Below are 72,089 nucleotides of genomic sequence, written 5' to 3' on the forward strand. Positions count from 1 at the left end.
AGTCTACGGATTCGCGAATTCTGGGGAAGGGCTGATCCAGCAGGCTTTGGAGCCAGGAAATCAAGCTGCAGTAGAAAATGGTCTGACCATGACAAAGGCAATGCTTCTAAGCCCCTTAGTCTCAGATCATTACTCAATTGCTCAGAGAGGAATACCATGTCGGGTGCATGCCCCCCCTCATGAGTTGTACCCTGCACTACTTGAGTCAGGTCCATGGCTGTCATGGTGGCCATGAATTCCTGTGCTAGCCCAGAGGTTTCACCAAGCGACGGCAGGTTAAGGTCCCCCAAGACCATAAGCCTGGAGAACCCCACCACCAGCCCGGCTACCTCCTCCAGCAGCACAGGCAGGGCTGTTGACACGCAGCTGGGAGGCAGGTATGTGAGTAACAAGCCCACCTGAACCCTAAGTCCAACTTCACCAGGAGGGACTCGCAACCTGTGATCTCTGGAGCAATGAGTCTACGCAGGCAAAGTCTCTCCCTGGCTATAATAGCCACTCCTCCCCCCCCTTCCCTGGGGTTGAGGCTGATGCCATATCCGAAACCCAGCTGGGCAAATTTCAGAGAGAGGAACTCCTCCCTCCGGGCCCAGCCAGGTTTCGGTCACACAAGAAAGGTCGGCCTCCTCATCCAGGATCATATCCCGGATGAGGAGAGCTTTATTTACCTCCGACATGGCATTGAGTAGCAACAGCTTGAGCCCAGGGACAGAATTACACTCATCACCAGTGCCTTGAGTTAAACTCATGGAGCCGGAAGAAGGGATCGCTACTAAGCAGCGATCCCTCCTTCTCCTGGAACGGCTAGCTCCATGGCTTCCGCCATACCTGCCTCTCCCCAGCAAGACCAGGATATTTTGACCTTCTGCCACCCCAGCTTAGGTAAAGTTAAAGTGGTTGTTAGAGAATGCAACCTTCCTTTTGCATCAACCATGAGGCATTGTAAAAATTCCAGAGATCACCATGACAACCAGATTGTAAAGAGGCTCAGAGAGCAGGAAGTCATAAACCCTGCCAAGAGTTTAGAAAATAAGTGAAACCCCCCCCCCGAACGTATTGTGTGTTTTAAAAGCCAAGGTTTTTAGCAGCCAGCCAATGCAACTGCAATTTTAAAGTCAGTTTTTGCTTCTCTACTGCAATTTAAAAACCAGCCTTTGCTTCTGTCCTTCACTAAATGCAAGCTATGCCTAAAACTGATGCTACTTTGAACCTCAAATAACCTAATAACTGGGATTCACGTAGTAATCCCCAAAGCCAGCAAGTCCATTCTCAACTGAACCCTGTACCTATCCTCTTCATCCCTAATCCAAGCTATTTACATTCCCCTGTCATCAACCATGCCAAACAAAAAATCAAAAACCTCCACTTATAAACATCCCCAAATGGAAGATACCTCTACCAAAGATATTTTTGCTACAAATGCAACAAACCTACCTTTGACATAAAATAATGTAACAAATGCCAAATATGCTCTAATTATGCCCACAACTCCTACCTGGAAATAAACAAAAACATAAACAACTTCCTTCAAAAAGCTCCCACTTTTACTCATTTTTGCTCAACCTGCCTACCCAAGTTTAATGAACTAATCACCATGTCCAATAAATTTCACAACCACAAAACAACCCTTTCCTCACAAAAAGAATACATTGAGTCCATGGAAGCAAGAATTGTAGCACAAATACAAGTATGCTTCACATCCTTGGACAACAAAATCACAACACAGGCAAACAGAAATTCAATTGATCATCAACAACCTCTACCTCATCCAATAAACCATCAACAAACCCCACCTCAACCAATAACCCATCATCCACTACGTCCACCATATGAGCAACCACATGAACCACCTCCTCATCAATCCACCAACCACCCAAATAACATATCCCTACTAATCAAAGACACCCTTGAGAGGGGACAAAAATGTAACAATGCCATCCTATTTGGCCTGGAAATCACTAATGAACTTGATATCAATAAGATCCGCAATATCATTGCACCAGCATTCCCTATGGATGAAATCATCGAAGTGTCCAGAGATGGTCCCAAATTCAAATACAGAGACGGCTCAGCAGCCCCTCAATTCTGCAGAGTCATTTGCAAAAATGAAATTAGCAAACATAAATTCATCAATACTATAAATTCCATTAATCAAAATGACTCCAACCCCAAAAAACTTTGTGCAAGACTGGACTTATCTATATTGCAAAGAATCCAATCTCAAGATCTGGACTGGGGTCAGGCTAGTTGCTTCAATAATAAGAGCTTCACAAGCTGGTAATTCTCAAAATAGCATCATCTCAGCTCTGGCACAGAAATGCATTCCAACTCTCGCAGGCTAAATTACGAAGTTATAAACTATCTAAATAATAAGCTGTCTACTTCAAAAACATCTTATCTCTGAGTCAAGGTTCACACTGCTTAAAAACAGTTTATCATGCAATATAAAATTTACTTATCTGGAGAGACGATATACGCCACCATTTTCTCTAGCAATTTGAAGAAAAGCAATCTGTCTCTTCTGTTCAATTCCGGATGCGATGTACTTAATTAATTAATTTACACACTCTGAATAGCATATTAAAACTTCTCTCCCCCCCCCCCCCAATTTCTTCTTTTCTTTTATGTAACCTTCTGAACTTTGGATTTAACCAAGGACTATCTTCTTAGCTCAAATTGTCAGAAGAAACATGAGTTTGCATGCTTTCATCTGATGGCTGATCTGTTTCACTTCCCTCACTAGCCTTCCCCAAATCTCTTAAATCAGTGTAATTGACAGCTTCCATATCATCTCCATCTTCTGAATGTGAAAATTTTAAAGGCTGACAGGAAACACACACAACATAGAACTTCGTGCAAAACTCAAAAGCATTAAGACCAAGGACAAACCAATATATACATCGAGTTGGCTGCATGAAAACCAAAACCCACACCGTATCATCCAACCCTCCAAACTCCATCCTTCAAAACCATCCCAGCATACAATTCACCATCAACCAAGAATAATCCACCATAAACCTCAACCCCCCCCCCAGCAACTATTGTTCAAAACTATCCTAACTACCTACCCATGTCCAACCAAAACCAATTCCCTTTACTTCCTCATCATCAATAACTTCTAACAGTAAATGTAAACTAATAAACTCAAGAAGCATTGCTAACAAAATACTCAAACTCCTTCTCTTACCAAAACCCGCCAAATTTGACATCATTTTTAGAAGTGAAACATGGTTAACTGCATCCCTCCCTGACTCAATTATCACTACAAATGATTACCACATTTTCCGATCTGATTGTGAAACCATAGAGGAGGTAGAGTTGCAATCTTCTACAAGAAATCACTCAACCTAAAGCAAATCCAAGTTAATCAAGAAATTTACCTCCCTGAAACTATCATCTGTGAACTAACTTCAGACACCACACTCCACTTCCTTCTATGCTATAGAGCTCCTGACTACAACATCTCATCTGCGAACAAGTTAACCTCACTACTAACATGGGCAACCTCCTACCAACATCCCCTCATATTTCTTGGCAATCTAAACCTACCACATATTAACTGCTCCCTAAATGAATGCACAAATGAACCCATTCACTCAACCCTCTACAATGCTATCAACTAGTCTAGGACTAGTGCAACTAATTACTGACAACACCAGACTCAACAACTACCTAGACCTCATCTTCTGTAACAGTTTACACTCAATTTATGGACTCCAAGTAACAGAACCCTTTTCTAATAGTGACCACAGCACAATCAACTTTTGCCTCATAAACAACCCCAAAAGCAGAATAACCAATTTCAACTTTAAAAAGGCCAGCTATGACTTCTCATCTCTTGATTGGAATACAATATTCTCCAGCTGTATCACTGTAGATGACTATTACAATGTATTTCTGCTCAAAATCCAAAGAGTCATAAAAATGCACAGGCAGGCAATTTAATGGCTGCCTGAAATTGCACCGGGGCTAGGAAGAACCTGGCACAACACAGTCCCAGCTAGCCGCGATCTCACAAAGTATCGCGAGATCACAGCCCTGGCTTCGCACTTTTTGCGTATAGCCTTCACTGGCTGGGGGCGAGCCCTATAAATGGGGCAGTGCCCAAGCATTCTTCCTCAGTTCAAGAAGAAGTGGACATGCTCGGTGTCCGCTTCCTAAGGACTCCATGAGGCGCGGGCCTTGAATCTCAGGACGTTATCATCTGGCGTCAAGGCAGCTTTATAATGCTTTCTCACATGGCATGGGCCTTGTTGCAGGCTACGCTGGAGGTTGGGAGTGAGAGGGGGAACTGAATGTTCGAGAGATCTGGGGCGACGCGCATATGATTTGCCCCCCCTGTTTTTCGCAGCTTTGTTCAGGCTGCACTTGAAGGTTTGGAGTGAGCGTGGAAGGGTTGAAGGCCTGGAGAGGTCAATTCGCCCCCCCCCCTTTGTTATCGGCCTTATTCCCGTGTGCCTTGGGCCTTGTTTGGGCCGCACAGGAAGTTTTTGAGAGTGGTAAAGGTGGGATTGAAGGTGCGGGGGCCGTTTGAACAACATTTTGCTAGTCCCCCCATCCTTTCCTTTTGGTGCCCACTGCATTGGTGTGCCTGGGTGCCCATTGTCACGCTGTGGATTGACAGCCTCCAAAGACATTAAGAAACATCCTGTAGTTAGACAGTTAACTCTGTTTATTAATGTAGCTCCTCCCTCTCTATGATGTAATAGTGCTTTGCTCACTTCCTCCTCCTAGCAGGAAGAGAAGCTGGCAGACATATTCTGGTCTTTGTCTTTAGAGATGTAAGACACACTTTTCAGCCGCTCAGGCTAAAACTTATTTTTCTACTTTTCTAATAAAAAAAGTTTGATTCATTTTAAAATGAATGCTTGTGCTTTAATATCCATCGACCTCCGGAAAGCCTTACTTCAGTTTTAACAGGCTGAGCACTCTGCCGGTAAGAATCCTCTTTCCGACACCCATGTGGAGTGCAGCTATTTGCCATAGTTGGGTTGCCCCTTGCCTACAAAGTTCTCGGGGCAAAATTGGGCAGCCACCCCTCCTGATTGCACCGACAGTTTTAATCAACTTACATTCACTGGGTTGATTAATTTATGATTATTGCTTTAATCATGAGTTATTCCAGATTTATTGATTAATAAATCATTCTATTATTTGGTTGTACGTATGAATTAGGAAATATTTATTAGATAAATACATTAATGAATTGTTAAGCCAATCAAACAGATGCCAACACAGGGAGTCAGGAATGTGTATACTAATTCATTATTACATCTAAAATATAGCCCAGGCACTTACAATAGGGAGCTGAGGGTTTCCCACCTTCCTCATATTTAAGGGTTCTATCACCAGTTTATGCATCTGTTTTTTAGACCAATTGTCTAAACATGAGTTACTCCTGGTTTCTCACACTTATTGATGAATTAAGGGATCTATAAGTCATTCTATTTATCAGTATACCCTATGAATTGGAAATTATTGATTATAGATAAATTCATTAATAAAGAGTTAATCCATTCAATTGGAATCAAGCACATGACAACATAGAAAAAGTCTAGAATATAAAAATTTAATTCATTATTACGGCCAAGGCATAGCCCAGGTATTTATGAGAGGGAACTGAGGGTTTCCCACTTTTCTCATATTAGGGGTTTCTTATCACATGGACATGCATCTGTTATAGACTAAGGGGAGGTTTATTATACTCAGCTTCTTCATCCGGGAGCATCCGCCTAGGCATTATTCTCCTATTTATTTGGTCCCCCTGGGTTATTGGGAATATAATTCAGGAGGCTCTGAGGCTTTGCAAGGGCCCTGACCTTTAACCCCTCTAAATTGCAAGTTAATAATTATTGGCATTTTTAATACATAGATTTACATGCTATAAATGAATAATATCATAGATTGCCAATATGGAACACAGAAATAGGAGAAACTAATCCACATGGTTTGAATGCAAGCATCATTTTACTGGATGTAATTGGCCTTCTTGGTTATCTACTGTTTATCATGTAATGCTATATCACCCACCTTTTCCAAGGCAGCTTAATAATTATTACTTAACAATCAGGAACAATCAGGAATTATTTACTGACCTATAACTGATGAGGATAATTAAGGAAGGGAAGATCCCTTATGAGCTATACCTCATACATGATGAATTATTATTGAGTTGTATCAGTTAGGTGATGATTTAATCTTTTAAATAAATCAGGTTCGATGTTTGGTATAATTGAGGTCTTAGACTGATTTTTGGTTCTGTTATTCACTTCCTGGCATGGAGTCTCTTCCTTAGGCATTTACGCCTGGATTTGATATTATTCCCATGTGTTTGCCCCCCCACTCTCTTCAGCATGGGGCCGGGCAGGGGATCTTGGGTCATTCCACAGGCCTGTACACATAATATAAGATGAGATCTTGTGGTCTATAGCCTTCGCCCAGGTTCGCCTGGTGCGACAGTTGCGGCCCTATTTGGACCGGGAGTCATTGCTCACAGTCACTCATGCCCTCATCACCTCGAGGCTCGACTACTGTAACGCTCTCTACATGGGGCTACCTTTGAAAAGTGTTCGGAAACTTCAGATCGTGCAGAATGCAGCTGCAAGAGCAATTATGGGCTTCTCTAAGTATGCCCATATCACTCCAACACTCCGCAGTCTGCATTGGTTGCCGATCAGTTTCCGGTCACAATTCAAAGTGTTGGTTATGACCTATAAAGCCCTTCATGGCACCGGACCAGAATATCTTTGGGACCGCCTCCTGTCGCACGAATCCCAGCGACCGGTTCGGTCCCACAGAGTTGACCTTCTCTGGGTCCCGTCGACTAAACAATGCCGTCTGGCGGGACCCAGGGGAAGAGCCTTCTCTGTGGGGGCCCCGACCCTCTGGAACCAGCTCCCCCCTGAGATTAGAACTGCCCCCACCCTCCTTGTCTTTCGTAAACTACTCAAGACCCACCTCTGCCGTCAGGCATGGGGGAACTAAAGCATTTCCCCCTTGCCCATGTTGTTTTGCCATTTGATTGATTGACTGTGTGCCTGCTTTTATATATTTTGGGACTGTTTTATAAATTTATTGATTTTAAATTGTAATTAGATTGGTGGGTATTGGATTTGTTATTATGTACTGTTTTTTGTTATTGTTGTGAGCCGCCCCGAGTTTGCGGAGAGGGGCGGCATATAAATCCAATAAATCTAATCTAATCTAATCTTTCAGGGCAGACTGCACAGGTTCAGACCATGATAGGAGCATAGCCAGCTGCAGAAGGTGGACAATCATGAAATAGACCCTTCCTTTAATGGAATATCAAACCAATTTGCAATAATGATGATATGAGCTTAACTGGGCATATATAGAGGAGATTAGGTAAATTTTGTTCTTGAGGGCCGCTGCACCATTAGGTTGGTACCCAATTGGTGGATTTGTAGTAAGTGATTAACATGCTGTTAACACCCTGTTTCGGCAGGGACCCACAATTATGAAAGTATGTTTTATTGGGAACCAAAATGTTAGCTGTATCGTATCACTGATCCCAATTGCTCTCACAGGCGTTTTGTGCAGGCTTTGGTGGTCTTTCCCATCACCCTTTCACCACATTGACAGTAGCTAATAAGGGTCTATGAATTGGACTTTATTATAAGGAAAATGTAATGAATTTTTTAAGAACAAATTGTTTTAATGGAGGGGGAATTAATTAAAGATTTAGATTTTCATTGAGTAGAATTGAATGTTTAACTAAAACATTTGAGACTTATGAAATTTTCTTGATGGGAAAAAATTTGAAATAATGAAATATTATTGTCAAAAGAGAAATTGAAAATGGGTAGGGTGGTAGCGTTGATTAGCCTTAATGATTAATGTAATGATTAAGATTTTAATTGAGTAGCATATGAAGTAATGATTGACTAAGTTACTTTTTGAGATGTATAAAATTATTTCGATGAGAAAAATTTTAAAATAATGAAATTATATTATTAAAAATGAAATTGAATTGAAAATGTTTAGGTCTGGTAGGATGATTAATATTAATGATTAATGATTAATTTGATGAATATTGTTGTTGGTTCAAATATATAGATTAAGAGGGACTATGGAATTATATAAGTAAATGAACTATAAGAAGATAAACTATGATGAATACAAAAAAAAGCATGGAAATAGAAAATATTTGTAATGATATATGCTGATATTTTTTTAAAAGTTAAAGAAAAGGGAATAATGGTACCTAGAAATATTGATTATACTTTTAATTTGGAATATGATTATTAAATTTAATTTAATGATTTTCCCTCTCTTTTTTCTTTTTCTTCCTTTTTTTTCAGAATGGGGTATGTTGATTTTATTGGACTGAAAGTGTTATAATCAGAATAGGGCAGATGATTCCACTAGGTTTACAGTGACTTATTTTTTTGGTTTTTTAGAATAGGGTATGATGTTTCCATTAGATTGAAAGTGTCATAATTGGAGCAGGGCAGATGATTTTACTGGGTTTACAGTTTGTTTTTTTTCTATAGAATAGGGTATGATGGTTTTATTGGATTGAAAATGTTATAATTAGTGTAGGGAAGATGATTACACTGGCTATACAATGACTTTTTTTTCTTTTTAGAATAGGGCATGATGATGGATTGAAAGTGTTAAAATTAGAATAGGGCAGATTTCCTTCGTCATCGGATAATTCACTAGTTGACTCTATCGGGAGCAAAATAGGCCTGTGACATGTGGATGTTTCCCCCACCTCCACCTCCACATTCCTTGGGGCAGGAGGTAATTGGAAATTTTTGCTTCTTTTCTTTTTCCTTAATGTTCTTTTTCTTCTTTTCTTTTATTCTAAAGAGCATTTATTATGGAAGAGGGTTTAAAGTATACATGAAAATTGATATGGAGGAGATTTTGAGAAAATTGAAACATTATGATCTAATTAATTTGATGTGATTAAGAATAGTAACAGCCTAAAATGTATATTGGCTAACAGGTTTTTTTCTTTCTTATCATATAAGGAATTGAAATAATTATTTTTTGTTCAGGTGTCAAATGGTAAGGAGATAGCATTGGTTAATCTATGTATACCAAAATTGCAAAAATGACATACTGAAATGTAACTTAAAATTAATGGCATCTTTTTTTCTGTACACATGATTGGAGAAGAAAAATTTTAAAAAAAATTAACACCCCCCCCAAAAAAAAACAAAACATTTTTTTAAATATAAAGGGGTCGCCATTTCTTCAAAATCCTTTATTAGTCAAAACGAAAATAGAAAATCCTGCTTCTATCAACACATCAAATAGTTACAACAATTTTATGATGTTTCTTCACTTTACTACAAGTGAGCAGGAAATGGTACATGTATGCTCTTAAACCACCAAAATGTTGTTTTTCTCTATTAGTTAATGGCATCAAATACCTAGAAGTTGTCTGTAACATTATGATCATGTGAAAAGTCTTGAATTTTGAAATATATAATTTCCATTTTCTAGTCCAAAGACATTCTTCATGCAGAAACCCTTTGCCACTGAAAAAAGGCTATTTAATATGTGATGTGAACTCTAGGATGAAAAAACCCAAGAAGAGCCTCCTCGTGGCATGCGTTTTCTCAGCATTTTACACAGTTGAAAGATTTAAATTGTGAGAGAACTTCCTTATTCTGATGATGCTCAAAACCATATATCAAAGTCAGAAGAACATTTGGGATAATTCTCAAGTCTGTATCCAAATCACTCCCTTTGCTGATGAGTTTGGTTTATTACAGCTGTGTCTTCTGTCAGGGTTGACAGTAAAATTCTAAGAGACAAATAAAAAATAACAACCAGCTGCCTATAAACTAAAACAAACAGAACTGAGAACTTTGAGTCAGGTTGCTATTGGTCAGCTGTTCAAACTCAACCCAAAACATTAAATGTGGATCTTGTTCTTTTTTTTTCTGAGTATTTTTTTTATTTTTCCCTCCACATCATAAAATACAAAAAACAATATACCTTCTCTTTTGTTACAATTAAATAGTTTTGGATTAGTAAATCTTATATAATCAAATTATATATTCTTAAATCCCATCTACTTAATTTCAGTTAGCATCACATACCTCTTATTCCCTTCTTTCTAATTTTGTCATCCAGATAAATCTTTATTAATTTAAAAAACAAACAAATGCCAGCAACAAACATTTAAATTCATTATTATTATGCCATTATTATATTTCATCAAAACTCTTGAAGCAATAAAAACAAATACTTTGATTTTCAAATCTGCAAACCCCATTTAACACACTAGTCCAAATTGAATAAACCTTAGAAGTCTAAATTAAACCTACTTAAGTCACCTTAATATATTCCATTTACTTATTTACTTCATTTAGTTATACATTTTATCAAAATTAATAAATCTACTAGTACTGCTAAATGAATAAAAAAATAACTACTAAAATAAAAAAAAAACTATTATAAAGTATTATAAAATATTATAAATACAATCAACCATTTTCAAAAAGCCCTTTTCCTTGTCTATATTTAATATCTTTTCTCCCATCTTTTTATACCACTTCTTTTTATTTTTCATTTTCATTTTACTCTTCTTCTTCACCCACCTCTTCTTTAAATACAAAGTCCCCTTTAAAAATCGCCTCTTTGCAAATTCACACTCTTTAATTTCCATTCCTTTTGAAATTGGCAAAATCTGATAACCTTGCTTATATCTTCCCTTAACAGTGATTAACTTAATATCATTTAAGACATGGGCATTGATATCTTCATCCACCAAACCTTTTTCAGAAGTTTGTATAATTTTACCCCCAGATTTCTCTTGTAATATATCCCCCAATTAATTCATCCTTAATCCCAAAATTAGTTTTATTTTCCATATTCAGTAATAGTCTCTTTATACGTTTCAAGTCCATCTTGTTCTGGTACATCTTCTATTCCCACTTCATGTTCTTCTGCTTTTTCTATTCCAATTCCAAATTCATTGTCCATTATAACAGTTGTCAATGTCCTCCTTACCATCTCCAATTTGTAATCCTATTCCAATTCCAACTCCAATGTCAATTATTAATCTCATTTCATGGTGGAAACCTTTAACGTCCTCAGAAATCTCCATGCAAAGCTCATCCAACAAGTCTCTTATTTCTCTTAATTCCTCCATATCCTTCTCCTTTACATAAGAAATGGCTAATTTTGTCCAGCTGCTTAAACAAACAGCCTACAAAAAAGCCAACAAGGGCCTTTTTGTGTGTGCAGAAGCAAAAACAGGTTTAATCAATCCAGATAGCATTTTTCATTTCACGAGTCTAAGTAAACAAAAAATTCCAACTCAAAAACTTTCTTACGAATACAGTCTCTACCAATAGATGGCAACCATACTGTCCTTAGATCTCTTGTTGTTGTTGTTTTTTTAAGTTTTCAACTTTTCAACTTTTCAATCCAAATAATATATATATATTTACAGCAGCATGAAGCTTACAACTTCAGCCTGATGATGGTGAATGTGATTTCACCGAAATGTCGCATTGACACTCAAAATATTACACGGGGCAAAACCAAAACTCAGAACAGTGTGTGTGTTTATGTCGGATCACCCTGGTATATTTGAAGGAACGTCACAGCTCCTTTTTGCCTCTAGGCCCAACCCAGGGCCATTTCAAGGCAGTTAATTTATTTATAGCCGACAACTATATTCTGTATGTGTCAAATGTTTTTTTAGCTGGAATTTTAAAATTAAGGGAGACTAGGATGGTCCCATTTCGGCCTTGTTCTGGCCTCATCAGCTAGCCACACCCTTCCTTACTGGGATTTGATCCGGTGGACTCTGCCTTGTAAGGCAGAGAATTAGCAGTTGAGCTATCAGATCAGATCCCTTCCAGGTGTGTACCAGGGAGGGGCTATATGTTTTTTTATGTCGGATCACCCTGGTATATTTGAAGGAATGTCACAGCTGATGAAGCCAGAACAAGGCCGAAATGGGACCATCCAGGGTGATCTGACATAAAAAAAACATATAGCCCCTCCCTGGTACACAGCTGGAAGGGATCTGATTTGATAGCTCAACTGCTAATTCTCTGCCTTACAAGGCAGAGTCCACCGAATCAAATCCCAGTAAGGAAGGGTGTAGCTAGCTGATGAGGCCAGAACAAGGCCGAAATGGGACCATCCTAGTCTACCTTAATTTTAAAATTCCAGTTAAAAAAACATTTGACACATACAGAATATAGTTGTCGGCTATAAATAAATTAACTGCCTTGAAATGGCCCTGGGTTGGGCCTAGAGGCAAAAAGGAGCTGTGACGTTCCTTAAAATATACCAGGGTGATCTGACATAAAAAAACATATAGCCCCTCCCTGGTACACAGCTGGAAGGGATCTGATCTGATAGCTCAACTGCTAATTCTCTGCCTTACAAGGCAGAGTCCACCAGATCAAATCCCAGTAAGGAAGGGTGTGGCTAGCTGATGAGGCCAGAACAAGGCCGAAATGGGACCATCCTAGTCTCCCTTAATTTTAAAATTCCAGCTAAAAAGACATTTGACACATACAGAATATAGTTGTCGGCTATAAATAAATTAACTGCCTTGAAATGGCCCTGGGTTGGGCCTAGAGGCAAAAAGGAGCTGTGACGTTCCTTCAAATATACCAGGGTGATCTGACATAAAAAAACATATAGCCCCTCCCTGGTACACACCTGGAAGGGATCTGATCTGATAGCTCAACTGCTAATTCTCTGCCTTACAAGGCAGAGTCCACCAGATCAAATCCCAGTAAGGAAGGGTGTGGCTAGCTGATGAGGCCAGAACAAGGCCGAAATGGGACCATCCTAGTCTCCCTTAATTTTAAAATTCCAGCTAAAAAGACATTTGACACATACAGAATATAGTTGTCGGCTATAAATAAATTAACTGCCTTGAAATGGCCCTGGGTTGGGCCTAGAGGCAAAAAGGAGCTGTGACGTTCCTTCAAATATACCAGGGTGATCTGACATAAAAAAACATATAGCCCCTCCCTGGTACACACCTGGAAGGGATCTGATCTGATAGCTCAACTGCTAATTCTCTGCATTACAAGGCAGAGTCCACCGGATCAAATCCAAGTAAGGAAGGGTGTGGCTAGCTGATGAGGCCAGAACAAGGCCAAAATGGGACCATCCTAGTCTCCCTTAATTTTAAAATTCCAGCTAAAAAGACATTTGAGACACACACACACACACACACACACACACACACATATATATATATATATATATATATGTGAATGATGAGGCAGCAGCCATCTCGATCACCGGAACATAAAAACTTTAATAAAACAACTTAGCTTTCGTTAGCGTGCTGCTAACTTCGTCAGAGTTTTAAAATGCCATGGGAGACAATCACATTTATAAAGCATTACTCAGTCTGCTCATAGCCCGCGTCACTGGGCCACACCCTTCCCTCCCCTCTGCAGCAAGCCTAATTGTAGGCTTAATCATGCTGGTTAAAGGGGGAACTACCGCTTTTACTCGTGTCTGTTGCCTGTTTCCCTCCCCAAGGGAGGAGGTGGAGTTACGAGGCAATGCTTTAGAGGTATTTGATATTACTTCCTTCCACCCATTACCGTTGTTACTTTCTATGGTGGTACATGTCTGCTCTTGCAATTTTTTTGCCCATGCCCTCGTCCTAGGTCTGCACTGTTCTAATCCCCCCTTGTCCCCTGCGTTAAACCTGCATTGTGCCCCTCCCCCTCTACCTCCGTGTTGCTCCAGTATGTTCCCTTGTTTCCCACTAGGGGTTGCTCCACCCTCATTTAGCTGGTTTCTATGCCTGGCCTGGAGAATTCTGTTAGGGGCTTTATCCAATCCTAATGACCTATCTCCTTTAAGTCGTTGTTGGTGCCTTAAAGCCTGGTATGCTGATGGCATATCAATATGTCTATTTAAAGAATTTTCGTTGGAGAACCAGGCTTCTTTTAGGAGGCGACCTCCCTTGGTTTCATCTCGCGCCAGAATCTCAGTTCCCTGGAAATCGAAGCCATGATCCTGCTCCTCCATGTGTGTCCAAATCTGGGAGCGTTGTTCCTGACGTCGGACCGCCAATTTGTGTTCGTGTATACGAGTTCTCAATCTTTTAGCCGTTTCACCCACATAGTGGTGCGCACAATTATTGCAGTTTATACGGTAAATTACTGAGGAGGACTCCTCCTTCACTAAGGTTTCCTTCGGGCGCATTACTGATTTTCTCAAAGTTTGATCCGGCCTGTGCGCTACTTTGACCCCATGGGGTGCCAGTATGCGTGCGGCTGTTTCGGATACCCCTTGTATGTACGGGAGTACCCTCCACGCTGATGTTTCGTTTGCGCTTTCAGTAGGTTGTCGGGGTCTGGGTGTGGTGCACCGTTGAATAAAAGCTCTCGAGTAGCCATGACGTATAAAAGTTTGGTAAAGATACGCTCGTTCTTTTTGTTTGGCTGCCCGTGTGCTACAGTGAGTATTGATTCTGTTAAATAATGTCCGTATACAGCTGACTTTATGTGCGTTGGGGTGATTGCTTTCGTTGTGTAACATGCGGTCCGTGCTGGTGGTCTTCCGGTATACCTCCGTGTCGATGCTTCCATCTGGGTTCCGGTTGATCTGTACATCCAGAAAGGCCAGTTTACCATTGGCCTCCTCCTCCATCGTGAACTGAATATCCGGATATATGGAGTTGAGAATTCCCATGAACCTAATTTTATCACGTTGTTTAATGATGGTAAACGTGTCATCGACGTAGCGTGTCCAGAACTTGGGTTTGTATATTTCCATGGCTTCTCTTTCCAATTGCTGGAGAACTGCTTCTGCAATCACGCCCCAAATTGGGGATCCCATCGGTGTGCCCTTTACTTGTTCGTATATCTGGCCGTTGAATGTAAAGTATGTTTTTAGGCAGAATTTCAATAACTGGATGAGGTCATCCGTGCTGGGGGCCTTACAATGTCTTGGTTCTGTTGTTGCCAATAAATTGTTAATAGTTTGAATTGCTAGATCCTGGGGGATAGAAGTAAATAGTGAAATAACGTCAAATGATACCATTACCTCATCTTCCTCCACCACCACCCCTTTAAGCTGTTCTAAAAAGTCTGTAGCCGAACATACGGTGGTGGGGGTCCCTTCAATCAGACATTGTATTTGGCCATGTAGCCATTTGGCCAAACCAAATGTAGGGGTACCACGGAGAGAAACAATGGGGCGTAAGGGTACCTCCGCCTTATGAATTTTGGGTAAGCCATAGAATCGTGCCATGGCTGAATCTTTCGGACGGATCCTTCTTATCACTTCCTCATCCAATTTGCCTTGTCTCTTAAGTTTGTCCATCATTTTATTAATTTGGTTTTTGAATGATACCATGGGGTCTTTATCAAGAGGTTGGTAAGCACTCCTGTCATTAAGAAGGTTGTGGGCTTTGTTGTTGTAGATTACAACATATCAAATCTTGTTCTTGTCAACCCTGATATCTCTCAAGTCAGTGTTCTAGGACCAATACTCTTCATACTCTACATAAACAATCTTTGTGATCATATTATAAGCAACTGTGTTCTCTTTGCTGATTATGTTAAACTATTTAATACCACCAAAAATGCTTCTACCCTTCAAAAAGACCTTGACCATGTAGCAGAATGGTCAAATAACTGACAACTTCAAATCTCAACCAACAAATGCTCTGTTTTACACCTTGGCAAAAAGAATTAGAATGCAAAATATAAACTTGGAGGAAACAAACTTGTAAATGACCCTCACTCTGTCAAAGACCTTGGAGTACTCATATCCAATGACCTAGATGGTAGAACCCACTATAATAACATTGCCAAAAAAGCACTAAGAGTTGTTAATCTAATCTTATGTAGCTTCTTCTCTGGCAATATTACATTGCTAACCAGAGCTTACAAAATATTTATTGGACCAATTCTGGAATACAGCTCACCTGTCTGGAACCTGCACTGCATATCAGACATTAATACAATTGAGAGAGTCCAGAAATATTTCACAAGAAAAGTCCACCAGACTTGAAATACTGGGATTAGACAGTTTACAACTATGTTGCCTCTGATCTGATCTAAATGTAGTTCATAAAAATCATATACCAAAATGTCCTTTCTGTTAATGACTACTTCACCTTCAACTGCTGCAATACACAAGCATGCAATATATTCAAACTAAATATAAACCACTTTAAACATGACTGCAGAAAATACGACTACAGAAATAGAGTGATGAATACTTGAATGCACTACCTGTTTTCTTCCCCAAATCCCAAAAACTTAAACCTTAGATTGTCTACAATCGATCTCTCCCCATTTTTAAGAGGTCTGTAAGGGTCATGAATAAGCGGACCCACTGTGCCTACTGTCTCTTTTCTAATGTCCTATTGTCCTCTTTTATCATTACTTTATACTAATGCTATGTCTATACAAGCTACTACCGTCCTATACATGTTTGACAAGCAAGCAAGCAAACAAACAAACAAACAAACAAACAAACAAACAGAATCATGATATATTGCTTAAAGCATACCCTTAAGTATTCATTGCAAGCTTCCCTTCCAGGACCATTCAGCACACAGCAATTTCCAGACAATTATGCTAAACAGAACAGTGCTTTGTCTGTGGGCAAATTATAACATTGGAGATTGTATATAATGTTAATAATACTTACAAAAAAATAACTTGTAGAAAAGGAAAGGAAAAACCACAGAAAAGGAAAAAGAAAAACCACAGCATAGTTAACTTCAGCCTCAACCTATGCCACTCCAAGAATCACCCTAATAATACAATACCCAAATACAACTTTAAAAAAGCCAACTATGAACTCATAGATGCCAATCTTTTAACTCTTGACTGGCAAACTCTGCCGATGACTTATACAATCTCAACAAAAAAATGCTCTGCCCTACACATTGGCAAAAATAATTAGAACACTAAATACAAGCTGAACAAACAAGACCTTACAAATAACCCTCACTCCATAAAAGACCTTGGAATACTCATATCAAATGATCTAAGTGCCAAAGCCCACTGCAACAGCACCAAAAAGGCTTCAAGAGTTGTTAACCTAATCTTATGTAGCTTCTGCTCCGGTAATCTCACACTACTAAATAGAGCATACAAAACTTTCACCAGACCAATCCTTGAATATAGCTCATCTGTCTGGAATCCACACCACATTTTGGACATAAACACTCTAGAAAATGACCAGAGATACTTTACTAGAAGAGCTCTCCACTCCTTCACTTGCAACAGAATACCCTACACAACTAGATTTACAATCCTAGGTTTAGAAAGCTTAGAATTATGTCACCTTAAACATGACCTAAGTATAGCCCATAAATTCATCTGCTACAATGTCCTTCTTGTCAAAGACCGCTTCAGCTTCAAACACTACAACACATGCGCACACAACAGTTACAAACTTAAACTCACTACCAGACTCTAGTATCATCACCTAACCCTCAACCTTCACCCTTAGACTATCCACTGTTGACTTCTCCCAATTCCTAAGAGGTCAGTAAGGAGTGTGCATAAGTGCACTAGCGTGCCTTCCCTCCCCTGTTCTAATGTTTCTCTCTTACTAGCATCATGTATATAAACATAGTTATATCTTTGTATACCACCAATACATACTTGACAAAACAAACAAACAAAGTCTTCATTTAGGACCTGTTTTGTGCTATATTAAATCATCTTCCAGAACAGTTGCCACCAGGTTTGGTAAAATATTCAAATTTAATTTATATATTTGTAACAATATTTTGAATATATATTGTTCATATTAATAATCAGCATTGAATTGATGTACCGGTGGAAGGAGATCTTATATCATTTTTTTCTTATTATATTGTCTATATTATTATATAAGTAAATTTTATGCTTGTCTTCTATTGATGCTCCCATTTTTGTTGCTTACCAGTTGCCTTGTAGAGATTCTGCATCCAATTGATCGTGCAATCCTTAAATTTGGTCTTTGAATCGTATTTCAGTACTGCTGCTATTTTGATACTTTGAGCTAGAAAGCACAATGTAATATTTTTTATTTATTTATTTATTCATTTATTTAATAATATATAGATTTCTATTGATTAAAAACATTTTAAGAAAGCAATGAAATTATTTAAAATATATTTTTATAGTGACTGTAGTACAGATAACAGTGGCAACCATCAAAATTTGTATTAAATTTCAACCATGGATAACACAGATACAAAAATGATAGTAACCTGGAAAGATATGGCAGCTTTCTATTTAGTTAAAACATGAAAGATAAACATTGTGCTGAAGGGTTGTTGGTGCTCTGTGATCTTGATTGTTTTCTTGCAGACATTTCATTAAACTAACTAACATCAGTAGGAGTACTCTCCTTTTTTGTAAACATTGTTCTCTCTACCAGGCTGGTTCTTTAAAATGTAATATATAAGATTCAGTGGTGGTATTCAAATTTTCCCCCTATCATTTCTGTGGGCATGGCTTAGTGGGCGGGTCTTGACAGAGGGGTGGTACCTTGCTGTGAGTGACATCTAGATGGCTAAGATCACTCAATCACATGCCCCCCATCAAGCCACATCCACAGAACTCAGTAGGAAAAAATGATACTATTACTATGATATAATACATTTTTCCTTAACATCACCCACTCTTAACATCACTCTTACTTAAGTGCGACACATCCCTTAATCTCTCTGCTTCCTCCCCCCATGGCTGCCTCCTGTGGCCATGACCTTACCTTCCTCCCAGGCTGCGGCTGTAGGCATCTCCTGACAAGGGGGAGGGGTTGAGATGAAGGGTGGCAGGGAGCCCAGAGGCAACCTTCCTTGGCAGCCAGCCATAGGAGGAAGGTAAAGTTGCAGCCATGGGACAAAGAGAGAGGTGGTTGTGGGGAGATTAAGGGCTGTGGCCTCTGAAGGAGGGGAAATGAGGTGATGCCTCATGTTCAAGGGAGAGTGGATGGCACGCAGGCCATGGCTCTGGGGCAAGGTTGGAACCGGGCAAAGGGGTGTACATGCATGGCCAGTGCACAGAACAGGGCTGTGACAGCAGTGATGTGTTTGAGAAACGAAGCAGAAGCTGAGGTTGTAATATTTACTGTAAGAAGCCTGCAGCCACCACCTCTTTTTTTTTGGTGCACTGAAAAAAAGAGGCTGTGGCTACAGGCATTTTGCAACAAGGAGATGAGATAGGGCTGGTGGGGAGCCCAGTGGCAATGGCTCAGCCCTGGCTTGCCTTCCTTGGCAACCAGCCCTGAGTCTCAGGAGAAAAGTGACCTACAAATTGAACAAACAAACAAACAAACATATAAGGTCATAGCTGTGGGACCAGGGACACCATCAGGAATTTTGGGGCCCCATACAGCCTAAGTGTCTGAGCCCCACCCCTGCCATTTTAAAACTATTTTAAGTCGCCAAGCCACTCCATCCCCCGGGGATCATTTCCCGCTTCACGCCAAGCGAGGCGGTCCCATAGGCCAGTGTTTCCCAACCTTGGCAACTTGAAGATATCTGGACTTTAACTCCCAGAATTCCCCAGCCAGCAAATGCTGGCTGGGGAATTCTGGGAGTTGAAGTCCAGATATCTTCAAGTTGTCAAGGTTGGGAAGCACTGCCATAGGCTATTTCAGGAACTGGGTTAAGCCGATTGTGTGGACTCGTCCAGGAGAAAGAAACAACACCGCTTGGCGGGACCCAGGGGAAGAACCTTCTCTGTGGCGGCCCCGGCCCTCTGGAACCAACTCCCCCCCAGAGATTAGAATTGCCCCCACCCTCCTTGCCTTTTGTAAGCTACTTAAAACCCACCTCTGCTGCCAGGCATGGAGAAATTGAGATACTCTTTCCCCCTAGGCCCTTACAATTTTATGCATGGTATGTCTGTATGTATGTTTGGTTTTTATAATAATGAGTTTTTAATTGTTTTTAGTATTGGATTATTATTGTATGCTGTCTTGTTATTGCTACCGTGTTTCCCCGATAGTAAGACCACCCCCCCCGATTGTAAGACATATGGGGGGTTTCAGGGGGGTCGGCTAATATAAGTCATACCCCGAAAGTAAGACATATGTCTTCCTTTCGGAGAAACACGGTACTAAAAGCGAGGGAGGCGTCCGCTACTTCCGCCGCCGCCTTTGGTCTCCCCGCCGCGCCTGGGGCTGCCTGCCTGCCTGCTGCCGTAGCCGGGCTGGGCGCGGGGCATCCTCGGCATTGGGCAGCAGGCAGGCAGGCAGCCCCAGGCGCGGCGGGGAGAGCAAAGGCGGCTTCGGCCCAGGCGAGGCCTCTTCTCCTCCAGGCAGCCGCGCCTGCCGCGCAACGCCGCCTAACGCCGCCCGCCCGGAGGAGAAGAGGCCTCGCCCGGGCCGAAGCCGCCTTTGCTCTCCCCGCCACGCCTGGGGCTGCCTGCCTGCCTGCTGCCCAATGCCGAGGATGCCCCGCGCCCAGCCCGGCTACGGCAGCAGGCAGGCAGGCAGCCCCAGGCGCGGCGGGGAGACCAAAGGCGGCTTCGGCGCGGCGGGGAGAGCAGGCAGCCCCAGGCGCGGCGGGGAGAGCAAAGGCGGCTTCGGCCCGGGCGAGGCCTCTTCTCCTCCAGGCAGCCGCGCCTGCCGCGCAACGCCGCCCGCCCGGAGGAGAAGAGGCCTCGCCCGGGCCGAAGCCGCCTTTGCTCTCCCCGCCGCGCCTGGGGCTGCCTGCCTGCCTGCTGCCGTAGCCGGGCTGGGCGCGGGGCATCCTCGGCGTTGGGCAGCAGCGGGAGGAGCCGCAGCCTCCGGAGCCGGCCAGCCGGGCGCCCCCAGGACGCGCATCGCGGACCGGCCCCGCCGCGGCGCAGGAGGGATGGAGGCCAGGCCCGACGCCACGCAACTCCGCCTAACGCCGCCCGCCCGGAGGAGAAGAGGCCTCGCCCGGGCCGAAGCCCGAAGACGAGCCGGCCCCGGGTGCCTGGGACAATGTAAGACATACCCCCAAAGTAAGACACAGTGGGGCTTTTGGGGGTAAAAAGATAGTAAGACACTGCCTTATTATCGGGGAAACACGGTATTAGCCGCCCTGAGCAGTGTTCCCTCGAATTTTTTTTGGGGGGGGGGAAAGTATAGTGTCTGAGCGGCAGTCCCTTCGGGACTGGGCGGCACAGAAATAATAAATAAATAAATAAATAAATAAACAAACAAACAAACAAACAAAAAACCCACCCTGTTTTGCCTCAGAGAATTTCAAAATAAAATACTGTACTGTGTGTCTATAACAGTGAGCTCATAATAGGGCAACTCTATCAATATCAAAATGCCACTTAAATAGTTGAGCTAGTTTCAAACTAGATTTTGATTTTCTTTCTCTCTTCCTTCCTCTCTTTTTTCTATCTGTTTCTCTCTCTTCCTCTGTTCCTCTCTCTCTCCTTCCCTCTCACTCTTTCCCTCTCGGCTTCTGGGCAGGTTTGGAAAACTCTGAGTTGATGATGATTTTTAAGTGAGCGATTGCTCACTGCTCAGCTTAGAGGGAACTATGGCCCTGAGTCTTCGGGGAGGGGGGCATACAAATACAAGAAATAAAATAAATAAAAAATAAGTACGCCCAACAAAACTAGACTGATGGGAACCATGGCATGGGCAACTTGCTGGACCAAACTGAACAGTTAGAAACAACTGGTCTGCCATGCAACTTGGTCCCAAGCCCATTTAAACGTGTGAAAGGGGAGAGGAAGAGAGGAAGGAGTGAAAGAAGGGAGTGAGGGAGGAAAGAAGGGAGGAAGGAGAAGGAAAGCAAGAAATGGAGGGAGGGAAGGAAAGAAAGAAAGAAAGAAAGGGGGAAGGGACAGGAACAGAGGAAGGAAGGAAGGAAACCTATGAAAGGGGAGAGTAAGAGAGGAAGGACTGAAGGAAGGGAGGGAGGGAAGGAGGGAGGGAGAGAGGGAAAGAAGGAAGGAAGGGAAGGAGAGAGAGAGAAGGAAGGAAGGAAGAAGGGAGGGAGGGAGGGAAAGAAGGAAGGAGGGAGGGAAGGAAGGAGGGAGGGAAGGAAGGAGGGAGGGAAAGAAGGGAGGAGGGAGGGAGAGGGAAAAAAGGAAGGAGGGAAGGAGGGAGGGAGAGAGAAGTAAGGAGGGATGGAGGGAAAGAAGGAAGGGAAGGAGGGAGGGAAGGAGGGAGGGAAGGAGGGAGGGAAAGAAGGAAAGAAGGAAGGAAGGGAAGGAGGGAGAGAGAAGGAAGGAAGAAGGGAGGGAGGGAGGGAAAGAAGGAAGCAGGGAGGGAGAGGAAAAAAGGAAGGAGGGAAGGAGGGAGGGAGAGGGAAAGAAGAGGGAGGGGGAAGGGACAAAGGAAGAAAGGGGAGAAGGAGCCTGGAAAAGAGGGCAGGCATGCTGAGAAACTTGCAGAAGCAGAGAAGGGCAAACGGGGGGAGCGAGAGAGCGAGCAGGGGTTTCCCAACAGAAGGGGAAGCGCAGCAGTTGGGAGAAGCAGCGCTGGGAACCCCGCTCAAGGGGAGGGAGAGGCGGCGCACCTTGGGCTGCGGCGTCGGCGGCGTCTGGGCAAAGTCGGGCGCCTCAAAAGCCAGGGCTAGCAACTGCCGGGCTCCAGACCCCCCCCCTCTTGGCCCCAGAGCCACCGCTCTCAGGCTCCGGTTTGGGGTCCCCGGCTTTCAGCTACCTACTGGGGGGTTCAGGAGGGTCGAGCAGTTACGCATACTGCTGCGTCAGGTCCATGACTCCAGGGCCCGGAGGAGGAGGAGGCCGGATCCTCGGAGTAAGGGCTGTTCCCTCCCTCCTGGGCGCGGGGGATCCCGTCTCCCCAAGACACTCAGTGATTTCCCCTCCAGGGAAATAGGGGCTCCGAAGTGCCTCTCTGCCTCCCGTTGGAGCCCAGAGGAGCCTTTTCCTCTCCCCCTTCAGGAACTGAAGCTCGGGGGAGAGGGTGGGAGGAAGGGGGAAGGGGGGGAGAGAGAGAGAGTGAGGGGAAAAAAGGGAGGCGACTGCTGCTTTTACTGGCCCTGACAAGCTCGGGCTTCCCAGGCTAGGCCCAACCCGTCCAACTGGCTGGGCAGCCTCGACTCACCGCCAGCGAATCCGGGGGAAACGACAGGCCCGTTCCAACTTCTCCTGCCAGCTTATCACCTCCCGCTCAGCGCCTGCTGGTTCCTGGCCGTACTTGTCCTCTTCTGATGCCGGCTGTTCTCTCTCTGGCGCCAGGGCTAGGTGGCTCAGGGAACGGCGCGGTGCTTTCCCCCGGGCCCCAGTCCAGCCCGGTCTTCACACTGGGGAGAAGCCAATTCAGACGGGCGCAGAGGCATAACTGCCATGCACTTTGAAAGTGCCGCGCTCAGCAGGGGCGGAGCGGGGAGGAGCCATGGGTCTGCCTCACCTCAGCAAAGTAAAAGGCCCGGCCTTTTACTTTGCTGAAGTGACAGTCTGCGCATGTGCAAGGAGCTGCTGACTGCGGGCCCCCCTAATTGTTCAATTTCGCCGGGCCCGTGACGGGACTCCCAGTAGTACCGGCCCTGTGTGGGACAAAGAAAGAGGCAGTTGTGGGAGAGGAAGTGGGGAGATTAAGGGGTGGAGTCCTCTGAAGGAGGGGAAATGTGGTGACATGACATGCTTAAGGGAGAATGGGCCATGAGGAGGTGGTGGCTCTAGAGCAAGACTGGAGCTGAGGAATGGTGTGTTCTCCAACCTGGCTGTGGTGGGCAGCCCAGGGCAAAGGGTGATTTGCCAGATCACCAAATCCAGAAGAATTTGGTGATCTGACAGACTGGGTGAGGCAACTGGCAAGGCAATTAACTGGGCCATGTAATGATGGTAACATATATAGGGTGGGGTGGGTGGGTATGGCAAGTGGCAAGCAGCTGGAAGAGGTGAGCAGCCAGAAGGGCAAGTGGTGACCGGGCAACTGGGTGGGCATGGACGGGGCCAGCCAGGGATGATATTTACCAGTTTGGTGAACCAGATCAAATTACCACTAGAGGTTTGCCTGAACTGGTCTGAGTAACACCTCTGATATGATTCCATATCAGCACATTCTAAAGTCTTTCTCCCTTTGTGATCAGTACTCAGCAACCGACAGTGGGGTGATAAGAAAATAGAGCTGGGATCCAATGAAAAATATATTATTTACGTCTGTTCCAGCTATTTATTGCAGAGTCATTGCAGCGATATTTCTGTGAAGAATTGAAATCGCCGCCTCTTATTCGCTTAAGATCTTACCAAAAACAACCCCGAAACAGTTCTCAAATCACAAAGGGGTTACTTCTTCAACTCTCAAATTCCAAATACCACTTTCACTTATAATCCCAAGAAGTGCTCCATTGTTTCTGCAGCTTCCCCTAATGAAATTGGAACGCCGCGCTTCTGGATCTGCCAAAGAGGCAGATCTCTTCAAGAGACGATCAGGAGGGGTTCCCCACTCCCTGAGGGGCCCACCGGCCACCCACAGGTGTGCTGGAGTTTCCGCTTCAAAACTGTGGACTCTACGGGGCCGCGGTCGCCCGATTTGGCAATTGTAGCTCTTGAAACGCCGAAGGAATCCTGGAGGAACCAGGAATCCCCCAGCAACAGTGTGACGTCACAACTGGAAATCCTATTCTTTTTAATATGTTTGTGAGTGACATAGGGGAAGGTTTGGTAGGGAAGGTTTGCCTATTTGCTGATGAGTCTAAAGTGTGCAATAGGGTTGATATTCCTGGAGGCATCTGTAATATGGTAAATGGTCAAAGCAATAATACTAGATAAATGGTCAAATGCAATGGAAACTGCAGTTTATTGTTTCAAAATGTAAAATAATGCACTTGGGGAAAAGGAATCCACAAACTGAGTATTGTATTGGCAGTTCTGTGTTATCAAATACTAGCATTTATTAACTCTCTGGTTTTACTTTTTTTACTTTTTCCATCCAGTGATAAAACCTACTCCAATAGTTAGTATACTCTTGCTCATCTATATTTTTTATTTCTTTAGTTAAACTATCCATTTCTGCACACATTGTGATTTTTTCAATTATATCTTCTTCAATAGGCAAATTTCTGTTTTTCCAATGTTGTGCATGTACTATTTTTCCTGCTGTCGTCATAAGGAGGATTAGAAATAATTGTTTTTTTCCAAATTTTCACAGGCTATACCTAGCAAAAAAAAAATCATGTTTATTTTCTATTTTTTTCTCTAATATTTCTTCTAACCATGTTTGAATCCCCCCCACAGTATCTCTTAACTTTGTCACAACTCCACCACATGTGATAATATGATCCAAATTCCTTATTGCATCTCCAACATCTTCACCAATCTGGTAACCCAAAACCATCTTTATCATTTGATTCTTGTAAATATTTGAGTCTTATTCTGGATCTTTTATGTTCTCAGATAAATTTATTCATCAGTCTATTTAAATTTATAAAGTATTCCTGATTCAATTTAATCGGAATTGTCTGAAATAAGGACACAATTTTTGGTAATATGTTCATTTTGATTGCTGCAGTTCTTCTCATAAAGGAAAGTTACAGCCTTGCCCAATTGTCTAAATCTCTTTTAATTTTTGCGTTTAGTATATCATTGTTTATTTATTTATTTATTCGATTTTTATGCTGCCCTTCTCCTTACTCAGGGTGGCTTACAACATGTTAGCAATAGCACTTCTTAACAGAGCCAGCCTATTGCCCCCACAATCCGGGTCCTCATTTTACCCACCTCGGAAGGCTGGAAGGCTGAGTCAACCTTGAGCAGGTAGTGAGATTTGAACCGCTGACCTACAGATCTACAGCCAACTTCAGTGGCCTGCAGTATTGCGCTCTACCTGCTGCACCACCCTGACTCACAAAAATTATCCTTTTTTAGAGTTATGTTTCTGGCAGTTAGATTGATTCCCAAATATTTTATCGATTTTGTAATTTGAATGTTTAATTTTTTCATTAATTCCTTCTTCTGCTCTTCTTGCATATTTTTAACAATCATTTTGGTTTTGTCCTTGTTTATTTTAAGTCCTGCCACTTCTTCATATATATCTAATATCTCCAATAAACGCTGACCCAATTTTAATGGGTCTTCTAAAATAAAGACGAGATTGTCAGAAAAAGCTTGTAATTTAAATATTTCTCTTTTTTTCTTGTAATACTTTTATCTGTTTATTGTTTCTAATTATTCTCACCAATGTTTCTAATGTCAAAATAAAAAGTAAGGGAAATAAGGGGCAATCTTGCCATGTACCTTTCTGGATGTCAATTTTTGATGTTGATTCTCTGTTTATTATCACTTTGGCTAACTGTTCAGAATACATTGCTTCAATCACTCTTATAAAATTTGTTCCGAATTCCATGTATTTCAATTGATCTAATATAAAATTCCAATTTACATTATCAAACACGTTGTGGGCATCTAGGAATATTAATGCCAACTTTTCACATTATGCTTTTCATAGTATTCAATTACATTCATTATTATTCTTAAATTTTTCCTTAAATGTCTTTTGGGCAAGAATCCTTTATGATCAATGTGGAGGAAGATATTAAAATATCCTTTTAGTCTCTACATAAGAACATAAGAAGAGCCATGCTGAATCTGGCCAAAGCCCATCGAGTCCAGCATTCTGTGTCACACAGTGGCCCACATGGGGACCTTGAGCAGAAACAGAAGGCAAAAGCCTCCCTTTCCCTTGACCCCCAACAAATGGTACTCAAGGGAATCCTGCCTGCCTCAACCAACATAGAGGTGGCACATGGACATCCGTTTCAATAACCACTGATACACTTGGCATCCATGAATCTGTCTAATCCTTGAAGCTATCAAGGCTGACAGCTGTCATGACCTCTTCTGAAAGTGAATTCCATAAACCAATGACCCCCTGGGTGAAGAAATATTTCCCTTTATTTGTCCTCACTTTCCTACCTATGAGCTTTAGGGAGTACCCCCTCGTCCTAGTATTCTATCTCATGCATGATTTTATACACTTTGATCAAGTCACCCCTTAAAGGCTAAAGAGACCAAGACATTGTAACCAGGTGTTATAAGGGAGGTGCTCCATTTCCTGGATCATACCAGTTCCTTGATCATATTAGTTGCCCCTTTTTTGCACCTTTTCCAGTTCCATTATATCCTTCTTGAGGTACGGTGACCAGAACTGTACATAGTGTGGTCTCACCATTGATTTGTACAGAGGCAATATAACACTTTCCAACTTATTTTCGATTCCTTTCCTAATCATGCCAAGCATGGAATTTGTTTTTTTTTTACTGCTGCTGCACACTGGATTGACATTTTCATTGAGCTGTCCCTCAAAACTCCAAGATCCCTTTCTTGGGTTGTTTCAGAAAGCTTGGTCCCCATCAATTGGTAGGTATAATTGAGGTTCTTTGCCCTGATATGCATAATTTTGCACTTGTTTAGGTTAGAAAGCATTTGCCACTTTGTTGCCCACTCACTCAATGTCGAGAGATCCTTCTGGAGCTCCCAACAATCAGTTTCTTTTTTTCTGGTTCCTTCTTTTTTTCCGGTTCCTGTGGGGCAGCAAGAAGGAGGGAGGAGACTGCTGCTCCGCCGGATTATGGCAGAACATCGGAAATATAGGGGATTTTGAACTAAGTCCAGCAGTCTTTTTCACAATCTCAGAGAGGTGAGAACTCTCTGCCAGGGAAGATCCCAATGCCCTTCCTCTCCGTGGCATTTTTCAATCACTTTTCGCCATGGAGATATTGCAAATCGATCAGCTGGGGCTCAGAAAATGGTGGCTGCTACTTAGAACAGAGCTGCCTGCCATACTTTTAAGAAAATCTGGAATTGAGAGATCAAGGGACAGAAATTGAGAAGTGAGCCAGACAGCCGAATTTAGCCACCGAGCCAGACAGTCCAGGATGCTGTGGAGCCGAATGGTGTGGCGTCAGAGGGACTATGAGAATGGGGGCCAATGCAAGAAGCCGGAGTGGCCATTGCCGATAGAAAAAACCTTGGCGGAGGAGGAAGAGGTGGCCGAGGCCAAGGCTGTGGGAAATATAACAAGTTGCATCGAGGCTGTCGGTAACCTGTCAGAAGACTGTGCGGAACCATGGACAACGTAGAGTGAAGAGAGCCCGAAATGTCACCCGGGAAGACAGAGGAGTCCGATGTAATAACAATCAAGCTTTACGGACACGAACTGGGAGTGCTGGTTTGGAGTGAGGCAGCGTCCGGCACTAAAGTGGTCATTTTACCCAGAGACTTGGTCATTTGGACACTCATGATGAACTCTTCCAGAACTTAGGGAGAGATAGATATGACGGGAGACATGGGGCTAGCCATCCTGGAGGAAGCAATCCCCTGTTCCGGTCCCGTGAGCTCAACCCGGGGTATTGGTGACAAGTGTAATCCGAGCCCTGGGCTCAAGCTGCTGCTACTCAATGCCAGATCGGTTGTAAACAAAGCTCTCCTCATCCGGGATTTGATCCTGGATGAGGAGGCCGATCTGGCATGTGTGACTGAAATCTGGCTGGGCCCAGAGGGAGGAGTTCCTCTCTCGGAAATATGCCCAGCTGGGTTTCAGGTATGGCATCAGCCTCGACCCCAGGGAAGGTGGGGAGGAGTGGCTATTGTAGCCAAGGAGAACCTTTGCCTGCATAGACTCATTGCCACTGAGATTGCGGGTTGTGAGTCCCTCCTTGTGAAGTTGGAATTAGGGGTTCATGTGGACTTGTTACTCATGTACTGCCTCCCAGCTGTGTGTCAACAGCCCTGCCTGTGCTGCTCAAGGAGGTGGTCGGGTTGGCAGTGGATTTCCCCAGACGCATTGTCCTGGGGGACTTCAATCTGCCATCACTCGGTGGTTTCTCTGGACTGGCACAGGAGTTCATGGCCACCATGACAACCATGGACCTGACCCAAGTAGTTCAGGGTCCGACTCATGAGGGGGGAAACACACCCGACATGGTATTCCTCTCAGAGCAATTGAGTAATGGTCTGAGACTAAGGGGCTTCGAAACTTTGCCTTTGTCATGGTCAGACCATTTTCTACTGTGGCTTTATTTCCTGGCTCCAATCCTCTCCCACAGGGAGGCAGAATCGATTAGGAGGTTCCGCCCCAGACGCCTGATCAACCCATAAGGCTTTCAGAGGGCACTTGGAGTTCTGCCAGATTCACTCGTCCACAGCTCAGCAGAATCTCTTGCTGAGGCCTGGAACAAGGCTGCAGCGGAGGCTCTTGACCGAATTGCGCCACTGCGACCTCTCTGTGGCACTACACCCTGTAGAGCTCCATAGTTCAACGAGGAGCTCCGGGTGTTGAAATGCCAGAAGAGACGTCTAGAGAAGCAATGGAGAAAGAGTAAGTCCGAATCCGATTGAACACTTGTAAGAGCTTTTATTAAGACCAACAAAGTGGCGCTCAAGGTGGCAAGATGCGCGTACCATGCCGCCTTGATTGCATCAGCGGAATCCCACCCGGCCGCCCTGTTTAAGGTAAATCAAGGGGGAGTTGGGGAGGCCTTGCAGGGCAGTGCTGAGGAATTTAACTCATTTTCGCTGATAAAGTCACTCGGATCCAGGCGGACCTCGACTCCAATTGTATAGCAGTATTGGCTGACAATGAGTCAGTTGAGGTGACTGGGGCTAAATGTCTTTGCCCATCCGTCTGGGAGGAGTTTGACTTGGTGACACCTGATGAAGTTGACAAGGCCATTGGAGCTGTGAGTTCCGCCACCTGTTTACTGGATCCATGTCCCTCTTGGTTGGTTTCGGCTGGCCAACAGGTGACACGGAGCTGGGTCCAGGAGATTGTCAATGCCTCCTTGGGGAGGTGGTCCCTCCCAGCTCCTTATAAGGAGGCACTTTTGCACCCCCTCCTCAAGAAGCCTTCCCTGGACCCAGCCGTGCTCAGCAACTACCATCCAGTCTCCAACCTTCCCTTTATGGGGAAGGTTGTTGAGAAGGTGGTGGCGCTCCAACTCCAATGGTCCTTGGAAGAAGCTGATTATCTAGGCCCTCAGCAGTCAGTCTGTCCTGGTGCTTCTTGACCTCTCAGCGGCTTTTGATACCATTGACCATGGTATCCTTCTTCGCCGGCTGGTGGGGTTGGGAATGGGAGGCACTGTTCTTCAGTGGTTCTCCTACCTCTCCGGTCGGTCACAGTCAGTGTTAGTGGGGGGTCAGAGGTCGACCTCTAGGTCTCTCCCTTGTGGTGTGCCTCAGGGGTCAGTCCTCTCCCCCCTGCTATTTAATATCTACATGAAACCGCTGGGTGAGATCATCCAAGGACATGATGGGAGGTATCATCAATATGCTGATGATACCCAGTTATACATCCCCCACCCCATGTCCAGTCAACGAAGCAGTGGAAGTGATGTGCCGGTGCCTGGAGGCTGTTGGTGTCTGGATGGGTATCAACAAGCTCAAACTCAATCCAGACAAGACGGAGTGGCTGTAGGTTTTGCCTCCCAAGGACAATTCCATCTGTCCGTCCATTACCCTGGGGGAGGAATTATTGACCCCCTCAGAGAGGGTTCGCAACTTGGGCGTCCTCCTCAATCCACAGCTAACATTGGAACATCAACTTTCGGCTGTGGCGAGGAGGGCGTTTTCCCAGGTTTGCCTGGTGGACCAGTTACGGCCCTACTTGGACAGGGAGTCATTGCTCACAGTCGTTCATGCCCTAATCACCTCGTGGTTCCATTACTGCAACACTCTCTACATGGGGCTACCTTTGAAAAGTGTTCGGAAATTTCAGATCGTGCAGAATGCGGCCGCGAGAGCTATCATGGGGCTTTGCATATTCGCCCACGTTTTTACAACACTCCGTGGTCTGCACTGGCTGCCGATCAGTTTCCGGTCACAATTCAAAGTGTTGGTAATGACCTTTAAAGCCCTACATGGCATTGGACCAGAATACCTCCGTAACCGCCTTCTACCGCATGAATCCCAGCGGCCGATAAGGTCCCACAGAGTTGGCCTTTTCTGGGTCCCGTTGACCAAACAATGTCATTTGGTGGGCCCCAGGGGAAGAGCCTTCTCTGTGGTGGCCCTGGCCCTCTGGAACCAACTCCCCCCAGAGGTTAGAACGGCCCCCACCCTCCTTGTCTTTCACAAGTTACTCAAGACCCACCTGTATCGCCAGGCATGAGGGAACTAAGACATCTCCCCCAGCTTTTTGCCTACGTAGACTCATTGCTCCCGAGATTGCAGATTGTGAGTCCCTCTTTGTGAAGTTGGACCTAGGGGTTCAGGTGGGCTTGTTCCTCATGTACCTGCCTCCCAGCTGCATGTCAACAGCCCTGCCTGTGTTGCCGAGGAGGTAGCCGGGCTGGTGGTAGAGTACCCCAGACGTATTGTCTTGGGGGACTTTAATCTACTGTCACTCGGTGAATCTTCCAGGCTGGCACAGGAGTTCATGGCCACCATGACAGCCATGGACCTGACTCAAGTAGTACAGGTTCCAACTCACAAGGGGGGGCACACACCCGACATGATATTTCTCTTGGAGCAATTGAGCAATAGTCTGAGACTAAGGGGCTTAGATGTTCTGCCTTTGTCATGGTCAGACCATTTTCTACTATGGCTCAACTTCGAGTCTTCAATCCTCCCTCACAGGGAGGCATAATCAACTAGGTGGTTCCGCCCAGGGCCGCCATCAGGAATTTTGGGGCCCCATACAGCCTAAGTGTCTGGGGGGGGGGGCGCCATTTTAAAACTACTTTATTTTGTGACATACTAATTATGTATTAAATTTACCTTTCACAAAAAAAATTTAAACCCTGCCACTACAACAAGGTACACTTGTTTGACAGATTAATAATATGAGTCATTTTGTTAAATCTTTTGGTCAAGTATGTTTATTACTATAGTGCAAATATGACATCATAAAGGAAAGCACAGTGAACTGTAAACAGTTCCCCCCCCCCCGCCCAACATAACAAATTTAGAAACCGGTGATGGTTGAACCGAAGTTGCTTAGAACCGGCACCCAGCACAGCCCCCTCGTTGAAGGGAAAGATATAATTGTGGGGGCACCAAGTTCAGAAAGGGGGATGACGATTTGTCATAGTTTTTTGCGATGTGGGATCTGTAAAACAGTCCCAACTCGTTACCCTTCCCGAGCCGAATTCCTCCCCTCAACCCCAAATAGCTAGCAAATGGCATGGTTGGCGCTTTGAGGGGTGCGTCGCTGCCTCTCTATGTCTCTCGGCTCACAGTCGGCACCGTCGACCTTCAAACTGCCCCGTTCCTCAAGCGACTTACCCCTATTCACATTCTGAGGTGCCCCCCCACTTCGTTCTTCAACTCCACCACGTGGCATTTTGCCTTCCTGCTCACCTAGCATCTGCTCTTCTCCCCCTTCGCCCGCTCTTCGCCCAGCGCGCCTCATGCCGGCTGGAGGGGGGTTGTTGGCGCCAAAGCGTGCTTGCTCTGCCCAGTCCCACTTTTCCGGGGCCATAAAGTTCCCGCTTTAGCCAAGAGCGCAGCCGCGTGTGGATGAGCAGCACCTCCACACCGCGCCGTCCAGCTGAAGGGGGAGAAAACTCCTCCGGCCAGCTGCCAGTGGATACCTCACCCCTCTGCTCCTCTCCTCCTTTCTCCCGCTCTGCCGCCACCTCCTCGTCTCAGCCTTGTGCAGAGCTCCTCCTGCCGGATTCTCCTCAGCGACAAGTCCCAGTTCACACACGCCACCACATCCTCCCCTGTTCTCTTCCAAACTGGGCTGCCTCTAACATTCCTTCTCCAGTGAGCCTGGTGACCTCCAATGCACCTCCCACGGCAAAAAGCCTTGAGCTCCGCGCTCTTGCCAATTGCACCGTGCAGTACTACCCGCTCGCCGGCTTCAATACGGGTAATACTGCGCCTGTGTGAGGAGCTGGAGCTCGGCGCTGCTCACTGGGCACAATGACTGTGCGTGTGCCAGGGGGCCGGCACACGGTGCCGAGCCAAAACCGCCCCCTCCCATTTTTCAATTTGGCCGGGCCCCTGATGCCAGTAGCAGTAATACTGGCCTATCAGCGGCCCTGGTTCCACCCAAGATGCCTAATGGACCCTGAGGGCTTTCAGATGGCACTTGGGGTTTTACCAGATTCACTTGTGCACAATTTGGCAGAGCCCCTTGTCGTGGCCTGGAATAAGGCTGCAACAGAGGCTCTTGACCGGATTGTGCCGTTGCAACCTCTCTGTGGCACTAGACCTGGAGAGCTCCTTGGTTTACCAAGGAACTCCGGGAGTTGAAACGCCAGAAGAGACATCTGGAGAAGTGGTGGAGGAACAGCAAATCTGAGTTTGATCAAACACTTGTAAGAGCTCACATTAAGACTTACAAATGCGCATATTATGCCACCTTGATTGCATCAGCGGAATTCCACCCCACCACTCTGTTTAGGGTGACCCGCTCCCTCTGAGGGGGGATGGTTGGGGAGCCCTTGCAGAGTAGTGCCAAGGAATTTAACTCGTTTTCGTTGATAAAGTCGCTCAGATTTGGATGAGCCTTGACTCCGATTGGATCGCAATGTCAGCTGACAATGAGTTAGTCCAGGTGACTGGGGCCCGTCCTTGTCCACCAGTCTGGGAGAAGTTTGACCTGGTGACACCTGATGAAGTGGAAAAGGCTATTGGAGCTGTGAGGGAGATGACACGGAGCTGGGTCCAGGAGATTGACAATGCTTATCTGGGGGGTCCTTCCTGGCTCCCTACAAGGAGGCACTTGTGTGCCCCCTATTCAAGCAACCTTCCATGGACCCAGCCATGCTTAACAACTATCACCCAGTCTCCAATCTTCCCTTTATGGGGAAGGTTGTTGAGAAGGTGATGTTGCTCCAGCTCCAGAGGTCCTTGGAAGAAGCCGATTATCTAGGCCCTCAACAGTTGGGATTCAGGCCTGACTACAGCATGGAAACTACTTTGGTTGCACTGATGGATGATCTCTGGTGGGCCCGGGACAGGGGCTTGTCCTCTGTCCTGGTGCTTTTTGACCTCTCAGCGACTTTCGATACTATCAACCTTGGTATCCTTCTGTGTTGGCTGGAGGGGTTGGGAGTGGGAGGCACCGTTTTCTATGGTTCTCCTCCTGCCTCTCCTGTTGGTTGCAGTCAGTGTTAGTGGGGGTCAGAGGTTGACTGCTAGGTCTCTCCATTGTGGGGTGTCTCTCCCCCTGCTATTCAATATCTACATGAAATTGCTGGGTGAGATCATCCAAGGGCATGGGGTGAGGTATCATCAGTACGCTGATGATACCCAGTTGTACATCTCCACCCCATGTCCAGTCAGTGAAGTGGTGGAAGTGATGTGTTGGTGCCTGGAGGCTGTTAGGGTCTGGATGGGTGTCAATAGGCTCAAACTCAACCCTGACACGATGGAGTGGCTGTGGGTTTTGCCCCCCAACGACAATTCCATCTGTCCATCCATTACCCTGGGGGGGAGTTATTGAACCCCTGGAGAGAGACCTCAACTTGGGCAGTCTCCTCGATCCACAGCTAACATTAGAGCACCATGTTTCAGCTGTGGCAAGGAGGCCGTTTGCTCAGGTTCACCTGGTGCACGGTCTGAAGTTTCTGAATACTTTTCAGAGGTAACGTTGCAGTAGTCGAACCTCGAGGTGATAAGTGTGTGAGTGACTCTAAGCAGAAACTCCCTGTCCAAATAGGACCACAACTGGTGCACCAGGTGAACCTGGGCAAACACCCTCCTCGCCACAGCCAAAAGTTGATGTTCTAAAGTCAGCTGTGGATCAAGGAGGATGCCCAAGTTGCGGACCCACTCTGAGGAGGTCAATAATCCCCCCCGGGTAATGGACGGACAGATGGAATTGTCCTTGGGAGGCAAAACCCACAGCCACTCTGTTTTGCCAGGGTTGAGTTTGAGCCTATTGACACCCATCCACATCCTAACAGCCTCCAGGCAGCAATCCCTCATTCCCCGAGAGTGGCCTGCCCTATGGCTCTCGCCATATCTGCCTCTCCCCAGCAGCACCAGAATTTTTGGCCCTCCACCACCCCAGAGATAGGCTCCCCCAACCCTCCCACCTCTATGCCACCAGATGGGCTGACCTTCCCATTCATAATATCACACTCATTCATATCATACATACCCTCCATCCAGTCCCAATCATCCATTCTTTAAAAAATCCAATAATTTAGTTAAAAAACAAATAATAAAAATTAATATGAAAGTTAAAACAGTTAACAATATTCCTCATCCCCATCCATATATCATAAAAAATCCCACCCCAGTTAAACTAACTAAAGCCCACCCAATTTAGCCTAATCTAAAATTCAGTTAGCACAGGATAAAAATTATATATAGAGATATATGTATGTATGTATGTATGTATGTATGTACGTACGTATGTACGTACGTATGTATGTATGTATATGTATATATATGTGTGTGTGTGTATGTATACACACACACACACATTTATTTATTTATTTATTAGATTTGTATGCCGCCCCTCTCTGAAGACTCGGGGCGGCTAACAACAATATAAAAAGACAATGTAAACAAATCTAATATTAAAAACAATCTTAAAAACCCCAATTTAAAGAACCACTCATACATACAAGCATACCATGTATAAATTCTATAACATCCTCTCTCCTTTTGATACAGAGGGATGGTAAAGTTCTAGGGTAGTGTCTTTGCTGTAAACAGTCCCTTCTAGGAAAGGAGAAAACTCTCAGATAGCTATGTAATATTCTAAATCTAATATAGATCGAGTGTTCTTTAAAACATCCTTTAAAATTCATTAAACCTGGTGTCAATTTACAATTTACAATTGTCAGCTTTTTAGCCTCTTAGCCTTAGCCTCTTAGCCTTAGGCAAAAGTCTTGCAGTTCTCTTCTCTCCCCTCCTGTCCTCTTACCTGACTACTTCACAGTTCAGCATAATTCTTCCTTTCATGCCTCTCCCCCTTTTCATCTGGTGGGGGCCGCCATTTCTTCTGTCACCGTGTCAGCTGTGAGGATCTTAAACACAGCTTTTTTCCAGAGCTTCCCACTCAACAGACACATGGATTTATTTATTTATTTATTTATTTATTTATTTATTTATTTATTTATTTATTTATTCTTTGTCCAATATACTATACATATGAAAGAGAATAGACATTAAGTGATATATAAAAGATAGGAAGTAAAGATAGGAAGTAAAGAGGAAGAGAATTGGGTGGGAAGGAAAGAATGTATATGATAAAAGGGAAAGGAAAGACAATTGGACAGGGGATGAAAGGCACATCAGTGCACTTATGTACGCCCCTTACTGGCCTCTTAGGAACCTGGAGAGGTCAATCGTGGAGAGTCTGAGGGAGAAATGTTGGGGGTTGGGGGTTGACACTATTGAGTCCGGTAATGAGTTCCATGCTTCGATGACTCGATTGTTAAAGTCAAGTTTGGAGCGATTAACATTGAGTTTGAAGCTGTTGCATGCTCTTGTGTTGTTGCGGTTGAAGCTGAAGTAGTCGTTGGCCGGAAGGACATTACAGCGAATGATTTTGTGGGCAATACTTAAATCGTGTTTTAGGCGCCGCAGTTCTAAGCTTTTGAGATCCAGGATGGTTAGTCTGTTTTCGTATGGTATTCTGTTTCGGGTGGAGGAGTGGAGGGCTCTTCTGGTGAAATATCTTTGGATGGAAGCCTCTGGTATTAAGGAACCCATTGATGTATGTAGAAACCATGGGACAAACCTGGCTAAACTGAAAGATATTCTACCGTTGTTCTCGGTGGCAGAGCTCTCCTCTCTTCCTCCTGTAGGCTCCCCACCAGAACTCGACTATTGCCACCCTTTCTTTCCTACAATTTAGCCAGTTACCAATCCAGGACAAGACCTGTCCTCTATATTCCATGGCTGAAGAGCTTTTTTAGGAGCCTTTGGTGAGGAACTTTGTCAAAAGTCTTTTGAACGTCAAGATATCAATTGGGTCTCCTTTATCTATATGTTTATTTGCACCCTCAAAGAATTCTAACAAGTTAGTAAGACATGGTTTGCCTTTTCAGAAACCATGTTGATTTACTTTCAGCAAGGCCTGTTTTTCTATGTGCCCAGTAATTTTATCTTTTATAATGGTTTCCATCACTTTGCCTGGAACTGAGGTTAAACTGACTGGTCTATAATTTCCTGGATCACCTTTGGTTCCTCTTTTGAAGACCGGGGTTACATTTGCCTACCTCCAATCCTCAGGTATAGTGCCTGATCTTAGAGAAAGATTATATATTTTACCTAGAAGTTCAGCAATTTCACACTTGAATTCCTTGAGAACTCTAGTGTGGATGCCATTCTGGACCTGGCAATTTGATGACATTTAGTTTAGAAAGGCATGCAAGAACATCTTACTTGTTTATCTCTATCTGGTTTAATTGTTCTAATTCCCTCCCTGAGAAAACTAATTCAGTGGCAGGCAAATGGTCTCTATCCTCCTCAGTGAAAACAGAGGCAAAGAAGTCATTTAGTCTCTCAGCAATCTCATTGTCTTCTCTGATTATCCCCTTCTGACCATTGTCATAGAGTGGCCCAACTGTTTTTCTGGTTGGGTTCCTGCTTCTGATGTACTTAAAAAGTTTTTGTTATTATTTTTAATATTATTTGCTATATGCTTCTCAAAGTCCCTCTTAGCTTTCCTGACTATCGCCTTGCATTTGGTCTGCCAGAGTTTGTGATTCTTCCTGTTCTCCTCAGTAGGAAGAGCCTTCCATTTCTTAAATTAGTTTTTTTTCTTTCCATTTTTTTTCAAATAATTTTTATTGATTTACTTACATTAAAAACAAAACATACCAAATCAAAACATTGAAAATACAACATACATATATAAAAAACAAAATGAAACAAACAACAACAACAACAAATATCAATTGGTTAATCATTTGGTACATCTCTATCAAACACATCTTAAAATAACTATATTCCACGGCTAATACATATGGTAATATGAAAAAAAGAATAATTTCAGTTATTCATTCAATTCAGTATTTTGTTGTGATTTTGACCGCTTTCAAATGAGTATAGGTATATTAAAACATTTCTAATATATCAAGTCATTTATAATTTATCCTGAAAAATTTAATAATTATAAAAAATTTATTCCTCTTCGCATAAATATTATCTATTCCATGTAAATATTTCATTTTGATTTTTTCCTTGCTTCTAACCACTTGTAAAAGTCGTTCCATGTTTTATAATATTCGAAATCTTTTTTATTATTTATTTTATGCGTCATCATGCTTTGGCACAATCCAATTTTTTTTAAATTAACATTAAGTCATCTGGGAGATCTTTACTTTTACAATATTGTGCTATTGAAATATGTAATATTAGGCAGGTCCACCAAATAGGTCCCTGCTTTCTCGTTACATCTCCAGGAATTTTGCTTTAATAGGGGATACATTTGTGCCAGCCGTGCTGGGGGGAGATGCCACCTATAGTACATTTTATAGATATTTTCTTTGTAGGTGACTGATTTAATTAATTTATAATTCTTATTCCAAATTTTATCCCATTTATCTGGATCTATGGCATATTCAAATTTTTATGCCAACTTTGAATATTTCCTTTTAAATTATAACTCTGTGTTTTATACTTTAATAAAAAGTTGTATAGTAATCATTTCTTTCCCTGACCTAATATTATTAAATCCAACTCTGATTTCTTTTTTAATATCCCCCTCTTCCTTTTATCTTCTTCATATTTTGCTTTTATTTGCATTAGTGGCCACCAATTTTAATTCCTTCGTTATCTAATTGTGTATTTGTTTTTAATTCTCCCCTTTCATTTAGTAAATCATAGTACGTAATTAATTTTTTAGTATCAATTGTATTAGGATGCATTATAGCTTCTATTGGTGAAAACCACCCAAGAACTTAAAGGTAATGTTGACTTTTAATTTTTGACCATGTCTCATTTATGGCATTTCTAATTTTATGTGTTTTAAAATAAGAAAATATTTTATCTTTTCCATTCATAAGGAATGCATGCCAGCCTAGATGTAAATCATATCCTTCAAGCAGAAGTCTTTTATCCTTCAGAGTTATCCATTCCTTGAGCCAAACTATTATTGCTGCTTGATGATAAAGCCCCATGCCTCCTATTAGATAAGACAATCTAATTCTTGGCCTTTTTCTTGCCCATACAAAATTTGTTATAATTTTATTCAATTTTTCAAAATATTTTCTATTTAAATTAGTTAGGATTGTTTGAAAAAGATACAATAGTTGTGGGAGAATTACCATTTTGATTGCTGATATTCTACCTATCATTGAGATAGGTAGTTTATCCCATTTATTAAGTTTCTCCTCTATTTATTCAAGTAATTTTGTATAATTATCATCCTTAATTGTTGTGACTTTTGCGGTTATGTTTACACCTAAATACTTAATTTTTTTTTCTATCTGGATTCCGAGTTTCCTTTCCAATACTTGGTTTTTATTATCTGTTAAATTTTTAGAAATCATGTTAGTCTTTTGCTTATTTATCTTTAGACCTCCTACCTTACCATATTTATTAATCTCTTCCAAGAGTCTTCCTCCAGTTTCTATTGGTTCTTCTATATTTAATACCAAATCATCTGCAAATGCTAAAACTTTGTATTCTTGGTTTTTAATTTTTAGACCTTTTATATCTTTATTAACTCGTATTTGTATTAAAAGAATTTCAATGTTTACGAAGCGGCCATGTCTCCGGGCCAGCAAACACTGGCTTCTTTTTTGTCTGGTCCTGGTGGTTCAAAGGCTTGTTCCGATGTGAGTTTGCGATTCTCACACCGGGCACAGCATAACCACTTCTTACGATACCCTTCTCTCCAGGATGGGCATCTGATTTTATGCTAAAAAGACAAAAAAAATCGTGCTGGGAGAGCAGCAGCTCACCCTCCAGCTCCACATCGACCAAGCCCCGCCCCGGAAGTTCCTTCAAGGAGGAAGTGAAAAGAGATCGGTGAGCTTCGGTATCTACACCAAAATACCTTTTTCTAATCCGGAGGCTTCTTGTATGCTTGAAATAACTGTAAGAAATTGAAAGACAGAGGAGCTCGAAGTTAAACAAGTGGCGAATGAGAGGTTGAGCGACAGGAGGTTTAAAATAAGGCATGTGGTGACAGGAGGTTGGGTGTGTGACGACAGGAGAGCTGGATGGTGAGCCGGATCGGATCGGAGAACTGGAGGCTGACGAGATCAGAACGAGTAAAATCGGAGGAGGGCGTAATAACAAGGGACATATAGACAACAACGAAAGCAGCATTGGGTAAAAAATAGAAAAATATATTGAAGTATTGTGCGGTGATGGTGTAGTGAATAACAGATATAACTGAAAAGAGAGACGAATCTGAGAGACTTAAAATCTCTCCGTGTGGGTCCCTGAAGCGGATGTTACGTATGAATGACTAAACCTTTTTCTTTTTCCGGGAACACAGAGCCATAGAGACAGGAGCAGTCACCATATAAACAACGCTACTGAAATCTGCGCTTCCTCTCCTTGCATCCTGGATTTGCTTTTTTGTCTACCCATTTGTTTGAACTCCCGAAGGACATAAGAAGAAACATAGGACAACGTAGAGTTAAGAACATTAACTTGCTTCAATCGGCTTTACTGTCACTATAGTAATTTCTCCCGTAGGAACTTAGGAGCATATACAAACACCTTGGACGTTATACTATAAGCCTTAAACTTTGAATAAACATCGCGGAAATACCAGATTCATTCTGAACTAATTTGAACTAAGATAGACATTGGAGCCAAGAAATATTAACTGGAAAATTAGTAATTTGATTGTATTTGGGAGTTAACTTATAAGACTGGATTGGAAGACAAACGCTAGAGATTGGACTGGAACATAAGTAGATGAACTTAGAAGTTATTATTATTATTAATTATTATTATTTCTAGCTAATGAATTAATTAATGAATTGATGTGATATCTTACTGATTTATATTGGATTTATATTATTTAGATCTCTATTTTTGGGAAAACTGATTATATATAATACTGTCTAAGGAATTAAGGATTGATTGATTTAACTATTATATTGATTAAATATTAAATATAAAATTTAAGTTAGAATAAGTTAGATTAAGCTAGATTAAGTATTGAAATATTTATAAGTATTGATATTGATATCTCTTTCCTTCTTTCTAAATCTATCCACTTTTCTATTTTGTTTCTTTCCTTCTCTTTACTACTTATTAGCTACCAAGTATATTGACAATATCCCCCTCCCTTTTTCTTTGTGTTGGATATATATGTCCTAATAATTAACAAATTATTTGAATAGATTGATTTGATTGATTGATTAGATATTGAATTAATTGTTTAATTGTTTGATATTTATACAAATTGCTTGATATTTATACAAATTTGTTACTAATGGCAACTCAACAAGCTATAAATAAATCAGTGAAGAGAGGCAATTTAACTCTGTTATCACTGGCAGTGCAGAAATCTTCCTCAGCCTCTGATATTGCTACAGTAGACAGCAAAGATCAGGCCACCTCGCTACAAAGCTTACAAAATTCTTTAGACAAAATTCAGGAGTTTATGGTAAAACAGCAAGAAGCCTCAAATTAAACTCAAGAAACAATATTAAAAAATCACCTAGAGACACAAAAAAGATTTGAGGAAGTAAATGAGAATTTTGCTAAAATCAATACTATAATAGAGGGTGTTAAAAAAGCAGTAAATAAACAGGAAATCAAAATACAACAGGTGGAAGAGACAACAGAGGCAAATAAGTTAAGACTAACTAAAAATGAGGAAGAACTTAAAAGGGTAAACAAAGATCTGGAAGCAGCCATTGCCCAGTTGGAGTTTGAAAAAGCTTTCTTTTATCTCAGATTACAAAACATTCCGGAAGAAAAAGGGGAAAATCTGTTTGCAACAGCAGTAGAAATCTTTGCAGGGGAGTTAAAAATAGATGAAAACGAATTAATTAACCATGTAGATGAGGTATACCAGGTGCAAACCAACTACGCACGATGACACCAGCTCCCCAGAGAGGTCCACATTAGATTCACCAATAAACCCTGAGGGATGAGATATATAGAAATACCAGAGGAGTATTATCCTATAGAGGAAATGACATTATTGTATTGAAACAGATACCCAAAAGAATCAGGGAAAGAAGGAGGGACTTTCACTATTTTACAAATAAACTAATAAAGAATGAAATACAGTTTAGATGGTTAGTCCCAGATGGAGTAATGATAACATGGAAGGGGAAGAAGATAAACATAGAAACATTAGATCAAACGGATAAATTTAACTCAGAGCATTTGAAAAAAGAAGGGGAAAGCAGTACTGAATTAGAAACAACAAGCCAGGAGGAGGGAGAGATAGAGGAAGAGAGGGCAGATAAACTCAGTAAAGGGAAAGAGGAAAAGACAGGAAACCACAGAGAATTAAGAAGTAGTAAAAGGGCGAAGTAGTTAATACAGAATGGACAAAGAGATTAAATTATTTTCGGTGAACATCAATGGGTTGAACTCTCCTCAAAAAAGAGGACAAGTATATGCAAAATTAATAAAACAAAATTTAGATGTTGTGTGCCTTCGAGAAGTTCATATTTAAAAAAAGGATAACCCAAAATTGGGGAAACTATTTACATCCCTTGCTTAGGGGAAAAAAAGAGGAATTGCGATATATGTTAAAAGCTGGTTAAATCCCAAAGTAATTGATAGCGATAAAGAGGGTAGAATACTCATTATAGAAATTGAAATCAAACCAAAAAAACCACAAATCTAATTGTGATATATGCTCCTAATAAAGATCAAAAAATCTTTTACAAAAAGTTGTATCAAAAATAATAAAAATTGAAAAAGGAAATATCTGTGTGGTCGGAGACTTTAATATAATAATAGATCATGATAAAGACTATAAGAGTAAAGAAAAGAATAAAAAGAGAAAAGAATTACCAGATGAACTTAAGGATATTATAGAAGAATTCAAACTAAAGGATACATGGAGGGAAAGATATAGAGATGAATATAAATACACTTATTATTCAAATCCTCATAAATCATGGTCCAGACTGGACATGATATGGGTAAACATAGAGCTACAAAAAGAGATAACATCAGCAGAAATAGAACCCAATTTCTGGGCAGACCACAACCCAGTAAGTATTACAATCAAAGGGAACCAAATTAAGAAGAATAGATGGACAATGAACACAAAAATTATACAGGAAAATAAATATAAAGAATTCATAAATAAAGAATTAGACGTATTTTTAGAAAAAAAATTGGAACAATGATACAACGACACAAAACATATGGGATACAACAAAAGCTTATATTAGAGGGATAACAATAGCATATACAAGCAAAAAAAATAAAAACAAAAATAAAGAGATGAGAGAAAATCAAAAAGAACTAGAACAAATAGAAGCCGAGTGGATAAAAGACCCAAAAAAGTGGAATTAAAAGAAAAAAGAGAACTAATTAAACATAAGATAAATTTGACAATGCAGGAGGAAATAGCACAAAAAATAAGATCCGCAAAACAAAACTATTTCGAACATGCGAACAAGCCGGGAAGGTGGCTAGTTTATAAAATTAAAAAACAGACCGAGAAGAAATATATCCAACAATTAGAAGATGAAAGAAGAGAAAAACAAATTGACATAGAAGAGGAAAAAAAGATAATTCAAAACTACTTTCAACAGCTATATAGGAAAGATGATATAAAAAAGAAGATATAGATCTGTACTTAAACAAGACCGAGATACCACAAATATCTGAGAGTAACATAGATAGGATGGACAAAGATATAACGATGACAGAACTAGAACTAGCAATCAAAAAACAAAACAATAATAAAACACCGGGGTTAGATGGAATACCAGCCGAATTCTATAAACAAATGTACGACCCAGTTAAAAAATTAATGTTGCAAATGCTAAATGAAGTGCTAAATAAAGGAGCAATGCCCGAATCTTGGAAAGAGGGGTTAATAACATTAATATCAAAAGACCCAGAACAAAGACACTCAATAAAACAATATAGACCCATTGCACTGTTGAACTCTGATTATAAAATTTTTACGACAATATTAGCGGAAAGATTTAAAACGGTAATCAACGAAATAATACATTCGGATCAAAATGGTTTCCTACCAAATAGAAATATTAAAAATAATTTGAGAAACATAATAAATATTTTAGAATATTACGAGGCAAACCCAGGGAAAAATTTGGCCCTAATATTTTTGGACGCGGAGAAAGCGTTTGATAACTTAAACTGGAATTTCTTTACTAACCAATTGATTAAGATGAAATTTAAAGAAAAATTTGTAAGAGCAATTAGGACAATATATTCTAAACAATCAGCAAGAGTCATAATAAATGGACAATTAACAGAGAATATAAAAATTGAAAAAGGAGTAAGACAGGGGTGCCCACTTTCCCCCTTAATATTCATGTTGTTTATAGAAATCTTACTAAGACAGATACGATCAAATAAAAACATCAAAGGGTTGAATCTAAAGGGACAGGAATACAAGATTCAAGCATTTGCCGACGATTTAGTATTTAATATAGAGGACCCCATAGAATCAGGTGAAAATTTACTAAAAGAGATTACTAAATTTGGTAAAGTAGCAGGGTTAAAAATCAATAAACAAAAAACCAAAATATTGACAAAAAACTTAACAAATATAGAGAAGAAAACATTAGAAGATAAATTAGAATTACACATCGTAAAAAAAGTTAAATATTTGGGAATAAAACTATCACCAAAAGCAACTACAATAAAAGAAGATAACTATACAGTCCTAATAAAAGAAATATAAACGAAAATGGAAAAATGGAATAAATTACCTATTTCACTTACTGGTAGAATATCAACAATTAAAATATCCATCTTACCTAGAATATTGTACTTATTCAGAACAATCCCAATTATGTTAAAAAAAACCTTTTTTCAAAAACTGAACAGAATAATAACAAAATTTGTCTGGGCTGGGAAAAAACCTAGGATCAAAATTCAATACATGCAAGACAATGTTAAACAGGGAGGTTTTGGGCTACCTGACTTCAAAATATATTATAACGCATCAATTATGGATTGGCTGAGGGAATGGTTCAAATTAGAAAACAAAAGATTATTGATATTAGAAGGACATGACTTGAGGATTGGGTGGCATGCCTTCTTATGGGATAACAAAGAAAAAATACACAGCTACTTTAGGCAGTATATAATTAGGAATTCATTATACACAATCTGGACCAAAATTTAAAAAATGTATTACCCGCAAATCCCGAAATGGTATTCCAGCATGGAGGCGATAATATATCGAAATTCGAGAGAGTTAAACAAAATGCTTAATTATTACCAAATATTGGAGAGAAATGGGGAATTAAAAACAAGAGAACAATTAGAAGAAACTGGAATAAAAATGGATTGGTGGACGTATAACTTAATAAAATCAAAATATCAAGAAGGGAAAAGAAAAGAGATACAAATAAAAGAAACAGAATTGGATAAAATAATTTTAAGTCAAGATAAGAAAATGATTTCAAAAATTTATAGATACATGTTAAATTATAAAATGGAGGATTATATTGTTAAAAATAATATACACAGCTGGGGCAGAAACTTTGGGTATAGTATAAGTTTGGATAAATGGGAAACAATTTGGAATAAAAACTACAAGATGACAAGATCAACAGCATTTAGAGAAAACATATACAAAATGTATTACTGATGGCACCTCCCCCCAGCAAGACTATCACAAACGTATAAAGGAATAAATCCAAAATGTTGGAGATGTAAAGAAAAGGGGACTTATTATCACATTTGGTGGACTTGCCCAATAATTAAAAAATTTTGGATTAAAATACAAAAATGGATAAAAGAAATATTACAAATTAAGATAAATAGAAGACCCGAAGCATTCCTCCTTGGGATCATAGACCAAAAAATAGATAAAAGTAAATATTATTTATTAATACACATATTGACTGCAACTAGGATGGCAATTGACCAACAATGGAAACAACCCAAACCCCCAGATGACGATTTGATATTAAAAAAAATTCTAGATTGTGCAGAGTCAGATGCATTAACACTCAAATTAAAAAACAAAGAAGAATCCGACCATTATAAAACTTGGAAATACTTCTATAATTGGTTTAAGAGCAGAAACAAAAACTTAAATTGAAATACAACAATAATAATACTTTATATCCTTTTTATTTGATATGACAAATCACAAAAGATCTATATACAGTAATTTTTTAGGGAAGATTTGTATGAATTTAAATAAATTAAATATGAATGAATGAAGGCGGTTAAGAAAATAAAAATGATTTTAAAAATATGGACAACCTAAAAGAGAAAATGGTAGATACCGATGTTATGATATACTTCACCAGAAGATAATTTAAAACTATATGATGATTTATAACCTACCCCCTCAAGGGAATTTAAGTATAAATATTATATATTATGTTATATGTTAATTGTTATTGTCATTAGTGTTTAGTGTACTTAAATAAGTAATTAATTATATTATTAGAATTATTCTATTTTTTGTTTGTTTGTCTGTTTGTTAGTATGTGTTAATTTGGCATTGTTTCAACTCATGATTTATACATAGAAACATAGAAGTCTGACGGCAGAAAAGACCTCATGGTCTATCTAGTCTGCCCTTATACTATTTTCTGTATTTTATCTTAGGATGGATATATGTTTATCCCAGGCATGTTTAAATTCAGTTACTGTGGATTTATCTACCACATCTGCTGGAAGTTTGTTCCAAGGATCTACTACTCTTTCAGTAAAATAATATTTTCTCATGTTGCTTTTGATCTTTCCCCCAACTAACTTCAGATTGTGTCCCCTTGTTCTTGTGTTCACTTTCCTATTAAAAACACTTCCCTCCTGGACCTTATTTAACCCTTTAATATATTTAAATGTTTCGATCATGTCCCCCCTTTTCCTTCTGTCCTCCAGACTATACAGATTGAGTTCATTAAGTCTTTCCTGATACGTTTTATGCTTAAGACCTTCCACCATTCTTGTAGCCCGTCTTTGGACCCGTTTATTTTATTTGTGTAAATGTGTATATATGTAATAAAAATTTTATAAAAAAATAAAATAAAATAAATAAATAAAAGAATTTCAATTGCTAAGATAAATATTAAAGGAGATAAGGGACATCCCTGCCTAACTCCTTTCTCAATATTTATATTTTTTGTAGTATCTCCATTAATTATAACCTTAGCCACCTGGTCCTTGTACAAAGTTTGTATAGTTCTATTAAATTTTTGTCCAAGTTTCATTTTTATTATTTGTTGTAAAAAAAAATTCAATTCAAATTATTGAAGGCCTTCTCAGCATCAAGAAATATTAGCATTGTGGATTTTTCCAGATAATTTTCATAATACTCAAGAATATTTAATAAAATTCTCGCGTTATTTCTTATATTTCTATTTGGTAGAAAACCATTCTGGTCGGGGTGAATTATTTCATTGATTACATTTTTCAATCGTTCCACAATAATTGTAGTAAATATTTTATAATCACTATTAAGCAATGAAATGAGCCTATATTGTTTAATAATATGTTTTTTCTTTTTATCTTTCAGAATTAAAGTAATTAATCCTTCTCCCCATGATTGCGGCTTCTTTCCCTTGTTTAAAACTTCGTTAAAAGTCACTAATAATACGTTTTTGATTGATTCTTGCATATTCTTATAAAACTCAGCCAGAATCCCATCTGAGCCAGGAGTTTTGTTGTTTTTTTGTTTTTGTATTGCTATTTCCAATTCAGATATTGTAATATCTTCTTCCATTCTATTTTTATATATTTCTGATATTTCTGGTATAATTGCCTGTTCTAAATAAGCCTGTATATCGAGGAAGGCTTTGCACATGCTTCGAGAGTAGACACTCCCACGGAACGCTCTCCAGATGTGATTAGAGAAAACAAATCTTAACTCTTAACAGACCTCTCAAACTAAGTGAAAAGTGGACTGAGAGGTAGAGAATTTAAAAGAGACTTGGAAAACCTGCTGGGATCAGCTAAAAAGAGGAGTTACAGACCAGAACTTTACTGTTAAAAAAGTGAGTAAAACGACAAAGGGAAATGGCGACTATTCCAGACCTGGGGGGGGGGGGGAAATGGATACACTCCTTCAGGCATTTGCAAACGTAGGACAACAACTCAAAGACATGCAATTAGCCATGAAAGAAGTGACAAATGGTATGAATGAATTAAAAGTTCATTCCAAAGATCAGGAGACAAGGATCTCAAGACTTGAGGCAGATAGGAAAAAACAAAAGCGTATAAACAATTTAGAAGACCGGCAGAGGAGATCAAACTTACGTTTCAGAGGATTCAAGCAGGATTTTGGTGAAAATAAGAAATTAATTCAACTGATTTACCAATGGCTCTTAGAAAACAAAATCATGGTGGATTTGAATGAAATTGAAAGAGTTCATTGGGTTTACGGTCCTTGGAATTCAGGCAATCAAAGAGACATTGTGGTAAGATTTGCCTTGGAGTGGAGGGCCGTAGAAATTTTTAGACAGCTTAAACAAACTCCTAATCTCCATTACAAAGGCTCTCCTGTCCGTGTCTTGAAAGACTTGTCTGCTCAAACGCTGCAGGCAAGAAATCAGATGAGACCAGTGGCGAACCTGCTCTTTCAGAATAATCTTCGTTTTACTTGGAAATATCCAGCCACGATCCTGATCTTCAAAGATGCCAAGACTTATCTAGCAAGTTCTCTGGAAGAGGGAATGCAAATGCTTTGACAGTTGGGAATAAATCCGGATATAAATCAGCAGGCAACGTCAACAAAGGAGATAACTGGTGCCGAAGGGGGAGAAGCAATAGGAGATGCGATTCGTGATTTATCTACAGGAGATCCTATTAGCCAAGAGTCTGCGAAGGAGGAGAGAATCATTGCATTAGAAAAGAAACTAGCTTTACTCTGAGAGAAGGGAAAGAAGGAGGAGGGGCGAGCTACACGTCAAAGAAAGAGGCATTGTTGTTCCCAGCTGATTAGCTTTTTGGGTATTCTTTTTCCTTTCAATACTTAATAAGGGGAAAGGAAGGAATAGAGGGGGGGTTGAGGGTTACTATTTGTTACTTAAATGGGTAATTGTTTAGAGGGTACTTGAGGGATAGCAAAGCCATGGGTGCCTCTCGGAGCCAATGGAGGTTTTTTCCATTGATTACCCCTTGGGGGAATGTTGAGGGAGGGGCAATTGGATGGGGGTTTAAAACTACAAATGAAGAATCTTCCAATATGCTTCACTTTACAGAGGAGAGAAACATATCTGAAAGGAATGGGTGAAAAGGTTTTGATGCCATTAAATGTGAATGGAATGTCATCACAGAATAAACGTTATAGAATTATGAAACTGTCTAGGGATAAAAAAGTAGATTTCTTATTTTTATCAGAAACACATAAAGGGAGAAAAAGAGAAGATAAATTAATTAATTGTAAGGACTGGAGAGGGATATACGAATCTAGGGGGAATACTAAAAGCAGAGGAGTAGTGATATTAATACATAAAAGAATTCCCTTTGAACTGATTCAGACTAAAAGGGACAAGGAGGGAAGGATGTTGTTTATTAAAGGAAAAATGAATAATAAGGTAATAACATTAGCAGTAATTTATGCCCCAAATGCAAATACAAAGCAATTTATATTAAATACAAAGCGCAAATTGAATAACTTTGCAGAAGGCACAGTGATTCTGGCAGGCGATTTTAATATTGAATTGATAGCAGGAAAACAGGGAAAAAATAATTTGCCTTTAAATAAATTAGGTATGTTGGATCTTCATGCCGAAGTGACAAATAGAGCTATGTTTTATTCAGGTAGGCACAATAAGTTTAGCTGCATTGACTATATATTAATGAATAAAACTGGGAATACATATCTTAAAAGAGCTGAAACTGAAAGCATTTGGTTATCAGACCACGCCCCATTATTAGCAGTGATTGTATTTGATTCAAATAATAAACAAAAAATATGGAGATATAATCCACTTGTGTCAGGAAGAGAAGAAGATAAATTGAAACTCCGAAAAGAATTGACTGAATATTTTAAAATAAATGATTCGGGAAATATGAAGCAATCAATAATTTGGGATGCACATAAGGCCTTTATGAGAGGGAATTGTATTAGTACTGAAATCTATATTTTAAAAAAAGCGAGGTAGAAAGGAAAAAGTTAATTAAAGATATAGAGTTAACTCAAGAAAGATTGAAAATTACAAGAAATAGGGAATGGAATAATTTATTAAAAATTAAAAAGAAGCAACTGAGACTTAAGGATGAACAAATATGGAATAATAAGAGATTGATTGTAAAGCAGAAAATTATGGGATGGGGGAATAAATCAATGAAACAAATGGCAAATTATTTTTAAAAAGAAAAGAAAAATCTTGTATTGTTGCATTAAAGGACAAAAAAGGTATAATAAAACGCAGTAACGATGAATTGCAAAAAATAATGAAAGAGTTTTATGAAAAGTTATATTAAAAAGATCAGGTCATTCTGCAAAATATAGAGGTTAAGGAGAAACTAATCGAAGAAGACAAACAAATATTAAATGGGATAATAACAAATGATGAAATTATTAGAGTTATTAATGGATTGAAACCTGCCAAAGCTCCAGGCCCAGATGGACTTACGGGGGGAATACTATAAGACTTTTGTGATTCAATTATTACCTTATTTGGAGAAATTATTTAATAACATACTTCAAACCTTCAATATTCCACAGTCATGGAAGACATCCAAGATCATTACTATCCCAAAACCAGATCAGGATTTGTTAGATCAGCGATCCTATCGCCCCATCAGTGTACTAAACCAGGATTATAAAATATTTATGAAAATTATAGCAAATAGGATAGAGAGTATCTTACCAAAAATAATTGGTGAAGACCAATATGGATTTGTTAAAGGAAGGAAAATTTATGAACCAATTAGAAATGTTGTTAATGTGTTACACCATGCTACCACTACCAAAAAGAAATTATGCATCTTAAAGTTAGATGTGTATAAAGCATTTGATAAAGTTAATCATAATTACCTGTTTCAACTTTGTAAGGAATTAAATATGGGAGAAAATTTCTGTCTAATTATAAAAGAAATCTATAAGGATAATACAGCCTACATTAGGGTAAATGGAAATAGAACAGAGAAAGTTAATATCCAAAATGGAACTAAGCAGGGATGCCCACTTTCCCCCATCTTGTTCTCAATGGCAATTGAGGTTCTAGCAAACAAAATTAGAAATGATAAGGACTGGAAGAGTTACCGAATTGGAAAACTTGAATTGAAATTAAATCTTTTTGCAGACGATGCCATAATATTGTCTGAAACCCCCATTGAAATGATGGAAAAATTAATGGTTTTACTTCAGGAATTTAAAGACCAATCAGGTCTTTCAATTAATATTGAGAAATCAGAAATAATTTGTTTAAATACAGGTCCCAAAGAGCAAATCGAGATACAAAAAATGTCAAGATTGAAATTAGGATGTAAAAAAATGAAATATTTAGGAATTTGGTTATTCAAAAACCCAAACAAAATTGCTGAGGTAAATTACAATTTAATATGGAAAAAAATGCAAAAGCAAATTAAAAAGTGGAAAAATAAAAGTTTGCGAAAAATGGCCAAAATAAGAGCCCTTAAAATGATGATTATTCCAAAAATGATGTATTTATTCCAGGTTTTACCAGGTACCTTCCCAGGAGTAAAACTAAGGGAATGGGATAATAAAATGAATTTTTGGATTGAAGGAAATAAAAAACCTAGAACAAGGAAATGATGGCTGATTGCCAGAGAAAAAGATGGAGGATGGGGGTGCCCGAATTTAGAATTATATAGAGAAGCATTTCAAATAGAAAGATTAATGTAATTACAATTATTGACAGAAAAGAAGTGGGGGAAACTTGAAAGGGAGATTAATAATATTAAAAATAAAGAGATTTTATTTAAAAAATGGAGTAAAATAGAAATCAATAGCTTAGCCGATCCTTTGAAAGCAGCTTTAGATATTTGGTCAAAATGGCAAGGGAAATTAGCAAATAGGAATTCAAAATTATCAACGTTGCATGTTTTGAATATAAATAATGATGTTACCTAGGTAGAGTTATAAAGGAATTAAATGATAAAGGTATGATGAGAATAGAACAATTATATGAGACAGATGGAAGAGTTAATAGAACTCACTTCGAATGGTGGTTGGGCCAACAAAAATGGTTGCAGATTAATGCAATATGCAAATATTTGAATAAAAGTGAGATTAAAGAAGCATTTTTGAGAGAAGAAAACTGTCTAGAGAAAATATTGAAAGAAAAGATTAATGATTCAAAAGGACAGGCTAGTAAGATTTATAGCATGTTATTACAAGTGGAAGAGGAAGTGATTAAAGGCCTAACAAGATACTGGCAAAATGAATTACGGATTAATGAAAGCGAGATGGAAGAAGTAGTAGAAAATATATATAAGATAAAGAACACAAGAATTAGAGAGATGAGAAGGAAAAGTTTACATAAATGGTACTTCACGCCAGTAAAACTAGCACACTTCCAGAGGAAAGGAAAAGGAAATTGCTGGCATGGTTGCCAAATAAAAGAAGTTTTTATGCATATGCTCTGGGAATGCGTTGAAGTTCAAAAATTTTGGAAGGAAGTACAGAATGAAATTAACAATATGCTAAACATTAATTGAATAATCACGAAAGAATTAGCAACACTAGTTAAACATGGGGAATTATGAGAATTTAAAGAAATCAAAACAGCAGCTTTGGAAAGCACTCAAGCAGTAGTGGTATTAGGGTGGAAGGATAGCAATAAATGGACAATCCAGAATTGGTACTGATACATGGTGGACCACATCCACTTCGAAATTATGGAAATAAGATTAAATAACTTTGATGAAAATAAATTGGAGAAGCTGATGGCACGATGGAATAAGGTGAAAAATTATATCTTAAGTAGAATTTATGACGACAATGTGAAAAATAAATTCCAATCACTTTTTGTATGTAAAGAAATGTAAACCAGAGCTAAGGAAGAAATTGAAACTTATTGCAAATAATTTAACCCCCTAAATGGTGGTGGGGTTTATTGGTGTTGGGCACTTTTTCTTTAAGTATTTTTTTTTGTTGTTGTAATAAAATTTAATAAAAATATATTTTTTTAAAAATAAGCCTGTATATCGTAATTCTCAATTGTATCTTTTTTGTACAGTTCCTGAAAATATTCTGTAATTATTTGCTTTTTCTCTTCCGTTTCAAATTTTCTATTTCCTGCTCTATCTTCCAGTTGTTGTATATATTTTCTTTCTTTTCTTTTTTTAATTTATATGCAAGCCATCTACTGGGCTTATTAGCATGTTCAAAGTAGTCTTGTTTTGAAGTTTTAATTTTTATGGATATCTCTTCTTGTACTGCCAAATTCAATTTATGGGTAAGTAAGTCCTTTTCTTCTTTGTTTTTCAGATCATTAGGATCCTGTTGCATTTTAATTTCCACTTCCTCTATTCTACTTTGGAGGTTATTCATTTCTTTATACTTATTTTTCTTCTTCTTAGCTGTACAGTGATCCCTCGAGTTTCGCGTCCTCGAGCATCGTGAAAGGGCTATATCGCGAGTTTTCAACCCGGAAGTAAACAACACCATCTGCGCATGCGTGCCCTTTTTTTCTATGGTCACGCATGCGTAGATGGTGGAGTTTCCCCAGCTGGGAAGCAATAAGAGCAACGGGGTGGGCGGGGAAGGCCGGGCGGCACGCGCGCAGGGGCCGCTTCCCAGCTGGGAAGCAATAAGAGCAACGGGGTGGGCGGGGGAAGGCTGGGCGGCGCGCGCGCGGGGGCCGCTTCCCAGCTGGGAAGCAATAAGAGCAACGGGGTGGGCGGGGGAAGGCCGGGCGGCGCGCGCGCGGGGGCCGCTTCCCAGCTGGGAAGCAATAAGAGCAACGGGGTGGGCGGGGGAAGGCCGGGCGGCGCGTGCGTGGGGGCCGCTTCCCAGCTGGGAAGCAATAAGAGCAACGGGGTGGGCGGGGGAAGGTCGGGCGGCGCGCGCGGGGGGGCCGCTTCCCAGCTGGGAAGCAGCGAGAGCAACGGGGTGGGCGGGCGAAGGCCGGGCGGCGCGCGCGGGGACAAGCGGCAGCAGTGAGGCGGTGGGGAAACCCCAATCTTCGGCTCCTCGCTGCTGCGGTGGAAGTAAAAACACCATCTGCGCATGCGCAGATGGTGTTTTTACTTCCGCACCGCTACTTCGTGAAAAATCAATCGTCGCGTGGGGTCCTGGAATGGAACCCTCGCGATGATCGAGGGACCACTGTATATCCCTTTGTTAACCCTCTTATATAAGCTTTGGTTGTATCCCAAATATTCTGAATAGAAGTATCATTATTCCAGTTAATTGTTAAAAAAAAGGTCTAATCCTTTATTAATCCATTGTTTATATTCTGTTACATATGTTATTTTATAGTTAATCATCCATCTATTTCTTTTTTTGGCTCTCCTTTAATTGTTAATGTTATTGGGTTATGATCAGCCCATATGTTAGGTTCAATATCTACAGTTATAATGTCTTTTTCCATTTCTGTGTCTACCCATATTATGTCTAATCTGGACCATGATTTATATGGATTGGAGAAGTATGTATACTTCCCCCCCCCCCAGATTTCGCTCTCTCCATATGTCTTTTAGTTTATATTCATTTGCCATATCAAAGAACTCTATCGGCATTCTTTTCCTATTATTTAATTTCCCCGCCCCTTTATAGTCTTTTTTAATATACAATATTGAATTAAAATCTCCTACAATACAGATAATTTCCTTTTCTAATTTCATAACTTGTTCATGTAATTTTTTGAAAAACAAATCTGTTCTAAATTAGGTGCATATATTATAATTAAGGTTATTTTTTTATTTATTGTAATCTGCATAATTAATATTCTTCCGTCTTTGTCTGCATAATATTTTTTTTGGGGGGGGTTAACCAACTTTTAATATATGTTGCCATTCTTCTCTTTTTTTCTGTTGCTAAAGACATAAAGAGTTTACCTAATTTTGGTTTTTCCAAATAATTTACATCTTTTGGTCTAATGTGGACTTTCTGCATACAAATGATATCAGCATTTTGCTTCTTTAATTTGTTAAAAATGTGGCCTCTTTTTTTCTGTGAATTAAGTCCATTCATGTTTACTGAAAATAGTTTTATTGTACTTTGCATAATAAAATCTCCTTATTATTTTACTCTTCTAGTAATTCTTGGTTCTCGTAGTGTTCCTGTTCTATCTTCTTTTTGTACTATCTGCCCTTCTTCTATGTCTTCTTCCATTTCTTTCTCTTCTAGACTTTGTGACCCTGATCCTGTAGTACCCTCTAGAAATTCCTCGATGAATCTCTCTGCTTGCTCGGTCATTTCAATAGTTATTTTTTTCCCTTTCCCTGTAATGATTAGCCCCTCGGGGACTAACCATTGAAATTGTATTTCCCGCCTGATAAGCTTCGCTGTCAAGTAGTGGAGGTCCCTCCTCTTTTCACAAATTCTTCTTGGGACTTGCTTCAAGATTATTACCTCCTTTTCTTTATATGTTATAATTATTCCTCTTGTGTTTCTGTATACTTTGTCCCTCAGTGTTTTTTTCGTAAATTGAATATGGACCTCCCTAGGTAATTGGTGTCCCTTTGCATAATTAGTTTGCACTCTGTAGGCCTCGTCGATATCTCTATTTAGTTCCTCCTCATCTATTGTTAGTCCACCGGATAGCAATTCAAGTACTGTTGCATAAATATCTTCTCCCTTAACTTCTGGTATATTTTGCAATCTTAGATAGAAAGAGGCTTTCTCAAATTCGAGATGGGTGACAGCTGATTCCAATCCTTTGTTAATTTTTAAAAGATTTTCTTCTGTTTGATTTAATCTATGTTTTGTGTCTTCTGTTCTTTCTTCTAGGATTTTTATATCAGAATCATGTTTAACCACTGTCTCTTGTATTCCCTATATTCTAGTATTTAATATTGCAAAATTATTTATTTATTTTTATTTGTTTGTTTTGTCCAATACACAATAATACACAATGAAGGTTATACAGGATATAGTAGAGAAGAAATACGAGATATAGGAGAGACTATAGGACAAGGGATGGAAAATGTACGCCCCTTATTGACCTCTTAGGAATCTGGAGAGGTCAACCATGGATAGTCTAAGGGTAAAATGTTGGGGGATAGGGGATGATACTATAGAATCCAGTAAGGAGTTCCACGCTTCAACAACCCAATTACTAAAGTCATATTTTTTACAGTCAAGTTTGGAGCAGTTAACATTAAGCTTGAATCTCTTGTGTGCTCTTGTGTTGTTGTGGTTGAAGCTGAAGTAGTCTTTGAAAGGCAGGACATTGCAGCATATGATCTTGTGGGCAATACTTAGATCATGTTTAAGGCATTGTAGTTCTAAGCTTTCAAGACCCAGGATTGTAAGTCTAGTTTCGTAGGGTATTCTGTTTCGAGTGGAGGAATGAAGGGCTCTTCTTGTGAAATATCTTTGAACATTTTCAAGGGTGTTAATGTCTGAGATATGATATGGGTTCCAAACAGATGAGCTGTATTCAAGGATGGGTCTGGTGAAAGTTTTGTAAGCTCTGGTAAGTAGTGTGAGATTTCCAGAGCAGAAGCTACGTAGGATTAGATTAACAACCCTTGAGGCCTTCTTAGCGATGTTGTTGCAGTGGGCTTTGACACTTAGATCTTTAGTTATTAGTATCCCGAGGTCCTTGACCAAGTGGGGATTATCTGTGATAATTTGTTTATTAAGTTTGTATTTGAAGTTCTGATTCTTTTTGCTGATGTGTAGGACAGAGCATTTGCTGGTTGAGATTTGGAGTTGCCATGTGTTGGACCAGTCAGAAACTGAGTCTAGGTCTTTTTGTAGAGTAGTTGTGTTATCAGTGGTGTTGAAGAATTTTACATTGTCTGCAAAAAGAACACAGTTGCTTGTGATAAGATCGCAAGGTCGTTGATGTAGAGAATGAAGAGTGTAGGTTCCAGTACACTACCTTGGGGTACACCGCTTTTAACAGGGACGGGTGTGGATATGGAGCTTCCTATTTTGACTACTTGTTGCCTGTTAGACAGAAATGCAGTAATCCAGCTGTGGAGGGATCCTGAGATGCCATAGGATTTGAGCTTTTGAAGTACTTTGTCATAGACCACTGAATCAAAGGCTTTGGAGAAGTCAATATAAATTGCATCTATAGATTTTCCTTGATCAAGATGAGTTGTCCATATGTTTTTGCAGTGAAGGAGCTGTAGATTGAAGGATAGTTTTTTCTGAATCCAAATTGTTTGTTAGAGAGCAGATTATTAGTAATTGATTGGTTTATAATTGATTCCATAACTTTACATGGGACTCAACATAGTGATATTGGTCTATAGTTATCGACAAGAGAGGGGTCTCCTTTTTGAAGATGGGGATGACCATTGCTTTTGACCATATCTTAGGAAGTGTGCTAGTACTGAAGGATTTTTCAAAAATTATGCTTAGTGGTCTAGCTATAGCAGAAGAGAGCTTTTTTAGGAAGTATGCATATAGACCATCTGGTCCGACTGATAGGGAAGGTTTAAAGTCATGTAATGCTTTTTCGACTCGGTCTTCAGTGAAATCTATTTGGGTTAGGTCATTGAGAGAGTTTGAGGTGAGAGTGATGAATTTGGGGGATGAGCCATTGCTGTTGACAAAGACAGAGCCAAACAATGAATTGAGAAGGTTAGCTTTGGATGAATCATCGTGGTATTCTTTGTTGTTGGGTCTTTTGAGAGGTGGGATAGGTCTAGAGTCCTTGAGTTTGTTGTTGACAAAGTTGTAGAAGGCATGATTGGATTTCCCAGCGACCGATTAGGTCCCACAGAGTTGGCCTTCTCCGGGTCCTGTCGACTAAACAATGTCATTTGGCGGGTCCCAGGGGGAGAGCCTTCTCTGTGGCGGCCCCGACCCTCTGGAACCAGCTCCCCCCTGAGATTAGAACTCCACCCTCCTTAAAACCCACCTCTGCAGTCAGGCATGGGGGAACTGAGATAACTTCCCCAGGCCTATATTGTTTATGTATGGTATGTTGTGTGCATGTTTTTTAAATTATGGGTTTTTAGTTTTAATTATTAGATTTGTATTGTACATTGTTTTTTTTTCTATTACTGTTGTGAGCCGCCCCGAATCTATGGAGAGGGACGGCATACAAATTTAATAAATAAATAAATAAATTTGGTGCATGGAAGGTTTTCCTCTTGTATGCTGTGGTAGTTGAGACATTCTGCTTTTATTTGTTTGCATATGCTTTTATAACAGCTTTTGAAGTTTACTACTTGTCCTTTTTTGTTTTTACGCCAGAGATTTTTTTTTAATTGTAATTTTCTTATTGAGATGGGGAGGTTATTTTTCTTGATTAAGGCAGATGCAAATGGTACGTAAAGTCTGATGATTATTTTCATCTCAAGCAAGAATGTGTTGTAGAGATCATCCATAGAGTTGCAGTTAGAGAATAAAGTTTGCCAATTTAATGTTGAAAGATGGGCATCAATGAGTTCATAGTTTGCTTTTTTGAAGTTGAATTTCGCAGTTATTTGGGTGGATCTTAGTGTGGCTTAGGTTGAGACTGAAGTTTATCATTTTGTGGTCACTGTCGGAAAAATGTTCTTTTATTTGTAAGCCATATATTGTACTGTTGCTGTTGTAGAAGATGAGATCCAGACAGTTATCTAATCTAGTATTGCCACTTACTAATTGATCAAGTCCCAGACTGGTGACTGTGTTATATATAGTAGAGTGGATAGGTTCCATGCTACATTCATTTAATGTCCAGTTAATATGTGGTAGGTTGAGGTCACCAAGGAAGATGATGGGGTGTGGACAGTGGGTAGCCCATGTTAGTAGTGCTGATAATTTGTTTGCATGTGCGATGTCATAGTCAGGAGCTCTGTAGCAGAGTAAGAAGCGAATTGTGGTATTTAGGGATAGATCACAGACCACTATTGTTTCAGGGACTAATAGATCTTGCGCAACTTTGATGTTTTTAATGTTTAGAGATTTTTTGTAAAATATAGCTACCCCGCCTTCTCTGCAGGATTCACGGTCATAATGAGAGACAAGATAGTTCCTTGCTGTAATAATGGAGTCTGGGTAGGATGCATTAAGCCATGTTTCACAAACAAAGATAATATCAAAGACTGAGGAGTCAAGAAGGAGGAGGAATTCTGACATCTTATTGACTATACTTCTAGCATTTAATAATTTGCATTTGAGATTGGTTTTGTGTTGGGAGGAGGTTTTGGGTTGCTTAGAGGTAATAAGGGGCGCGCTTTCCTAATCTTTGTTTGTGGTGTTAAGGGATGACATTTTGTTTTGTTATTGTAGTTCTGGTTGGTAGGTGTCAATTTGTTGTTGTGAGATGGTCGGTTGGAAGAAGTAGGGTGGTTGATGAGAGATGTTAGGCTGGAAGATGTAGGGAGGATTGTGGGTCCTGGATTTGACGCATTCTGTGTGATAGTCGATGTATAAGTTAGTTTCACCCAGGTCAAGGCGTCTGTTTAGTTCCACCCTTAGTTCACGGGGCCGGATGTGTTGAAGTAGCGAAAGGTCTGGTCTGGATTTGAGTTGGTTGAAACTGATGTTGTTTCTGGCTATGTGGTTAATGGTTTTGATAAAAAGCTGTTTTGCAGGTTCATTTTTGCAGACAACTTTGCAGAATCGTGGTGCCACTGTGCCATCACTGAACTTGTGCTCTGGTCCATTTCTAGAAACTTCTAATATATCTCCTGGGGTGAATGACTGAGAGAGTGATTGTTGTTGATGGATAATGTTCTGTATTTTTGTTATATCAGGTTTGTTATTTTCTTCAAGGTCAAAGAGGATGGCATTTTGGCGTTTTTGTTCTCTCTCCATTGCATCTTTGACAAGAGTAGAGATGTCAGGAGAAGAATTGGACTCTCTTTGTGTTATGGGTGGTGGAGTGGTAGAGGAAATTGGGTTTGGAGTTTTAGCATTTAATAGTGCCTGGAAATCTTTTTCCATGGATAGTAGGCATGGTTCTGTGTTTTCAATGAATGTTTGATGCGTTTTGGAGGTTGTTTTCAATGTATTGATATCTTCAGAAATGCTATTGAGGATCTCTAATTTTGGGGCACAGGTAGAACAGAGGTAGAAGAATGAAGAGTTTCCATGGAGAAAGGTGGCTATATGGTCAGTTATGTTGACTGCAGGTATTCCGTTGCTTTCTGAGTCTGATGACTGCAGTATTCCATAGTTAGGAATTCTCCCCTCAGGATCTTTGCAATTCCTTATGGTTTCTTTGCAATCTCTTATGGCTTTTAGCTCAGAAAATCTCCCCTCCAAGGAGCTGCCACCACCGCCTCTCCCTCCTGGAAAGTACAAGGAAATGTGCTTGTACTTCTTTGTAGCTGCCATAGCATGTTAGGATAGGATTACACTATATCTGGACTTCTAACAACAAATGTCTTATACACTCCGATTCCGTTAGCCAGGACAGGACTGCACGTAGGTCACATAAAGTGAGTCTGCATTTCTGGTGAAATCTGCTTAAGGAAGTGACTGGCCATAAAATGGTTCAAGCAACTCTCCTTGAATAACAAGAATGTGTCAACAGGAAAAGAACTGTGTGATCAAAAGACGCAATTTACATTGCCTGTGGTGAACAGGACGAAGGCTGTGATAAAAGACCTTGCTTTGTGGTAAACAGGATGTGTTAAACAACAAAAGGTCCCAGGAAATTGGCCATGAGAGACATTTGCTTAGTAGAAACTAGTTACGTGCCATATGGAGATGGAAAGGACTCGGAAGTTGTGTCATCTCTTAGAGTTACGTTATTGGATGTTTGTATATCACTTGACATGTATGTGTAATCATTCCCATTTGCATATTCCCCCAATAAAAGGAGGTGTACAGCTCAATACTGTGTCGTTTCACCCAGAAAGAGTTGTATCCAAATCTTCTTTCTAGGATTCGCATTCATGGGTCCCCCATGGCTGGGGTTGCTCTAAGTCCCTCTGAAGACATCGTTCCCCTCAGGGACTTTGCAGCACCCTCACTTCTTCAAACTTTAGTTTAGTTTCTTGATGGTTTTGATGTATCACTTCTTGTATTTTATTTGTAGATTCTTCTTGTCTAAACATAAATTCCTGAATTTTATCTAAGGCACTTTGTAATGTCTGCATAGTAGGTGCATCTGGAATATTAGGATCAATGACAGTGGTAGATTTTTGTACTGCTGGTGATGAAATCATTAAGGCCATTTTCTAATTGTCTTTGCTATGGTTGAGGATGTTGCCATATTCTTGTTCTTCCTAACTCCTTCTTAAGTAGTTATATTTGTAAGGACTAAACCCTATCTTAAATTATCAATAATAATAATAATAATAATAATAATAATAATAATAATATAAGAATACAAAAAAAGACAATTCCTAAAAAATTCAGAGCCCTAGTTACTTCAACAATTGTAGCTATATCAATTCTATAGTAAATACTATATTAACACTCTTAGAAAATGCTTCAATTCTGCAATTAATGTCAACTTTAGATATTAGTAAAGAAAAGTTCCAGAAAAAGGGAGCAGTATGATAATTAGTTCTTATTTCTCTATATCACTATATATCTCTGTATATCTCTACAACTCTGTATCTCATGTTTTCTATTTCATTTCTATTTCCTCTATTTCATTTACTCATGTATCTAATTTTGCAATTAATTTTATGTTGTTATTCAATAACTATAATCAATAATCAATGAACATTCACAATTTCCAATTTCAATTCATTCATGAAAAGAAAAAAAATTGACTCAAAAATTACATTAAATTACTAATCAAATATATTGGTTTCATAAATCCCTTATTCTTCAAATTGTTCTACAAATTAATAAATTATGTCAATTACAAGTTATTCTACAAAGTGGTATACTATATAGATTACATAAAATTAATGGAAATTATTAAATTATAGAGAGGTTCTTATACAATTTACTAACTCGGTCCCCCCCCCCTTTAATGCTTTAGAAATTTTTAAGCCTTTTGAAACCCTCTTTTTTTCTAATGCAGTTCAAAACAAGTATAGTCCAGAGAAGAAAAAAGGGAATAACATGTATTGTACAGTATAATTACATATAGAAAGAGATAAGGGTAGATGTAAGACAAAAGCTAGAGAGAGAGAGAGAGAGAAAAGGTAAAAAAGAAAAAGGCTAGATGATATTTTTTTTTATTATTTATTTATTTATTTATTTATTTTATTACTTAGATTTGTATGCCGCCCCTCTCCGAAGACTCGGGGCGGCATATTACACACCAGAGGTTAATATTCCAATAGGGTGTTACAGATCTTTAAATATATTAGGTGTTAAATATTTACTTTTAACCTTACATACACTCAGTCTCTAAATCTTCTTCTTGGATGGTGCCTGTTTTTCACTTCTGTTCGTACTTTAATTAGGGGAGGAGGGGGGAGCCAAGATGGCCATGAACACGAACAAGTAGTCAGCAAAAAAGAGAAACTTTTTCTTGTCTGGTTCAGGCTCTACCACCAAACTTCCTCAACCCTCTTTTCCTTTTATTGTTGAATAAGTTAGAGAAGGTATAAGAATTTCTTACAGCAGTTGGATCCTCAGATAATTGAAATCTTCTCCGGCATAGATCTCCACAAGCAGATTAAATCTTTCTCAAACGTTATATTCCTTTGCAACACGAATAACACATCACAGTAGAGGAAGAACCCTTTTAAAATACCTCTGGCTCCACCAACTCCACCAACTCTCCAATCTAATATTCAGTCAAATCAAAATTCAATTGCAGATTGTATATATTAAATATATTAGATATATATTAAATTCAACTGCATATTGCACATCACGAACAAGTACTGGGGCTACCTTTGAAAAGTGTTCAGAAACTTCAGATCGTGCAGAATGCAACTGCAAGAGCAATCATGGGCTTCCCAAGGTATGGCCATGTTATACCAACACTCCGCAGTCTGCATTGGTTGCCGATCAATTTCCGGTCACAATTCAAAGTGTTGGTTATGACCTATAAAGCCCTTCATGGCATCGGACCAGACTATCTCCGGGACCGCCTTCTGCCGGCACGAATCCCAGCAACCGGTTAGGTCCCACAGAGTTGGCCTTCTCCGGGTCCCGTCAACTAAACAATGTCGTTTGGCGGGACCCAGGAGAAGAGCCTTCTCTGTGGTGGCCCTGACCATCTGGAACCAGCTCCCCCCGGAGATCAGAACTGCCCCCACCCTCCTTGCCTTTCGTAAAGTTCTTAAGACCCATCTCTGCCGTCAGGCATGGGGGAACTGAGACATCTCCCCTGGGCCTATACAGTTTATACATGGTATGTTTGTGTGTATGCTTGCTTTTAATAATGAGGTTTTTAGTGTTTTTAAATTATTAGATTTGTTCTTACATTGTCTTCGTTATTGTTGTGAGCTGCCCCGAGTCTACGGAGAGGGGCGGCATACAAATCTAATAAATAATAATAATAATAATAATAAAAATAATAATAATAATAATCACATATCAAGACTTATAAAGTTCAGCAGAGGTTAATAGTTCAATAGTCTATTGCAGATGTTTTAAATAAATCCAGTCAAGCATTAGATATTCACTTTTAATCCTACGTGCAGATTCAGTTTTTCATCTTTTCTTCCTGAGCAAGGTCTGTGTTTCCACTTCTATCTGTGCTTCAAGTAGGGGAGGAGGGGGGAACCAAGATGGCTACACACACATTGTCACTAAGTATTTTTTCTATCTAAGCCAGGCTCTACCTCCAAACCTCCTCAACCCTTCTCCTTTTGCTGTTTGTTAGTTTAAAATAAGTTTAAGGTTTCCTACAGCAAATTAAATCCTCTGATGATTTGAGTCTCCTCCAGGGATTTCAATCTCCTCTGACAGCTTAGTTTTCCTCCTGCTGTTTAAATCTTTCTTGACGGTTTTATAACCCCATAAAGCACAAACAGCACAGCATAGTAGCGAAAGACCTTTTATAACACCTCCAGTTCCGACAGCTCACCACTTGCTCTTCAGTCTCTCGATCTTATCTCCGTTTCTATCTCCAACCTCCTCTCTTTCGTTCCTCTCGTCTTGCACCGTCACGCCAAATTTCACTGCGTCTTTCACCCAGTCTTGTCGCTCTCTCACTTTAAGTCACTGTTTTTTTCACAATAGGAACTTCTCTGTCCTTTAAACTAGCTCTTTTCTAGGGGTACAAGAAGACTCCGAAAAGTTTGCTGTCTGGATCACCACTCTCTCGCCAATTACCTCTCCTTCTTCCTGGGTGTTTAATGGGCCGCCATGTCTCTGGGCAAGCTTGATCCGCTAGCCTCTTTTCCAATCGGCCCAAGGTTAATAAGCCCACATTGGCGGGTGCTTGCATCTCCACCCATGCTGTGAGGCTGAACCTCTCTCCATTGCACCCCCTCTACAAGGTCAGCAATGTGTTGTTGATACAACCAAAATGAGAAAATCTCATGTCTGGAAGCAGCAGTTCACTTTGCAGCTATGCTTCGGCACAGCACCTCCCTGGAAGTTTCAGGTTTTTTTCTTTCCAAAAACCTCATTTACTTCATTCGTAAGCCATATTGGTATCCTCTTGGACTTACCATTCATCTTTCTTCATTTAAGGAATGTTGAGCTTGTTGTAACGTATTTTTAAACAGTTTCCAAGCATTTTGGAGGAATTTGACCTTTTTTACTGTTCCTTTTAGTTTTTCTTTACTGTTTTCCTCATTTTGGTGAAATTCCCTCTGCTAAAGTTTAAGGTCTCTGTGTTAGTTTTCACTGACGATTTGCTATCCATGGTTAAGTTGAAGGTTATTGTGATATGATCACTTGTTACTATGGGCTCAGTTACAAAGACATCGTGAACCAAATCCTGAGCATTAGTTAGAACCAAATCCAGGATCTCCTTTCCCCTGGTTGGTTCCATGACCATTTGCTCAAGAGAATAATCAGCTAACATGTCGAGGAATCTTGTCTCTCTTTCATGTGTAGAACAAGAATTTACCCAATCTATTTGGGGATAGTTGAAATACCCCATTATGACTACCCTATTTCTTTTTGAGGCTTCCTTAAATTCATTTTCCAAATAGCAATCTGCCTCTGGAGTTTGGTTGGGAGGGCGATAGCAGATCCCTAGCGTCAGATTAGTTTCCTGTCGTGGGATTTTTATCCACAATGTTTCTGTGGGTGAGTTTGAATTTTCTTGAATTTCTGGTTCATGAGATTCTAACTCCTCATTTATGTACAAGGTCACACCACCACCATTTCTCCCTCTCCTATCCATCCTATACAGTTTGTAACCTGGAATCCTTGTGTCCCATTGGTTTTCATCTGTCCATCAGGTTTCTGTTATGCCAATAATATCAATGTTATTTTCTTTCGCCAAGCATTCCAATTCTCCTATTTTTGCTCAAAGACTTCTAGCATTCTAGCAGTCTCTCGGCCATAATTGAGCTGAAAAGTTTGTAATCAACATTTAAGAGGGAAATGGGTCCATAATTTTGAATTAGGGTGTGGTTTGTGTCTTTTTTAGCTATCAAAGCTATATTGGCTTCTTTCCAGGACATAGGTATTTTCACTTCTTTCAACACAACATTACATATCTCTAATAGGTTATCTTAGAAACATAGAAACATAGAAGACTGATGGCAGAAAAAGACCTCATGATCCATCTAGTCTGCCCTTATACTATTTTCTGTATTTTATCTTAGGATGGATATATGTTTATCCCAGGCATGTTTAAATTCAGTTACTGTGGATTTATCAACCACGTCTGCTGGAAGTTTGTTCCAAGGATCTACTACTCTTTCAGTAAAATAATATTTTCTCATGTTACTTTTGATCTTTCCCCCAACTAATCTCAGATTGTTTCTTCCAATCAATCAATCTTCCAATTGATCTTGTATTCCCTTATAAATTTCTATCGGGAGTCCACCTGAACCTGGTGATTTATTGCTTTTCTGTCTTTTAAATGCTTTCCTCACTTCTATATTTGTAATTTCTTTATTTAACATCTGTTTAATATTCTCTAGGAACTTTAGGAAGATCTGCCATTTTGAAATTTTCTAGTGTTTTCTCTTGATCAACCTGCTTATCATTTTTATATAGTGTTCTATAAAATTCACAAATAATTTGTTTCTTTTCCTCTATATTATAACAAAGGGCTCCTTCCTCGTTTTTAACAGTACCAATCAATCTTTTTTCTTTTGGTTTTTAAATTTTATTTGCAAGTCATTTTCCAGGCTTGTTGGCATTTTCCCAAAAAAATGTTTATTATATTTTATTTGCTGAGCCAGTTCTTCCTTATCTAGTAGATTTAATCTATGTTTTACCAATATACTCTGTTGTTTAATCTCCTTTTTATCCAGCTCCCTTTGTAGTTCTTCTTCTATTTTACTATATTCTTCCTCTAACTTCTCCCTATTTTGTCTCTTCCTCTTATAGTCTTTGGCCATACATGCTATTGCCGCACCCCCCCCCCCCCCCCATTACCACTTTAGCAGTATCCCAAAGATTCTGTAAATTTGTTTGCTCCTTAGTGTTCTCCTGAAAAAAGATTTTTAGATCTTCCTTTATCTTTTGTTTAAAGTCTTTATGATTCCCTATCACCCTCTTTAGTGTCCACCTTGGATTTCTTTCATTGTCTTTCCACTTTATCCTAATTGCTTTATGGTCTGCTTCCAAATTGCTTTCTATTTCCACCTCTGCTAGTTGTAAATCTATTTCAATGGTTACCCATGCCATATCCAACCTCGACCAAGAGCAAGGTCTATCTGAATAGTAAGTAAAGCCATTTTGTGTTAAATCTTTTCTCACCAGCTATCTTTTAATTTCCACTCTTTAGTAAGTTCAAAAAAAAGGACTTAGGGAGCACTTTTCTAATTTTCTTATTCCTTCCATTCTTATAGTCTGATTCTCTATTAATAATCCCATTAAAGTCACCTAAGATACAGATTTGTCCCCAGCTTCTTCTCCAATTATCCCTTGTAATTTTCTATAGAATTTTTCTTGCCCTTCATTTGGTGCATAAATGTTTATAAAAGTTATAGGCTTGTTATTCATTACTAGTTCCACCATTAATATTCTCCCTTCTGAATCTTTATATAATTGTTTTGCCTGGATACTTTCATTTATATAAAATATGACACCTCTTTTTTTTCTTTTATTATTTTATTTATTTATTTATTTATTCAATTTTTATGCCACCCTTCTCCTTAGACTCAGGGTGGCTTACAACATGTTAGCAATAGCACTTTTTAACAGAGCCAGCATATTGCCCGCACAATCTGGGTCCTCATTTTACCCACCTCGGAAGGATGGAAGACTGAAAGGGAAGTATAAATTATTATTCCTTGTTTATTCTTTTTCAATAAATATTCATGGTTGTCTTTTATATGCACTTCTTGGAGTGTTATTATGTCAAAATGATTTTTATACAGTTTGTTTAGGACTTTCCTTCCTTTTTTTGTTGGGAATTTAAACCATTTATATTCACTGAGTATATTTCTATTTTTTTGTCCCCCCCATGTTACTTGTATTTTGGCCTAACCACCCTAGCACTTCTGGCTTCTTTTGGTTCTTCTTCTCTGCCATCATTGTTTAAAGTCCTATTTTCCATCTCCTTAGTGACTTCCTCCTGTCTTTCCCTTCTTTGTCCCTTATCTTGTCCTGATTCTTTTTTAAAAAAATCTCACTTGCCTCTCCCTCTTCTCTGATCTCCCTCCTTTCTATTTCTCTTCTCCACCAAAATTTTTATAATAAAACTCTTCTGCCTTTTCAATTGTACCTACTCTAGTCCTTTTGTCTTGCCATAAAATCAGTATACCTTTTGGGGTCAGCCATCTAAAATTTACATTGTGTCTCATCAATTTCAAGGTCAGAAAAAAATATGGTTTCCTAAGATCTCTAACCCTCTTAGGTATCTGTTTTAGAACCACCAATTGTCTTGCCGTGTACTCTATCAGTTCTTCTTTTGCCCTGTGTAAAATTTCAACCCTAATAGATTTCTTGACCATTCTCAGACCTCATCAATTTCTGTTAACATTTCCTCTTTCTCAGTACCCAATGTCTTAGCTAGAATGTCCGCCATTATGTCTGGAACATCTTTGCCCTTTTCCTCTTTTAAATTTTGAAATCTTAGATAATGATTAGCCTTTTCTGTTTCCAGAAGGATCACAGTATTTTCGAGCTCCTTGTTTGCTTGGGTCAGCCTCTCACTTATCTGGTCCATTCTTTGACACTCAGATTCCATTTTTTCTTCTATTTCCTGTAATCTTTGTTTGTTCTTAATCATTTGTTGTTGAAATAGTTCATATTTTGCGTCCGTGGATTGCATTTTAAAAAAAATTCTCCAATGTCATTCCTCACTTTTCCCATTTCCTTTTTAATGTCTATATGATTCTTATTCATGTTCTCCTGCATTTGCAGGAACCTGGCTTGTAAGTCTTTAAAGGAACTAGATCTTTCTCTTGGTATCATTTCCTCTAGGGAACATTGTGTTAAAGGGCCAGAGATCGCCAATTTTGATTGATTGAAAAATCTTCCTGACTTTATCCTAAATAGGTTCAACATGTTTGTCATTTTACACTTTTCCCACCACACTTCCCACTTAGCCACTTTATCTTCACCACCCTCCATATATAATATAAAATCTTTAGTTATATTTGAATCACACCAGTAGTTTGTTTACCCTGCCTTCAATCACACCAATATTCTAACAGAGTTTATCAAAAATATAATTAGTTATATGAGTATTTTTGTTTATATATGTATATAGATGTTATAAGTCTTACAAAGCACAATTAATTTTTAAAGATTTATAGTACCTTATCATTATGTTATTATATAGCAATGCAATATATCTGTAAAAGTACCAATCACAAAAATACCAATCACAAAAGAGCTATTGATCACAAAAAAGCTATCAATATAATTAGAATCAAGCACCTTCTCTTTTCAGTCAAAATAAATTCAAATCCAAAGTAAAGAAATCCAAGAGGTTTAGTCCAAATTGTGTAGTCCAAATCCAAATTCAAATCCAACCTATTTGTAATAGATTATAATAATATGAAAAGGAAGAATAAAGATTGTCTATTTACCATTCAGAATGGCAGAGATCAATTCATTTAGTTCAAATCAGGTCAATTCCAATTAGTTAAGATACATTAGTACAGTTCAGTTCAATTCATTCCATTTCAAGTCTAATCAATCAAATCAGCTCCTTCAATTCATTCACTTTTCCTATTCTATTGTGTTTAATCAGTTGCTGAAACCACATTCTCTTCGCAGTCTTACTTGCTGACACCTTTCAAAATGTCACCTGGCGTTCTTCTGTTTTTTTTCCCCTTTAAAATCCACTTGTTTTCTTTTGCGGTTCTATCCAATTAGAATATAAAAGGAAAGTTTTTACTAAATCCAGCTTTTGAGTCCTCTATTCACAGTCCTCTGAAAATTGCCTGATTTTCCCTTTAAATATAAGCCTCCTGCCAGCACAGTTCCCCCCCTTTTTTTGGCCTCATTTCTACTCACCGCTTGTCAAGAGGGGAAAGGATGACAGCTTCCTCCCTCCTTCTCACACTGGCCTCCTTCTATATAATCACACACTTCCAATGCTTCTTTCCAGATCACACCTGGGTGTCAACTGACTCAAACTCAACCCTAATAAGACGGAGTGGCTGTGGGTTTTGCCTCCCAAGGACAATTCCATCTGTCCATACATTACCCTGGGGGGGGAATCACTAACCCCCTCAGAGAGGGTCTGCAACTTGGGCGTCCTCCTCGATCCACAGCTCATATTAGAGAAACATCTTTCAGCTGTGGTGAGGGGGGCGTTTGCCCAGGTTCGCCTGGTGCACCAGGTGCGGCCCTATTTGGACCAGGAGTCACTGCTCACAGTCAATCATGCCCTCATCACCTCGAGGCTCGACTACTGTAATGCTCTCTACATGCGGCTACCTTTGAAAAGTGTTTGGAAACTTCAGATCGTGCAGAATGCAGATACAAGAGCTATCATGGGCTTTCCTAAATATGCCCATGTCACACCAACACTCCGCAGTCTGCATTGGTTGCCGATCAGTTTTCGGTCACAATTCAAAGTGTTGGTTATGACATATAAAGCCCTTCCTGGCCCCAGACCAGAATATCTCCGGGACCGCCTTCTGCCGCACAAATCGCAGTGACCAGTTAGGTCCCACAGACTTGGCCTTCTCCGGGTCCCGTCAATTAAACAATGTCATTTGGCGGGACCCAGGGGAAGAGCCTTCTCTGTGGTGGCCCCAACCCTTTGGAACCAACTCCCCCCAGATATCAGAGTTGCCCCCACCCTCCTAGCCTTTCATAAGCTCCTTAAAACCCACCTCTGTCGTTAGGCATGGGGGAATTGATACTTTCCCTCCCCCTAGGCTTATAAAATTTATGCATGGTATGCTAGTATGTATGATTGGTTTCTAAATTGGGGTTTTAAATTAACTTAAATATTAGATTTGTTTACATTGTGTTATTATTGCTGTGAGCCGCCCCGAGTCTGCGGAGAGGGGCGGCATACAAATCTGATTAATAAATAAATAAATAATAATAAACACCTATTTCTATACACAGTCCAGGCAAATTATTGGTCCACCTTTGAACAGGTCACATCTCAAAACAGTTACGCTATTAAATTGCTACCTCTTCCACCAGCCAGGAGTTATGCACCATCTTTTCCAGCCGAACTATCTTCTCTGGAATTTCTCTAATTCACTATCTGGATCACCATCCCAAAATGACTGCCAGGATCCCCCAAATTTTCCAAACCCCCTCCAGGGGGTCTACGGCTTCGGTGAAGCTTATCGATCAACTGAAGGCATCAGGTTTTTCTGGAGCTCCACTCCCTGCCATCTGCCCAGCTCCACAGCTGGCTCCGCCTGGCTCTGTTTTGTGCTGAGTATGGCTGTTTGATTGTGTTATTCTTATGCAAGGGACAGCACGCAATTAAAGTCTTCCTTTCTGTGTCTCTTCTTTGTGCAGGTCATTGGAGTTGCCAACTGTTGAAGACCAGCAGTGAAGACCAGCAGGACATTCCTTTTGTAAGTAGCTTGTTTATTGTTTTGTGAACTTATTTTAATCTTAGTTAAGCAGTAAGTGAACAAAATAATTCCCTTTTTTAATATATCTTTGGAACCTCCTGGAATGGCCTATGCAGGGTTGAAGTTTCAACAGGGACCGGTTCCTGTTCAACGATCTGTGGCGACTCCAGCTTTTCAGATAAATCCCCCATTTCCCCTGGGGTAGAAATAATCTCTAAGCATTTAGGCTACATAAAAGTTTTCCCGTATCTTCCCATGAAATTGATATGTCACCATGGGCACCTGGCCCATTCACAAACAGGGAATTTTGGAGGGGCAGGCCTAGACTACTGGGAAGGAATGCATGTCCCATTCCTCCACTTGTTCCCAGCATGTAACTTTGGCTTCCATCCTAACCACCTGCATCCTCATACAATGCCCTTAGAATAGTGGTTCCCAACCTTTTTTGGGCCGTGCCCCACCTAAGCATCTCTAAAATTAAATAGTAACTATTATATATCATGGTAGGGCAGGGGGATTACATATAATAGTGACTATTCAAAGGTGAACTCCTCACCCAAAGAAAGCCTAAAAGGCCATTAACTTGGTTTAAACAAGGTTCCAATTGCTCCCATTAAAAATCAAATTGCCCTTCTGTGGGATGTGGGCTCCACGTTGGGAATTAGGGCCTTAGAATCTCCTCTTGTAGTGATGGCTATTGATGATGGCTGGGTAAGCACTTTGTTGGAGAAGCTTGCTTCATGGCAGCTGAATCTAACTCAAGGAGATCCTTCCAGGAGCACTGTGATGACGCAGTTAAAAAGTTAATAAAATTAACTTTTTATTGTTCTGAATGCTCCTCTGGACTACTTGGCTTTGATTTTCCTCAGGAGACCTCCTCCACCGGTAATCAGTCACATGACTTGCCATGCCCACATGGTCACCTGACCTTCAAGCCATTCCCATCTGGTCACATGACATCTTATCACATGGCTGGCAAGCCACTCTCACCCGATCACATGATAGGTAATGTACTCCCACCCGGTCATATGACCTTTAACCCAGTCCTAGATCACATTATCATCAAACCACTCCCACCTGGTCGCATGGCCGGCAAGCCACTCCTACCAATCACATGGCCATCAAGCCACACCCACAAAATAGGTC

Source organism: Erythrolamprus reginae, unplaced genomic scaffold (assembly GCF_031021105.1).
Source record: "Erythrolamprus reginae isolate rEryReg1 unplaced genomic scaffold, rEryReg1.hap1 H_29, whole genome shotgun sequence".
Taxonomy (NCBI): domain Eukaryota; kingdom Metazoa; phylum Chordata; class Lepidosauria; order Squamata; family Dipsadidae; genus Erythrolamprus; species Erythrolamprus reginae.